This window comes from Micropterus dolomieu, linkage group LG02 (assembly GCF_021292245.1).
Source record: "Micropterus dolomieu isolate WLL.071019.BEF.003 ecotype Adirondacks linkage group LG02, ASM2129224v1, whole genome shotgun sequence".
Classification (NCBI taxonomy): Eukaryota; Metazoa; Chordata; class Actinopteri; order Centrarchiformes; family Centrarchidae; genus Micropterus; species Micropterus dolomieu.
In genome coordinates, this window is record NC_060151.1 from 14,566,081 (window position 1) to 14,634,575 (window position 68,495).

The 68,495-nt window shown below is 42.1% G+C and overlaps 3 protein-coding genes across 4 annotated transcripts; 2 read left to right on the top strand and 1 right to left on the bottom strand.

Moving 5' to 3' along the window:
- The first annotated feature begins 17,214 nt into the window (after positions 1–17,214).
- sgsm3 (small G protein signaling modulator 3) lies at positions 17,215–31,607 on the top strand. The gene is made up of 21 exons (XM_046075643.1): positions 17,215–17,382; positions 21,582–21,671; positions 21,791–21,876; positions 22,183–22,246; positions 23,489–23,700; positions 23,853–23,960; positions 24,492–24,635; positions 24,872–25,067; positions 25,246–25,391; positions 25,532–25,762; positions 25,915–26,097; positions 26,245–26,400; positions 26,509–26,563; positions 26,674–26,723; positions 26,921–27,073; positions 27,183–27,253; positions 27,637–27,685; positions 27,983–28,068; positions 28,156–28,278; positions 28,662–28,722; positions 29,407–31,607. The coding sequence occupies exons 2-21, from the start codon at positions 21,665–21,667 to the stop codon at positions 29,488–29,490; spliced, it is 2,265 nt and encodes a 754-aa protein (XP_045931599.1). The 5' UTR covers positions 17,215–17,382; positions 21,582–21,664; the 3' UTR covers positions 29,491–31,607.
- gtpbp1 (GTP binding protein 1) lies at positions 31,255–41,482 on the bottom strand. 2 transcript variants are annotated; one of them, XM_046075656.1, is made up of 14 exons: positions 41,063–41,482; positions 39,422–39,533; positions 39,027–39,207; positions 38,675–38,858; positions 38,003–38,167; positions 37,755–37,878; positions 37,429–37,543; positions 37,151–37,295; positions 36,816–36,998; positions 36,393–36,528; positions 35,504–35,682; positions 32,918–33,079; positions 32,610–32,660; positions 31,255–32,357 (listed from the first exon to the last, which is right to left on the bottom strand). In XM_046075656.1, the coding sequence occupies exons 1-14, from the start codon at positions 41,255–41,257 to the stop codon at positions 32,244–32,246; spliced, it is 2,046 nt and encodes a 681-aa protein (XP_045931612.1). In that variant the 5' UTR covers positions 41,258–41,482; the 3' UTR covers positions 31,255–32,243. The 2 variants fall into 2 exon arrangements, with proteins under 2 accessions (XP_045931612.1, XP_045931622.1); XM_046075666.1 differs by lacking the exon at positions 32,610–32,660 and having other exon boundaries at positions 41,063–41,480.
- A 3,583-nt stretch (positions 41,483–45,065) lies between these two features.
- Positions 45,066–49,097, top strand: lgals2a (lectin, galactoside-binding, soluble, 2a). Its single transcript, XM_046075903.1, has 4 exons — positions 45,066–45,141; positions 47,358–47,437; positions 47,875–48,046; positions 48,435–49,097. The coding sequence occupies exons 1-4, from the start codon at positions 45,133–45,135 to the stop codon at positions 48,579–48,581; spliced, it is 408 nt and encodes a 135-aa protein (XP_045931859.1). The 5' UTR covers positions 45,066–45,132; the 3' UTR covers positions 48,582–49,097.
- The last annotated feature ends 19,398 nt before the right edge of the window (positions 49,098–68,495 follow it).

Here is a 68,495-nt window from a genome sequence, read left to right on the forward strand (position 1 = left end):
GCCTGTGCCAACCCGCGGGAGGAGTGTGTGAGGCCGGCCAGCCGCCCGCTCACAGAGCCCTCTGCTCCCGCCGTCACACAGACCGCTGCAGCAACAACAGCAGAGGAAAACACAGCTGGAAGGTTTTCATACCGCTTGTCTGTCTTTACATTCTGAGGTAATGTTGAAACGTTTTAACTTCAAAAAGAGAAAGCTGTGTGGATCGCTGGTGTGTGTGTCGCATTGAACATTACATCACAGCAGTTGTGTGTGACGTCGCTATGACTACAAGCTACGTACTATCTCTGGGTACTATCTGCAATGGAAAACAGAGCAGGTCCGAGTAGAGTCGAGTCTATCGATTTGCGCTATGGTTGCATTTTTCGGCAAGGCAGCATAGATCGTCAGAAAACCAGCAACAGTTCAACGTTTAGTCGTAATGGTAAGATGTGGAACAATGATGTTGTGTGGTTGTGGACTTGTGAGTAACTTTTACCATCTGCTAGGTTACGGTCGCAGTCTGAAGCGGCTTTGATTTGGATCACACTACCTTGTTTCTTACGACCCGCCCTTCTCTGCTTCTCATTGGCTAGTAGTCCTTACCGGGAAATACGCATGTGCAACTCCCAACAAAGATTTTGTACAAGTAAGAAGCATCACTCTTTAGCTCAAGAGCGGAGCGTACAACACACAGGGTGAAAAGAGGAGCTGCAGCAATGTGCAGTGTGAGAAAAATATGGTGTTTTTTGAAAATTAAACCATGTAAACCTGTTCTGGTACAACCCCTAAATAAGATTTTGAACCTGAAAATGAGCATACCTCCTCGTCTCATCAAGTTCTGTGTCTGTTAGACCATCGAGGGGATACTTCCAGTGAATCAGAAACATAATGCAGTACAGAGCATGTGGCAAAATATTATGAATTATCTTTAAATAGGCTAATGATGTTAGTCTCGTAATATTGCGACTTTTCTTCTTTAGATGTCAGAGAACACAGATACGTGGGAGAGATTCTTAATGTGCAGAAAGTTTTGAACATGAGCAGATAAGTGTTTTCCGTACAATCATTTATTTGGCCCGCCACAAGATCAACGCTGACCTGCACATATTGATTTTCGGTTTTTTTACTAGGCCTATTTAAAATTGTATTTGATTGCAGAGCTGCGTATTCGCACAGCACATCCTCTTGTTCATCCCTTTCTCTCGTTCACCTGTCCCTCGCTCATCCCTCTCTCTCCCTCTCCCTCATGAACACCACTGCACAAATCTGTCCAACACAATGCGGTCAATGTCGGAGACCCAGCTTAAAAAGATTATTAGCAAGCATGTAAGGAGCCATGCTAATAAGGAGAGCTGAGTTAATGCTAGAATGCAACTGGGTTTTCGAGGCTAACACGCTGTTTATAGCTGGTAGTCAATATCAACTGCAACCCCCCCACCCCCTTCTCCCCTCCACCGTGCACCACGGGTACACTGTCATTCTGTGGGAAACACCAAGTTATGATAAGTTAGGCTATTAACAGATGAGCTAATAAAGTCCAGTCAATAACTGAATTAAAACTGATAAATTTATCACTGAGATCAAAAGGGGCCACAAACACATTTAAATAGGTTACTTCCCCACAAAAGACACAAAAGAGGAGGTAAGACTAAATCACGTGTGTTGACTCAGCAGTTATAATATTAAATAAGTTGATCTACTGGAGAAAAATATTTAAAAGCAATTCTATTCTATTATTTTTATATATTTTGAATCACCTGCCACCTGAATTTTGTGTTTCCCTTTAGATACTGTAATAAGACATTTCCACCATAAATTGGTGCAGAAAAGGCAGAAATTAGAGCAGAGATTTTCACCAGAATACAGGAAATTAAGTCTTTAATGCTCAAAATCTTCTGGGGGAGGACCCCCATGCCCCCCATTTATTAAGTGCCCCATTCAAGAAAACGGAAGAGGAACATTCACTTATTAGTTAAATATAATTACTTTTCACATGGCTCTTTTGTTACCTGGGAAAGTAATTAATATGTTGTTTGTCATTCAATTATGTGTTTTTTCCCCCCATGTTTTTAATAACAATAGTAACAACAACAATAAAATAAAAACAATCAACAATATTCAGGGCAAATAGCCAACATCTTTTTTGATGGGGGGTGATAAGGGACCTAGATAATGGATAGGGGGGCGCTGGCCCAAAAAAGGTCGAGAACCACTGCTTTACACTGACCTCTTCTGAAACAAAGACTCCACAGTCAAAGAATTGGCTATGGGATATTATACCTGAGAAAGAAGGTTTCAAAAGCATTTTATAATGTGTTAGTTGGTGTGTGTGTGTGTGTATTTTTGTGTGTGGATATGTAGTTGTGCATATACATTTGCACAAATGTCTCCGTGTAACTGTATGCATGTGCAGCATGCCAAACTTATTTATTTAAACACAGCTTTTCAATATTTGATTTCCTGTGCTGAAGCTTCAATGATGATTGAGGTGAAAGGAGTATCTTTAATATTTAATCCAACCTGGGTAGCACCTACTTCCATGAAAAGGCATGCTCAGACTGCTTGAAAAAGGGAACAATGGCCATGTATCACTGACACAAAAATTTAAACATTGAGCCTTGTTTTCAGGCATTTTTTCCCCATATGTCAGTAACAGTATGACAAAACTGAATGTCTTTTCCCCCTTCGCTTTACACTACACCTTAAATTACCCTACCAGGCTTTAGAATAAATACAAGAGCAAATAACACAGGTGATAAATATGTTCTCAAGAGAAGAGGCAGTGTAATGATTTCATTCACTATGTGAGCACTAGCGACCACTGTAAGCTCTTGAGTTTGTAAACAAATTACATTGACCCCATGCAATGCAGGTTATGGAAAGCTATTTCAGCCAGTCTCTGTGATTTGATGTGCAAAGCACTTGAGCGCACAGAGTTTAGCAATTGGGTATGCAGTGAAAGCAAATAAAACCCTCTGCTTATAATAAAGCCCATAACCACTCGTTACAACCATGCTATGCAGAATACCATCTCTGAACGCACAACATCGAACCGTGAAGCAGATGGGCTACAGCAGCAGAAGAACACACTGGGTGCCACTCCTGTCAGCTAAGAACAGGAAACTGAGGCTACAATTTGCACGAGTTCACCAAAATTGGACAAGAGAATATTGGAAAAACGACTGGTCTGATGAGTCTCGATTTCAGCTGCAACATTTAGATGGTAGGGTCACAATTTGGCGTAAACACCATGTAAGCATGGATCCATCCTGCCTTGTATCAGCCATTCAGGCTGCTGGTGGTGTAATGGTGTGAGGGATATTTTCTTGGCACTCTGGGCCCCTTTGAACCAACTGAGCATAAATAAACGTGACAGCCTACCTGAGTATTGTAGTTGACTATGTCCATCCCTTTATGACACAGTGTATCCATCTTCTGATGGCTACTTCCAGCAGGATAATACATCATGTCACAACCCTCAAATCATCTCAACTGGTTTCTTGAACATGACAATGAGTTCACTGTACACCAATGGCTTCCACAGTCACCAGATCTCAATCCGTTTAGGATGTGGTGGAAAAGGAGATTTGCATCATAGATGTGCAGTTGACAAATCTGCAGTAACTGTGTGATGCTATCATGTCAATATGGACCAAAGTCTATCACGAAGAATTAATGCAGTTCTGAAGGCAAATGGGGTCCAACCCAGTACTAGCAAGGTGTACCTAATAAAGTGGCCAGTGAGAGTATTCATATTTATATACGTAGCGCTGAAAAGTGTTTTTTTTTTTGTCCTATTTTGAATGTAATTCAGTGAATAAACAGGTACAAGTCCAGAATGAACAGGACAAGAGGCTGAGAGTTACAAAATAAAATACAAAGCTTAGTAGTCTTTACAACTATATAAAAACATACAACACAATATAAAAAGGAAAGGGCAGTTATGCAAAGTACAGCTACACAGTAGCAATTTTCAGGTTGTGTTGCAGAAAATACATATCAATACAATCACTAGGTTCAAATAGCAAGGATCATGGTGAATTCAGTAGCCACTGATTAAATACCCACAGCACACGGGGAAAACCATAAAATGTTTACAGGCAAAACAACCACCGCACACATTATGAGGCAATATTACACACAGCAGCACATCAAGATAAACACAACAATAAATATATTAAGAATGGGCATTTGAATCCAGATGAAACCTCAGCAATTATTCATGGACTTCATTTGTGCTCAATAATGCACAAAGCCCAATTATAAGAAAAATAAAGAAAACATCGAATAACCAGAAAACAAATTCCAAAAGGCTAAGAAACACTTAATGTGTGAAAAACAAAACAATGACAGGCAATCTTGTAGTTCATAAATATCCCACAAAAATAAACATGTATTTAGCTGTATTCTTTGTACAATGTTAAAAATCATATATATTCCATAATTGTATTAAAAACATGATTTCACCCAGACCAGCTGCAGATGTGATACTATGATGACCAATACCAAAAATCGAAAAATAAAATACATGACAATTCCATTCTAATACAGCCTTTTACAGTTTTTCTCAATTGCTTAAACACTGTAACCTGGCTTTTGAACTACATTTTCAAAACCATAACTCCATTTTTCAAAAAGCACATCCATTTCCCTAAACTGTACACACAAATCCTGTCATTTCTAATTGCCTACACATATGGTAATTTAGAAAGCACTAACATTCAATATTGTTCACTCAAGTCAGCACAGGTTGAGCTCAATTAGCACACAACTACCCAGATGGATAACACACCAATCAGAAGCTTCAGTAGATAGATAAAAGTTTTTGAGGGAATCACAAGCCACATTACTAATAACCAGTTTTTGTAGTATTGTTTTGAATTTATCTCACCAGTGTGTAAGACTGTGTTGTAGTGTGTGTGTTTTTGAGGGCTTGTGTGTTATGTCTGAGGAACTTCATTTTGACCTGAAAATAGGACGTTTGGGGAATTGGGTGAGAAGTTGTGGATTTGTGTTTAGAGTTTCGAGAAAAAAGAGGCATAATATCAAGAAATGTGTTTAAGCAAAAAAAACCTGTAATACTCAAATGTGTATGACTTATGAACTCCCACTCAAAAGTTTGGTGTCCATAGCCGATGCCTGAAGGCGTGATTACAACGGGCCTACACGGCGACCAACTTCACACAACTGCTGTCTGGACTCTATGAAGATAATGCATTTATGTTGTAGTATTTTTATGCACTCTGCTGTGCCTAATGTAGGCTAAGAATTATTTCTAAATTAACGTTATATCTCGAAAGCGTCCACACCTGTTGCTCCTCTAGCCTGCTGCACTTCTTTGTGAAGTGTGAACAACAATAGAGTGAAAGAGAGAGAGTGCTAGCTACTGGTGTCCCTATATAATCTTCCCCAGCTTCCCAGGGGGCCTAAAGGCATCCCAAGTTCCTCTTTACCCTTGAATTCTAATATGATAAAACGACACAGGGAAAGCATAACATATAAGCATAAAAAAAGCATAAAAATAAATGTTTCTGCGGGTACAAATTACTTCTTGGCTTCAATGTTTTTTAAGAAGATGAAGAAGATTTTGTAACCTACAGTATATTACAGTTATTGTTCTTCATGTCAGTCTTTGCGATTTCAGTCACTTGGATAACAACATGAATAGGTACATGATGGCAGTTTTTTAATGTTTGTATAATTTCACCTGCTCCAACTCCATCTCCACCTTGCTCTTCCTCTTCTGGTCTTCTTATTTGTTTTAAATTTCAGATTTGAAACTGAATTGAAGGTAGCTGCTCACACGCCCCATCCACTTACTTTGAATACTTGAACAAATCTACCAAGAACAACTGGTATATCTGCATCCAGAAATTCAGATGAGATCAGCTGTTACAGACATACCCAACAAGACTGGAAGTTACATCACAGTCAAATGTGCCAAAACAAATTGTTGACTCAGGAAGATGAACAATTATTCATGCAAAAAGTAGTTTTTTTTCCACTTCACGTCATTAATTTAAAAAGGTCAGAGGATAGACAAAGTCAGCAACATGGTACAAAATTTACATAGAGAAATTGTGCATATTTGGACATTGTCTGATATAGGAAGTGTGTGTGTGTGTGTGTGTGTGTGTGTGTGTGTGTGTGTGTGTGTGTGTGTGTGTGTGTGTGCTGAGAGATGTTTATAGGCATGTGTAGCTGTGCATATATTCATGAACACACCCTCAAGCACACACATGTTTGTGCTAACCTGTGAGTGAATGTTTCTGTGTGCAGGTATTGAGTTGTGTATCTGTTTATCTATTGTTTTTGAGCACCGTGGTTATTTACATGGATGGAGTTATTGAAAATTTGGAGGGATTAGTGTTGTATGTTTGGTTCACTGGGGTGTGTTTACCCAAAACAGGTTTTAATGAAGTCTCAGAGGTAACATTTCAGGCGGTGGTGGCATCCGAATTGCACTGAGCATTTTAAGCGAATCTTAGGTCTCTTATTCCTTTGTTTCTTTTGAAGATGTTAGTGATGTTATTCTTTATGCTACTGGTGTTTCATTTACATAGTACATGGCTATGAGTTGCTGCTTGCACTTTGTAGTAAAACAAAGACTGTTTTTTTGTGGGACAGTTCATAAAGGACCAGTCGGGAAAAAGACAAAGCTTGCTTTGCTCCTGTACTCTCACTCCCACTAACCCATGCACTTGACCATGACCTTGAATCCAGTTCCTTAATTGTGTAGGGACACACTCCTGGCAGACACTCCAGAATACCTCAATGCGCATATCTTCTCTTCTACACACTAACTTTCATTCTTTCTTTCTTTTAAATACACACACAGACACACCCAACAAACTCCCAGCAGCATTTATCAGCAGCCAGAGTGTTGACAGAAAGTAAACAGCACTGTCTCTATCAGCCAATGTGTATCAGGGCTACAGGGACACCATTCATTCCTATTATCAGTGATTACTACTACTGAGAGCTCTTCCTGCTCCTGATTTCTATCTGCACTAGCAGGCCAAAAGATCTCTGTGGGAGCTCAAGCTTAAGAAAGAATGGTGTTTTAATGGACTTGGAACTGTAAATGGGTCATTTTTAGAGGAAAAGATGAATATTCATGCTTGTTGTTGTGAAATGCTTTCTCTGGTCACGTAAAATTATGTACGTATGTACATCAGTCAATAGACAGGGTTTGCACATGTCATGGAAAACATGGAATTCTCTTGGTTTTTATGCATGAATGTTATAAATATTATTGTAACTTGTCTCAAGTCAATCGATTTTATGTTTCATCATTCAGAGCCATCTTAGAGGGAGTCAGATAGATTCAAGATTAGGCAGACTGACATTGATTATCCTGGATCGAGTGCGATAAAGAGAGAAAAAGTTTAGTAACTTTATTTAGAATTTTTAGTATATTACAGTACTTTCTTTTAGTATACTCTTCTATTTACAGTATATATTAGTCATAACTTAACTAATTAACTTATTACAATGTTACTGACTTATACTTTTCTCTCTTTACAAACCATATTTATGATTACAACCTTTATAGTCGATGCAGAGTTATGTACCCATTACTATTATAATTGTGATAGTCAGCATATGGATTATAAAGACTTCTGTTATGATTTTGCACTATATAAATACAGTTTTAAAAAGGTATCAAGGGCACACCATTCTAATTCATTTATCCTCTTAGCCAGCACTTAGTGACACACATAAAACACAAAACACATAGATGTGCACATGTACATTTGTTTATTTTCCCCCAGTGGCCTTTACTGCCCCTGTATGTTGATGTTTTTTCTCTGCCTTTAACTGAGACTAATGGGAGAGATAAAGCTACGGTGGGGGCCATTTCAATCCATTTTAATAAATGACACAATTAGCATGCATATCTTTTTCTGCAGTCATTGGCACAGATGCTTCTTGTGGTTTCAGTCACAAAGTTTTTCAACAAAATATATTCCCAAACTATGTAAATTTCTGAATTATGTAAATAAATATATAAATAGAAATAAATTAAGCCAACAGGACCAAACCATTTGAACAATTTGTGTTGTATAGTCTCTTTTTGATCATGTCACCATACACCAACCTTTTCACAAAGATTAGATTGAATGAGGAGTGACAAGAATAAACTACGTGTACACAGCTCATCATCCAGAGTACTGAGATCTATTTATCTAAAGCCAGAAGCCCACCTGATATAAAGCAGAAGTCATGTATCTACACATTAGAGCATTAGTAACATATGCATACTGAAGTCTAATGAAATGTTATGATGGACGCAGCAGTTGACCATTAGTACACAAATATAAGCTGAATGTTGGCAGTAAGTGTGGCTGTGTGTGGCAGCAATGTAAACGGTAGAGCAGGAGCTCAGCAGTTTATGAAATCAACAATTATAAAGCAAGCTGTCACATAAGCCCACTGCTTTCAGTGGAAATATTAATCTAAAGCTTGGCTGTGGAGAAAATTTAAATATGATGACTGATATAAGACAAAAGTCATGCTGAGTTTCCCATGATGCCGGTATTACAATAATGATTGTTACGTTTCATTTAACAGTAAAAGAAAAGTTCTTTATTGACAAACAATCTGTAGGTGAGGTGGCTGATGAAGGCAGGAGGCAGGCAGGTAGAAGATGGCATGGTCCAGCTTGTGTTGGTGGAAGAAAGGCGTAGTGAAAAACACACATCAGCAAAAAGGCACTAGGCTATGATCACAAAAGCGCAAGGGAATTCACTGGAGGCGAGTTGGCAGAGAGTTACTATACCACAGAAGCACCAGAACAATCTGGCGAGAAGTAATAGGAGAACAGGTCAGGAAGTAGTTGAGAGATGATTGGATTCAGGTGAGCAGCTCAGCCAGGTACCACGGATGGTATGCCCACAACACATACACATATATACAAGGACATACAGAAGAGAAGAGGAAACAAGGGAGACACAAAGAAAACACTGGAATCCCGGCCAAGGCTGTGACAATAATTATGAGGGGCTGTGTGCAAGACAAATCCCTAAAGGCAATATACAGTATTATCCTCTGCTAGAATCCGGCATTAAGCCGAAAGAACCCCCCACCCCATAACAACTGCAACTGTGGGGAGGTATGCCATAAAAGCAGTTGAGCTTATACTCAAACATGAGTTCTTATTACGTTCTTATTTCACCACTAAATAAATGAAAGCATGAAAGCATCACAATGTCATAAGTGCCAAACAGCAGACAAGAATAGGCTCAGCCAAGAAAAGATGTTATTCCCAATTACTGAGGAACAGTTATTCTCACAGTAAGACACAGGGGCTGTGTGTGGTTCCATAGACAAAGATTTGCTGAATTTTATTGCTTACGTTAAAAAAAAAAAACATTTGCACAAGTGAGTGAAAATATAACCCTATAGGTTAAAGTATATCTACATATTCCCAGTTCTCACTATTGTAGCAGACCTAAATTTTAGTCATGCAATTTAATACATTTATGAGAATTGATACCCAATTATGAATTTTAATATTCATAAAATCTAAATTTTCCTTGTTTCAGGGCACCATCGGAGTTGTTATAATCCTAGAGTCTCCGGACCTCTAGGTAGCTTTTAATAATTATACAATTATTACTAGTGATCGGTTAGTTAATAATCACTCAATTATCTTAAATCAGTTAGTCACTCAGTCTCATATCTAAAGGGTCAATTCTCTTGGCAGGAACTAGAAATAAGCAACACACACAGCTCTTGATTATATTACAGTGAATTTATTCTCTAACTAAGGTGATAAAAAGATGGTTGGATACAGGGAACATAAACATTTGCTGAACAATGAGCCTGGAGGTTCGGTTGTGGGAAGCATTTGACTCATAAGGCATAGAAGAGCTAATGAAAGTAAACTAATGCTATAATTTTAGGAGTTAAAATGGACATATCTGATCACAGAACGTGTGTTAAGTCTTACTGCTTGTCGACAGCCTGCTTTTGGCCTGTTGCTGGTCCCACGCTAGCTGCCCGATCCTGGCTTTTTGCTTGGGATTCTCCGGGGTTCTCCGTGTCTGATTGAAAACGCCTCCTCTGTCTGACAATTCAGCTGTTTTCAGGTTTCCTTCGTTGTAGCTGGCGAGACCACGTGGCTTGGTCTGACCTCGGTGAAGTTGGCTCGACGAAAAAGGCTTAAATTGGAACTTGGTCGTTCCTGAATTAGTCCAGTGTAACTTAACGAACTGATAACTTTAACAAACAAAAGAAATAAAGAAAATAAAACAAACTGAAGGCAGATCGATGTCGCGGCACTTCAGGTGTGTAGCTTCAGGCGAACAAAAGGCCGGTCTCGCTGGCCGAGTGGACTGCCTTTCTAAACTTAATGTTTAAAAAGAAATCTATTTGCGCGTATTATAATCAAAGATTTTCCACAATCGAACCTCAATGGTCGAACGGTTGTACTGTTCTAGGCATTTGGTAACCGGAAACAATTGTCACATTATTGGTCAGGATATTTATACATTTATGGGCATTTCCAACGAGGGCATGTAATACTTATTTTGTCCACTTGGGGGAGCTCAGGTTACATGAGTATAGTAAAACATTCCTTTGTCATCATTTCTAAAGGAATTTTGTAGGAAAGTATTATGAACAACCATTGATTACAGTAGATGAAGGACTGTCTTGCTGAAAATAAAAACACTGCACAAGTAACTTTCTTTTCAGCACTAATAACAGATAGCAACAACAGTTAACATAACTACTCAAATAGAAGCAAACGTAATCAAGTAACTAAAGATTTAATTAAACTTAATTAAATGCTTTGAGTCTTTGGAGACTGCAGTCCTTTGTCATCCAAAGTTTGGCTGTCCTGGGTTATGTCACACCTAGGTGAGACAAGGAGTATCCCTTTGATGGGATAATAAACAAAGAGCAAAGTCAGTTGCCACGGAAACATGTGTGGGGGGGCCAGTTTTGATAGGCTGTTCAGGGAAATACCAATGGCTGGTTCGTGTCCCTTTGTCAGTTTAACAGTCAGGCCCCGCGTTATCAGTTTCGGAATCAAAAAGGTGCCAGTTTTATGGTGGGGCTAGCACTTAGAGAAAGCAATTTTGACCCCTCCCCTTCTTCTCTGGGGAGGAGAAAGGAATTTAGAGTAGCTCCAGATTTATTCAATATAAAATGCACAAATCCAGACCGTTGTTCACTACACTATTGACATACTGTAAAATAACACAGATTTAAAAGGGTGTACACTAATCTGATAGTTTATAATGGATTGTGATCCACACTATTTTTAGAGATCTCTGTCAGCTGCGATTTGAATCTGAGCATACACGACACATACACACAGATACTATCACTCACTGAGCAAAGGGTTCAGGGGTTAACAAGCGCTACTTCCACGGTCATAAATACAAGATGGGAGGGAGGAGGTTAGGGGGATTTATGTAACTACAACATCCAGTCATCTGTGTCTATCTCAAAGAAAAATAATGACTGGCCTCCCACCCAACAAATGGCCACAGCAGATGGACAAAATGAAGTGACATAATTGCTGTAAAAACAGCCCATCACTACACTCTCAAAGGAAACATTTAAGTACAGAGGATACACTGTTGTTGAATGAAACGTATACTACTGTTGTAACCAGTCAAGTGATACCACATTCAGGTTCTGTTGTTCATCCATCCATCATTAACCGCTTATCCTGTGTACAGGATCGCGGGGGGCTGGGGCCAATCCCAGCTTACATTGGGCGAATGGTACACCCTTGGTAAACCCTGGACAGGTCGGCAGTCCATCGCAGAGTTCTGTTGTTACATTGCAGAATTTAGATTTCCTGTAATGGCAATAGTCTAGTGTTTGAGGTTTCTTGTAGTACTTTGTTAAGGCAGAAATACAAAGGTTGTATTGCAATGATGCATTAATGCAGGTATTTTATACGCTGCAGTGAAAATAGCATCTAGAAATTCTGCTGTGGCTTAATGATTACTATCTCTCCCTTTCTGGCTTTGTATTTTAAATCTCACATTGTAAACCCGACTCCCATGCTTCCCTCTCCTTTATCCCAAAATTCACTTTGCTGGTCCCTCTCGACCTTTGCGTCCTTCATCACTCTCGCCTCCTATACATCACATCATCTCCGACAGTGTGTGAATGTGTTTGGATGTGTGTACTTGTGACAGCCCAATGCATCATTTCTCAAATTACTTGACCTCCAAATGCGATAGAACAAGCTTAGACAGAGAAAAGGAAAAAATGCATAATTTGTATAGAATGGCATTAAAGATGGCATGATACTCAGGAGACTCCTGTCATTCTTTTTTCCTCTCTCTTTCACTCTTCCTTTCCTCCTTGCCCTTTCCATGACCCAGAAATAAGAAACAAGAAAACGTGATTATTAAATATATCTTTTCTTTATCCCATGCAGATCTTTTTTTGTGAAATTTGTAACACAGGTAGAAAACATGTTTGACCACACATAAAATTTAGAAAGAAAAAAAAGAGAGATTTAAATACAAAGAGCAGCCACTCCCATCACAACACCCAAGAGAAATCATTTGCTGCAGCCTCAGAGCCCCTGCCCTTTACCTTCAATCCCCCTCATCACAGGAGAGGTCCTCTGAGACTGGGGGAACAGCTGCGTTAAAGCCCCATGATCCAGCCCAAGAGACCCAGCCTGGCTCAGTTTATCCTGGCCGTATATGCATACATTATGTAAAATATCCCAAAGGCCGAGTCCACATCATGCAGGTTACATAAACATGTGCCCTAAGCATTTCTGATATGACAGTGCAGACCGGCATCAATGGCTTCAAGTTGGTTCAAGTTGTGGCTACGTCCATGTGACAAAATTAAAATGTTGACATGAGAGAGACTCCCCCTCCACTGTGATTTCCTTATTCATGCTGGAAAAACATAGTACATACTGTACATATGGAAAATAAAGGCAAATATGTTTGCATCTGTACACACATAAAGGAATACGCATGAGCAGCTAGGAGCAGCCAGGAGTGTGTGCTAGGGCACACAAACCCATCTTCATACACATCAATGCATGCTTGTACGCATGCGCACGTGTGGGCACACACATACATTTAGAACATAATCTACTCAAATATGGCCCACATACAGTGCATACTTGTTAAATTGTACACTGTCTGATGTAATGCAACAGCGCTATCTTCTGTCCTGAAGAAAAACTGCAAGACTGCAGCAAACTGACTCAGTGTGAACAAGTGGTTCGCTCTCTTTCTTTTCTTCTCTCATCTATCTGATGGTAACCTGCATCTGGATCAATAACCTCTTTCATCGGATCCAATGAACATGTCAATAACAGTTGCTTTCATGTATGTGTGCTTGTATGGGTGTGCGTGCAAGCTTTTGGGCTGACTAAAAACCCACCCACATATACACGGAGGCTGTGAGCCTAAGCTTTCTGTTGCTTCATATGGACAATATACCAGGAAAATGCTTCTTTCAGCCCACATCTTCTCTCCCGCTTCTACTTTTCCATTCTGGTTACTACTGCTTTCTCTTTTTCCCTCACCTTGCCCTTTACCTTAATCATCCCTTTCCTAGTGCTTCAGCCACACACACACACACACACACACACACACACAAACACACACATCTTCTAAGTTGAATCCCTTGCTCATTCTCCTATATTTTATTCACTCACACTTTCCTTTTTGCAGCTTTGTTTCTCTTCCCTCGCTCTCCCACGTATCCTCCCACCCCCTTCCCTGTTTCTTGATCTCTGTCTGTCTCCTCGTTTCTCCCCTGGCATCTCCCTCCGCCTCTCGCTGCCTCTGTCTGACGTCATTGCAACCGCAGTGTAAGATCCAGGGCTTGCTTGACAGTGCCCATCATTCTATCAGAAAGGATGAAGACAGCCAGACAGATGAGCACTAGAGGAGGTGGAGTAGGGGGTTAAGAGGTGGCAGAAAGGGACTGAGCCAAACCCACTGTTACTTACTGTGACTTGAAGGGTGGATTCACTATTAGGGCTATTTGGCCCGCAAGCTGTGGGCAAGGTCGGCTTCAGGCTGCAGCATTTTTAATGATGTGACTCACTCTGGCATGGTGCACCAAACTGAGCATGCATGCAAGAGGGATAGAATCAACAGAGGAGCGTCATACTGATGTGTCACAGGGCAGAGGCAGAAGAGATGGGGTTTAGAGAAAGAGAGAGATTGAGGGAAGGGTATGTAAGGTGACATTTTAGAGAAAAGGACATGCTAACTTTTTACTGTATGTGTGTGTGTGTGTGTGTGTGTGTGTGTGTGTGAGAGAGAGCTGTTGTGTAAGTGTAATGGGTAAAAACAGAGTGAGACATGTAGTGATTTGCATTTTAAAGGATTACTGGTTCCTCAGTCAGGAGGCTATGCCACATGTGTTTTCATGTGCATGCATTTATAGACACACAAGCTAATTTTTTAGAGCAAGAAATTAAAATGAAGTCTCTCACTGTGCAAGATGTTCGGCTCCAGCATCAAAGCGGCAGCTCCTGCATGAATAATCTCACAGACTGGAGAATAGCGGATCAGTTCGTTCTAGTGCCCATTTACCCTGACTTCCACTAACCAACGCTCATGTTCATTATTGTGATACAGGGTACTGCCCCCTAAGGCCAATTTGTGCTGAATGACCACATAACACTGCAATTATAATATCTGATCTTCTTTGTGGGTGAGTGGGCTGGTGGGTATGTGGAGGTGGAGGATGGAGCTTGTGGGGGCTGTAATAAAGGGATACATAATATATACTGTATAGGAGATAATGAATATGCCAATGTGAAAAAGCTTGGGCAGTCATTGCACTGGAGACATCTTGTGGAGCAAACACGTAAAAGCATTATATTTAAACATCAGTCATCATTTTGGAGGAAATTCAAGGTTTGCCTCAAAATCATTAAAGGGATGGTCTTCATTGTCTTGACTAAAGATTAACTAATTCCACAACTTAATTCTTCCACTACGGTCATCTATATCCAAAAACATGTTATTTTCATGTTTAATTTAGTAATTTGATATGGTTAGTTTTATTTAGCCTCCATCCATCATCAACCGCTTATCCTGTGTACAGGGTGGAGCCAATCCCAGCTGACATTGGGCGAAAGGCAGGGTACACCCTGGACATGTCGCCAGTCCATTGCAGGGCCACACATTCACATTCACACCTAAGGGCAATTTAGAGACACCAATTAACCTAGCCTGCAAGTCTTTGGATGGGAGGAAGCCGGAGAGAACATGCAAACTCCAGGGCAACCGGGGACATTTGATTCTCATCAAATGTTAAAGGTAGTAAAACAAAACTGATCTATGTGTAGCTTTTTTCCTCTTTTCCACCTCTTGAAAAAGGCATTTAACCCTCTACAGCACAGCGTTGCCCTCAGGCAACAGAAAGTTTTCTTAAGCCCCATATCCAGTACATTAAATGATTTCAACCAATTAGAATGGTCAAAAAACTATCAAAGAACAGTCCAGTAAGGTGTGGGAGTCACTATGAAGCATCATTTGAAGGCAGAACTTCCTTTTGGTCACAGGAGCAGGTGTGTGAGAAGAAGGCAAGATTATTTGGTTTAGAAATCTTATTTAAAATGACATGAACTTTAATTAAAAAAACAATTTGTGTGCATGAAGGTGTAGAGAAGCCTTTTGTCAGGTTTATGACATTCTTTTTTATTTTGCATGTTCAGAAATTCAGTTTTTCTTTTTGTTGCCTCAGGGCAACATTGTGCGATAAGGGCTACCTTTCAAGGAGGTTTTTACTGACCATGTGTTTGGATGTTATCACATATTATCACATGCAGTAGTTCACAATATAGCTATATACTTGTATTTATTTCTTTATCTATCACATTGTACTTATTTTAACACATTTCCACAGAAAAATGATTGTTCTTTTTAACTAAAGAGCAGGATTCGTTTGTTAGGTGCTCTGGTTGTCATTCAAATTCTATACACAGCAGGCAATACACAAAATATGGATCAAATAGTTATTCTTGTATTTTCATTGGCATTGGAAACTTACTGGTATCTGTCAATAAAAATGTATAAAAAGGGAGCATGAAGAAGAAGAACCTACTTTATTGTCACATACACATACATGTTGCGAAATTCACTCTCTTTAAAAAAGTGTCACTTATCTGCCAGGACCTGCTAAGTGGACCTAATTTCTCGTCATCTATTATGCAGTATGTCAACAAAGCAAGGTCTCACACTCAGGTACAAAACAGGTGAGCTGATAGGCCTATTCACCATTTATAGCCTACTGAAGGTAAACGAATGATGTATACAGATGACTCCAATATATTTTTCTTAGAGACGAATCCCCAGAGACCCCCCTCTAGTAGCCTACACAGTAGACTCCTTTCACTTTAGCCATGAAGGGGAAGAGGAGCAAGGGAAAGTGAATATAGGTCACAGAACACTGAGAAGATCTGTGGTGAAAGAGTTGGAACCAGAACCAAGATTCAATAAGAACCGAAATCAATAAGTAGAATCAGAATCAGATTTGGAATCGATAAAAGTAAAATGATACCCAACGCTATTCTTAGCCAGGATGTCCGCTTGGACAGTAGGCTACCTCACACAGTAAGTTTCACAGGGAGTGAAAATGTCACAATGACACTAGGCTACATGATACAAACCCATACCTGTATCAAATCCAATTGATCAATGTGTTTCAAGTGTTGTTTCCTTTTTGCCTAATGATTTCTTGCCATTTTTAAAAAAGATTTATGATTTTATATTGCTGTCTGAGCGTAGTCTTATGATCTATGAATTCATCATTTTCTATGTGATTCTCTGCCATTGTTGCACAACGTTGTGCAACAAAATATTTTGAGGTGGGAAGGTCCAAAAAAAAACCCAAACAGGTTTATCATTAAAATGTCCCAAAATGAACCAAGAAATTATGCGGAATATCTTTTTTTCATGTACCATCAAATAGTGTTCACTAGAGTGTTAATGTGTCATTCAAAATACCCTACAAACGGAGCGATTAGGTGTCTGACAGGGCTTCTCGTTTAATCTCACATCATGATTAGCGCTGCTGATTTTTGCGCTGGAATCAATAAGGGAAAGGACGAGGAGGAAACTAATGAATGAATGGAACAAAAAAAAAACAACAAAAAAAACAGCGTCGTATTCCTACGTCATCGATTCCCTTGCGTAAGGATATTTTCAGTGACAAGCGTAGTTCCGGGATCTAGAACTACTTCTCGGGAGGGAACGGGAAAATCTTATAAAGGGCGTAAGGATACATCAGAGCTACACGTCGAAAGCAGGTGCACAACGCAGGGAAATCACAAATACGAGACGAATGACGGCATAGCATATGTTGGCTTACCGTCTCCAACAACAGAAGAAACGTCCGCCACAAACCAAAACTGTGTGCTTTCAGTAGAACAATGTCACGGTAAGGAGTGCGAGGAGGCTGTTGCCCACCGGTGTATGTAACTGTTAGCTAAAAGCGAAAGGTAGCATGTAACGTTATGGCTAACAGCTGACAACTCAGAGTGAATACATTGCATTGCTGTCTGATGTAAGGAGTTTTATCAATTTGTAGGCATAACTTAGTATCGTGCTGCACGTTTTGCGAAGCAGCATTTGTTGAAACCGTAAATAAATGTAAATGTAGCCATTGAAAATGTAATCCTCGCTCTCTAGTCTATCTTTTGACTGCACCTGACGTCAGTTGGGGTTTGACGTAACGTTAATTTTGCCAATAACGTTACTGAACATTAAGCTTTCTAAAGGATCGTGAGGACATAATATATTCACACTTGCAAGCAGAACACCTGAAGTGATATTTTTCTTTATCACGTGTGGGTCTAATAAAAAATAAAAAAAAAAGGTGCATAACGTTAGCTTTTCAGCACACCATCTTATCATCAGTCAGCTGACTGGTTTAACAGTGACACCTCCAAAGCGGATTAAAGCTGCAGAATATATCAAAACTTACTGCAAACCATACTGTTTTGCTTTGTTTTTCTCTAACCACGACTGCCAATCCAGGGGAGTGACTTGCTTCTATATGTAGCCTAATATAAATGGCTTGTTAAGATTACAACGTTGCTTCTGTGGATGGCTCGGCTTTAAACTAGAATGGTCAAAAGTTGTTATAAAGTTCCTTTCCCCTACAGAATTGTGTTTTTACCTTTTAAACTCCCTGGAAAGCATTGGATTTGAAGGGGTTTCCAATATATTTTTGTTACCTTATTTCCCTGCTCTTGAGGAAGTGACATTCATGTTCACTACTATGGCACATCCCTCTGTGTGTAACTGGCACTGTGAATGGATAGATGTGACATGTGTGAGTGTGCCTGTCAAAGAGAAAGATGGAAAGACGGGAGTATGTCAAGAGGATGGAGGACTGTCTCATTATTCAGCCAAAGGGGAAAAAAAAAAACCTTGGCGGGGCATGAGGCAGTAATTCTCTAACATAGATGGCTGTGTAGGTGGGCGTATTCACGGGAGGGGAAAAATGAGTCAACATTGTTGTGGTTACTGTGAGGGACAACAGGAGGAGGTGTTTAAGAAGGGGAGTGGGGGTGACAGTAGGGCAACCCGACAGGGACGGACACGGACACACACACACACACACACACACACACACACACACACACACACACACACACACACACACACACACACACACACACACACACTTGCTTGTAAAGCAGGATGTTACTCTTTACTTTACTTGCAGCAGGGTGTTGACCAGTGTGTGCAAACACAGGTGAGCACAGCCGCACCTCAATAATGGAAAAAAAATCTTGTGTTCAGAGTAAGATGGAAAAACCTCCCTTTTTTTTTTTTTTAATTATAGACCCAGCCAAGTCGTCCTCTAAGTAACCAAAAGGGATTTTAGTTTTTTCATGCTGTTTCTGGGAGTTTCATCCAAGGGAGTACATAACTGTAACAAGATTAAAATACCAGAGAATGTGCTTTTGACAGTGGTAACTGTAATGAATGGAGTTACGTTTCCCAATAGGTTTTTCCCAGTAGATAGGATTTTGCTGTACCCCCTTCAGTGCCTGACAGTTGTTGAATTTTCCCTGCACAAGTTTTCAATGTCACACCAAACATCGCTCTTTCATCTATAATCAGTTTTTGCTTTATTGCACAATCTATATTGTGTAGGCTACCCTGTATAATTTGGGTGCCTGTATTAGGGTTGGAAAATGTGAGATGATACAAATTTGAAACATGTCAGATTTGGCAGTATATAACCTTCACTGCTCTCCCTTTAGCATCCCTGATTGTATTTGGCAGTTTTGGGAAATGTACTAAATCAATGAGCAAGAGTGCTTTATTGCAATATTTTTATGACTGTATAATGTACAGACAGTCATGTGTGGTGTGTTTATTTATTTTTATATACAATAAGACTATCAGTTGATTGTCTAGACTTTATCACAATATTGATATTGTCATGTAAAATTACATAGGCCATGATGGGGGAGGTTATTTATATGCATATGTGTGGAAACATACACATATTTTGACGCTTCTTGCTTGGAGCCTAACAGACACGGGACTTCTAAGCCTAATTCTAATACTGGAATATGACAGTCACATGTCTCAGAGCCCATGGCGATATCTTCAGTTTGCTTGTAACGATCAACTGACTAACAGAATATTTGCTGATTATGTGTTGTTTGACAAATTAACTAGCCTAATCGTTTCAGTTCTAACTTTTGCTTCGTTCTGCAGTAGAATCTTTGCAATTTTTTTTATCAATATGTGCAACAGTTTGCTGGATCAGTTCAGTGGTGGTTCTCTTGGCAGGTGATTAAACTGTCAGTGTTCTTGTAAGGGAGCAGCTCCAAAATCCCAGTACTCCCCCTGAGCTACACACAGAGCTAGCCTCAAAGTACTTGGCCATCCTCCAAACCTCAAATTGATTTCTCATCTCTCTTAAGTCCTAAATCCCTCTTCAGATGCAGCAAGCCTGCTGCTGGAATGAATCATTTTGGCACAGTGTTTGCATGCTGGTGAGCCTCTTTTGCAGGTTATGATTGTTGTACTGTTGTGTCTGCCTGTGTATGTTTTGTGCGTGTGTTTGTTTTTTTTGTCAGTGTCTACATTCCAAATAGTGTCCCCCTTTCAGTATACTCGAATTCATATGAATGTTAAAGCAAGATATCAAGCCTCCCCCTACTCAGTGACTTAATAGTGGAATGTAGAAACTTTGGCTGTTACACAAATAACTGGTAGTGGCTATCCAATAATCAGGATGATTCTGTGTGTACAAAACACATTTGGGCAGCAGTACATTTGTTGTGGGTATTTTGGATCTGCATTTTTTGGCTTTGATTTCCAGATTTAATGTGTTTATCTGCAGCACATGTTGTTTACTAGAATTGTATCAAATAAAATGGTCATCAAGTTTATAATAGCCTGTAGGCCAATAAGCTGAGCTGAAATTGCGTGAATGAATAAACCTAGGCAAATATAATTTTTTTTGTTTGTTTTGTTACATTTTATTAATGTGTTGAAAGACTCTATAGGTGCCATACCTGCTGAACTTTTGTACGCAGGAATACTGACAGAAGAAAGTAAACGACCATAACCACAGCCAAAGACATTTTTCTTTTCCTTTGGCTTGAAGTAAAAATAGTTTTTAAAGGAGACGTGACGGATGCATAACATAAAACATACTAACAGAAGCATGCTATCAAATACAGTGCAAGATACAAAAATAAATAAACATGCAAATAAAACGATCTGTGTTCAAGATTATTTGATTATAATCTAGCCAGTAGAACAAAATGTCTCTGTTGGCCACCTATATTGTCCTCGTAGGTTTAGTGTACAATATAAGTTGTTGGCAGGGCCTCTATGTTTTAGAACAATATCAACAAAATAGAGGAGATGAAATCCATAAAGAAAAAGCTGTTCACTAAATTGGGGGTATATGGAGAGTAGACTCTGTGTAATGAAATAGTCTTCTCACAGAAAGTTTGTTAAATTTGCCCCAGGACGTGTACTGTCAAACAGGTCAGACTGTACACAAACTCAACCAAATTTAAGTGAAGTAGTTAGCCTCAGGTAAGAACAGCAGTCATAAACAATGAGAAGAGCCACCAGCATGTCCTTCTTTATCTTCCTCTCTCACTTACAGTAATCGTGTTGAACTTCTGTATCTCTCTTTTTGGTAATGGTTGAAGAAGGAACGTTGCGTTGTTACGGAATTGTTGGACTTGAGGTTGGAGCAGATTCATTGCATATTTAAAAAAAAAAAACATAAATGGTATATATGGCAACGTGCCAGGTTTAGGGATGATGCACTGTAATAACTTGAAATCAGTAAAAAAGTAAATAAGGTACAAAATGATGGACTGAGTCAGGACTTCAAACACTGCATATAATGTGGATCTCTGCCATGGATGGATTGCCACAGTCTTGATTCTCATTAACCAGATGTGGTAATTTGATTGCAGTTAAAAACAACCGTTTATTCAGTGAGCTGTGCTACAGTAGGTCTCACATTCACCACAACATTGTCTTTCTCCAGGGCACTTCCTCTTACTTTTTAGGACGATCCTAGAATTGAACAACCAACATTTTCTCTTCCTCTGTGTGTTATTTATTGGGTTTTTTTTTTTACAGAGTAGGCACTGTCTGCTGACCTCCTTTCTCCAGAGTGACTGCTGTTTTTTCAGATAGAAGCCATTCACTCCGCTATCAACAAAATGTCGGGTAAAGATTTGTATGAATTTGGTTTTCAACTTAAGTGGCTTCAACCTGCTCAAACTTCCCTCATATTTTCTGTTTTAAATACTAGTTTTACTAATGTATGAATCTGTCTCTGTTTTTAGGTACCTACACACCAGCTCCTGGTGGGCCATTCTCTGCTCTCACCCCAAGCATGTGGCCTCAGGACATTTTGGCCAAGTACCATCAAGTGAGGATGTGACTTCTTATGTTTATGTGCAATCCTTCACAAATTCTTATTTTGCTTTGCAGACCAAATCAAAGAATGGGGGGGGGATGCTTAATTAAATAACAGAACAGCAGAAAATATTATAAGCTATAACGCATCTGCATAGCGTGACAGAATATAAAAATGTTTGTCAACCTTTGTTCTGCTTTGTTCTTAGCTGTATCTCTATTTCTGTGTAAGGACATTGAGAGCAACTAAAAACCAGAGGCAAATGCGTTCACTGAAGTTTAAAATGCTCAAATGCATGTTATTTGTTTGTCTCTACAGAAAGACTGCTCAGAACAACATGAACTCCAATATGATGAGTTTGGCTTCAGAGTGGACACTGATGGTAAATGTGTTCACTGACACGCCCATTTCTTCTTTCTTCACACCTGTTCTAGTGTAGTGGTTTAGAAAGTAGCTTTGGTAATGGGATACAGGGGCCGCCATCTTGGTGAGGTCGGCTTGGCCATAAGTTTTGTTTCTGTAGTCAGATTGAAGTAGAGAAGAAGAGTTTGCTTTGGCGGAGGGGGTCTTTATCGGCCTCTGCTGGCGACCTGTAGGAGCTACAGACATGCAAGATGTCAATCGATTTGTCTCTTCAATATGAAGAGAAAGTGCCCACTTGCAGTGGTTTAGAAAGTTGCTTAATTGGTAGGATGGGTTAATTGGGATTAATTGGTAGGATGTTCTGTTCCTTTGCTGTGGCCTGTAAAGCATGGGAGTGCTTTTGGTCATAAACATTAACTTTGTTATTTGGAACGTGGTTGTATGGAGAGAAGTAATGTTTTGAAGATAACTCCCAATAAAAGTATATATAAACAGTAAATATGCCAAAACACGGACATTTGCCTGGTATATCTTTGAAAGATTGTGTAATAACTGTTGCATATCAGTTTCTTTTCATCAAATTTACAGTTACAGTTGTATTCCAGGTGTATTAGAAGATATTCAGGTGCATTATAATCTACCTTAGGATGGTTTTGATGATTTATTGCATTAAAATATAGCTTTTTTTTTTTTTTTTTTTTAAAACAGGTGAGGATGAAAATGTATCTTTTTCTGTATTGCATCTCCATGTAGTCTGTAATGGTAAAATAAATGTTAATGTACAATGGATTTATATTCCTTAGCTTCTGACCTTTCAAATGAGACCAGTGTGCATCTAGGCCTAATGGTTGAGGAGATATTACTGAGTTATTTTAGGCATTTTCCCTGGAAATAGGTGCCAGGGTCCACGTGGATAAATTATCAATTATTTTGCCTGACAGCAGTATATTGTCTGCATTCACCTGACTGTTGATAGACTTGATGTTGGCCGTTATTTTATGCTTAATAGTTAACATGCACATAGCAAACCACCAACTGCTGGGAGAACAGTGTCTGTCTCCCATGAAGGGAGTTCTATTTTTGGCTTTATTATTTAACCACTTGATTCTTATCCAGACACTCTGCCTCCTGACTTTATTTCCTCATGCGTTCTTTGTTTTGTTACATGCTATTGTACTTGTGCTCATTTTCCAACATTCCAGCTACCTCAAGAGGTGCCTATGTTGATATTATGATTACAAAAAAGACTCTCCTCATTCAGACGGTGGGAAGTCCAGGTCCTGGCTGGGCAGTGAAGGCTCACCCCAGCGTGAAGACCCCCAGCAGAGATTACGTTGGCAAGCCCACCTGGAGTTCACCCACAACCACACGGTCGGTGACCTGACCTGGGAGCTCATTGATCCCGTCCTTGCGCGCTCTGACCGTCTACGTGCCCTGGTGTTGGGTGGCATACCTCACAGCATGAGGCCACAGGTAAGTAGACTTGCGCAGCATGAGCATAAATTTTGATGTTAACAAAAATAAAATACTAGAATACTACAGTTGCCTTAGAGTATTTATATTTATTAGTTATCTCCAAATACACAAAACAAGCTTCAGCACTTTAAAGATGTTTTGTGTATTAGCTATGGATGCGTCTCTCTGGAGCACTGCAGAAGAAGAGGACCTCTGAGATCTCTTACAGAGAAATCATTAAGAACAGTTCCAATGATGACACCTCCACAGCTAAACAGGTAAAATCCCTAGCTACTCTGCATGTAAACAAACACAATCCCGTCGCAGTTATCCTACAAGGCATAGTACTTCTTGAGAACATGTATCAATAATTAATTAATATATAATTGGAATTAACCTCTTAATTGGAATCAAAGAAGGGAAAAACACAAAAATGTAAAGAGCGATAGTGCAGTCAACTATGTAGTCAGGTTTAGTATGAATTAAGGTATAGGTTAAGATTGTTTTGACAGAAGGTGGTGAAGTGGGTGGTACAACATGAAAAACAAAACCTTCAAAAGGTGTTTTCTGTATGAATTATTTCAAAAGTTGAGTCTGCTTCTATTAAATATGTTTTTAATTGCACACATAGGACACAGGTAGATGGAGAGATGAGGTAGGTGATGGATCAAGCATTGCCATATTCTATATATATATATAAGTCTAAATTAATAGAAATGCAAATGCTCAAGTAGATCTTAAATAACAACCTCTCCCGCTGTCAATTGTCATCACGATGTGCTTCTGTTTTGTTCACCTCTGTCCCTCAGATAGAGAAGGACCTGTTACGGACTATGCCAACCAATGCGTGTTTCAGCAGTCTGACCAGCGTCGGAGTGCCAAGGTTGAGACGGGTCCTCAGGGGCCTGGCCTGGCTCTACCCAGACATTGGGTACTGTCAGGGCACTGGCATGGTGAGAACACACACACACACACACACACACACACACACAGAACCTGTCACCACAAACAAGTAGATTACACCAGCCAGCTGACTTGTATAAATGCACACCCACTGTTAGTTGCACCTACATCACATTTACATCATCCTTGCATTTTGCTCTTGTCTTCCTTCTTCTTACCTTTATCATTTACACTGTTCCTTATTTCATTGTCTTCCCACACCTATTTCTTGTTCTCCCCCCTCCAGGTGGTATCCTGTCTGCTGCTCTTTCTTGAGGAGGAGGATGCGCTATGGATGATGTGTGCCCTGATCGAAGACCTCCTTCCTCCTTCCTACTTCTCCTCCACTTTGCTGGGCGTCCAAACGGACCAGAGGGTTCTCCGCCAGCTCATTGTTCAGTACCTGCCAGCCCTCGACCGCCTTCTGCAGGAGCATGACATAGGTAAGGATGAGTATTGGGAAAGATGGTGAGAGTGTGGTGCATGGGGTCAGAGGCAACATGGGCAAAAATATGAGAATTATTAGATGAAAGTTGCTAATTTTGTTGGAGAATTACATCCTCTGAATCAATTGGTTTTGAATGAGTATGATGAGTTAGTAAACACTACTTATACTTCCAGAGTTGTCGCTGATCACACTGCATTGGTTCCTGACATCATTTGCGAGTGTGGTGGACATTCGTCTGCTCCTTAGGATCTGGGACCTGCTCTTCTACCAGGGCTCATTGGTGCTCTTTCAGGTCACACTGGGCATGCTCAAAGTCAAGGTATTTCCACTCCACCACTGTGTGTGTGTGTGTGTGTGTGTGAGAGATTTTCTTAGACAGAAGAAGACTGATTGGCTACTCTTACTATTGACAAAAGCTGTTGTGTATTAACATTAACAAAATTTATTCCCTGACCCCAGGAGGAGGAGCTCATATCATCAGAGAACTCTGCGTCCATTTTTAATACTCTGTCAGACTTGCCAAGCCAGCTGAGAGATGGGCCCGCGGTTCTCGGAGAGGCTATGAGGCTAGCAGGGACGCTATCCCAGGAAACATTGGAAGCCCACCGACACAAACACCTAGCCTACATCCTAAATGAACAGGCGCAGCTCAGCAATGGAAACACCACTCTCAGCACCAATCTCAACAAGGTAGGTCGTTGTTGTCTTTGTGAAGTTAGTGTGCTGAAATATCAATTGGACTATAGCAAGTTTGTGTTTTAGCTGTGCTGTCACATGTGGTTCAGACAGATCACAACTGTTTTAATAAAAATGAATAATTTTATCCTGCATTTTTTTTTCAGGTGGTGAGGAGGCAGTCACTGCGCAGGAAGTCCACACTGAGCTCCCTGCTGTTCGGGGAGGATGAGGCAGAGGCCCTGAAATCCAAGAACATTAAGCAGACCGAGCTGGTGGCAGCCCTGCGAGAGGCCATAACCCGCACTGCAGAGCACTTCCACTGTCTGGATCCACGTCACTCTAGCACTGTGAGTTCACACACCGCAGGAACAGTGTGGTTTATGTCCTGTTGTTGTCGTCCTGTTAAAGGAGTCATATTTTAACATCAAATCACAGCATTCAGTATAGATGCCTCCATTCATTTTGGCCTGATTTCTCCCATCTTGCCTCTCTAGGACCTGACTCCTGACTACTCCATGGAGAGCCACCAGCGAGATCATGAAAACTTTCTTGTGGTCTCTCGCACCAGACGGAGACGGGCAAAGGCTTTGCTGGACTTTGAGCGACATGATGACGACGAACTGGGCTTCAGGAAGAATGACATCATCACTGTGAGTCATGACTAACAAACCGACAAAACACTGCTTCTTGACGTTTCCCTCATTGATCCCTCTTACCTCTGATTCTTATCCATTTGTATTTTTTTTTATCTTTTTCAGATTGTCTCACAGAAGGATGAACACTGTTGGGTTGGAGAGCTCAATGGCCTTAGAGGTGCATACTTTTCTTATGTATCAACACTCAATGTTACATCTAGATAATTGGTTTCCTTTAATCTGTCCTACAGGTTGTTTGACATCATTTTTCTGTGGTCTTTGTAACAGGTTGGTTTCCGGCAAAGTTTGTGGAGATCCTCGATGAAAGAAGCAAAGAGGTACGGAAGCAGTAAACTATCAGCTTAATAAGGTTTAAGTGTTTCAATGCTGACTTTGATTTTCCCAGAAGGTGTTCTTTAAAATGTCCAATGTGTGTGATATTTGTTTTCATCTGTTTCCTCACATTCCCGTCCCAGTGCCCTGATTTTATTAATTCAGTGTCCTAAACGGTGATCGGTGATTTGTCTGTCTCCAGTATTCATTAGCAGGTGATGACTCTGTGACAGAGGCAGTGACAGACCTGGCCAGGGGAACACTGTGTCCAGCCCTAAAGGCCATCTTTCAGCACGGTCTCAAGAAACCGTCTATACTGGGAGGGCCTTGTCACCCTTGGCTATTCATAGAAGAGGTAGGAGAGCTTTTTAAGTCCAAATGGCTCCATATTTGCATTACACAACAGTGTTTTATCAAAGTCACCATGGGACTTGATCATTCTTTGGCTTCTGGTTTTCTCTCAGGCGGCCAGTAGAGAGGTAGAGAGGGACTTTAACTCAGTCTACTCCAGACTGGTGCTGTGTAAAACCTACAGGTAAAACTGTCCTTGTGGTTTCATTTCTTTTGTAAAATGCTCTGTCCACATGAACATTTAACATTGGTGTGGGGGTTATAATCTGTTAAGGCGAAAATACATAAAAATTCACATGCACATGTTTTGAGGACTAGATCATCCAAACTGTGGACCTGGATACACTTGCTGTTCATTTGCATTATCTTTCTAATACCGGTGTCAAGAGGCTAGGATAGTAACAGACCTGGTTTAAAAAAAACTTTGGAATGGGAAACAAATAAAATGTCTCAGTACGAACCTAAATGTTATGAAAAGTGTTGTCTGTATTTTGGATGAGAAATCCAATTTCAATGTGTAGGCCAATATTTTAAGGTAACAACTCATTCTTTTCCGGTATTTTCCAGGTTAGATGAAGATGGGAAAGTACTAACACCAGAGGAGCTGCTATATAGAGTGAGTAAGCATTGTGTATATGTTTGTGCAAAAATACAAACAACAAACTTAAGTTTATTTTATTAAGCTCAATGTACAGCTAGAGGAAGTAAAATATTTTCTGTTATTTTAATGGACATTGAAACTTGCAAATTTTGGAGAATTACATCCTCTGAATAACTCCTGGAAGCGTCCCTGCTTCCAACAATAAGGGTGTTTCTTGAAAGTAGTGTGAGACCTACCCAAATCTGTAAATTCAGCTTTAAGGAATGAATGTTTGTAGGAAGTGCATGAGCGCCCTCTGTCTGCTCTTCCCAGGCAGTGCAGTCAGTGAACATGAGCCACGACTCTGCACATGCTCAGATGGACGTCAAGTTTAGGTCTCTTGTCTGCGTCGGCCTCAAGTAGGTTTTCAAGACGAACACACAGAATTTAAATCAACACAGTAGTCTGCCTGTACATGGTATCTTAACATGTGTGTACCCCACCAGTGAGCAGGTGCTGCACCTATGGTTGGAGGTGTTGTGCTCCAGTATGGCTGCCGTAGAAAAATGGTATCATCCATGGTCATTCCTTCGCAGTCCTGGATGGGTACAGATCAAGTGCGAGCTCAGGTGAGAAACACTTTACATTAACACTATAGCCTGTCTTGAGTCTATCTCAGATTTAAAGAGCATTAAAGTCTCAGCTGGAGCATTCAAAGTGGTTGACTGTGGAAACTTCAAGCAAACAAATCAGGAATGGTTAACCAGGATAAGCTGCTTACAAACTCACTACTGAATTCCTGAAGTTGGCTGGCAAATAATAAGTGTACTGTATCATGTCTGCCCACATTCTTCCATATTTACCTCACATAATCCAGTAGTTTGAAAATATCAGTGAACATCTAAAAAGCGGCTTTAAGAACAAAAATTAACTAAAAAGGGAAGTTGTGTATCAATAGACACACACAATCTGATGACTAAAACAAATAATGAGTCTGTTGTTGTCTCCTCAGGGTCTTATCAAAGTTTGCCTTCAGCCTCTCCCAAGATTGTGAGCTCCCTGACAAGAAAGAGGTGAGACAAAGACTTTACCACTGCATCCCCATATAGAGCAGTACTAAGCAAGTCTTACTATTCAATGACAATATATTCAGGGAAGAAAAAACTTGATATGACTTTATGCTGTTTCAGAAATCCGCTAGTCTGAAAGCAGAAGTTATGGATGTGCTGGTTCAGCATCACCTCTTTAGTTGGGACCTCTAGGTAACATGTCGCATATGAGACTGTAGATGCTTCAGTAGTCATTAATTACTAGTTAATCTGCTAATTTAAGTTATTACCCTGTCACACAAATCTACTCACAACTTGCATTCCTTTTTTTTATTTGATCTTTTGAAAAAATGAGGTAGACATTTTGACAGGATTAAATTATGTCCTGGCATCACCTTGCTTCAAGTTGCTTATGCACATTCAGTTCTTTTTTGCTGCGTTTGAGTCTTTAGTTACAATTGTTAATAACCATTTATCAGTTCTTCAGTAAATGCAGAGGTGTCAGTAGTTGCCCTATGGCAAAGAACCCATTGCTGTCTGTATGTTCAAATTGTAAATAACAGACTGAAGTCTGGTCAGAGGTGATGTCAGCAAGTTGGTGCCGATTGGTGTTTGATCAGAAGTCTCATCCAGTGGAACAGCTGTCTCTGGTGTTTGTGTACTTTGTTCTTTAGGGTAAAAGCTTTATACCTTCCCCTTCTTTTCCAGGAGAAGGATCAGAGACCGCTGAAAGAGGGCGTGCAGGATATGTTGGTGAAACATCACCTCTTCAGCTGGGACATTGATGGCTAAATGCACAGCGAGAAACGGCTGAAACCTACCCTGTCCTGTGTCTCTGTGTATATTGGATGTCTCTTCACCTGTTCCTCACGGACTCTCAAGCATAAATTATACAGTTGTCTGCTACAGTTAAGTGACTACTTTAAAGACCAATGTTTCAGCATTGGATAATGGGGGCACCCTAATAATTACTCTTGAGACTCTCATGTCGTCATAAAGGTCGATCAGCACGGATGTGCTGAAGCATGTATGCATTAAGGTGCATACTTTATTTGAATCCAGGCCCAGTGTAGGGGGTTGCACTACATGGTGAAAACTATATATACAAGCAAAATTCTCCTGTAGTACAGAATAGTCTTTACCTATGGGAAAGGAGCACTCAATGTGTCCTAACAGGATTTCTTCAGTACTCACTGCTCTGACCATTCACCATTTCATTGCTAACTGAGCGTACTTTGTTGTGCAGGAGTGAGACGTAGAGTCCATTCTAAGGGTGTGTGTGTGTGTGTGTGTGTGTGTGTGTGTGTGTGTGTGTGCGCGCGCAGGAGGTCATCACCACGACAAACACTCATGGTCCTAAATTCCACTTACCCTGTAAATTCCCAAATATTAAGACCAAAACGGAACATTGCTGAAGATGGAGCTGTGAAGTTACAAATTATTTTTGAGAGGAATGCTACTTACCTCAATATCCTGAATTCCACAGAATATTCCATTAAATACTAATGTTGCACATGCCAAGTAAAGCCTTTTCAAATTGTAATATAAAACTGTGGGTATATGTGTGCTACCTTAACAGTGGTAGTGATCAGTCTGCACTTATGACATAATGTAAATGAAGCAGATAAGTTTTTGTGTTACAAATCTACAGTAAATAAATGTTACATATAATTTGTAATGTTTTTTGTATATAAAAACATCTGTTGCTTGTGACTAGATGTGCCCTTGCAAGTTAAAGCAATTCAGCAAAGGACTTTATCATTCTTAGTTAAACAGAGCTTTAGTTTGGACTACAAGCTGCACATACATTAGAAAATGGGATTGTCTATTTTATTAATTCTGTTAAAACGGTGGACAATTCCAGATAATGGCAGCCTATAATTGGGGACTTTATGGTTCATAGTTTGACAAAACAATCACTATTTTTGTGGTGCAGATGACTTTTTTTTTTTTTTTTTACAACTGAAGTTTATGTTCGCATGTTACATTTTTAGCAGGTTAATTTTTGGATACTTTGCTGATAGCAAAGATTGTGTTGTATTGGTTTTTATTCCCGCAAAGCTATTAGATCTTGAAGGCATTAAGCTTGAAATTGTTGTGTAATATCAGTTGAGAATGTTTTGTACTTACATTGTTAACTGTAACATTCCCATGTGCAGAAAAAAACCCTGTCAACTCAGCATCTGGTTTTACATGATTGTAGCCCGTGGAAATCACATTATATTGATCGTCATAAATTTGCAAATCGAAATACAGAAGAATAATCTGTTGCCTGGTGTCTACGCAAAGACAATCCAGCCAGTAGTTACCACTTTCCACCTGTAACGTGAACTGATAAGACTACACCAACACTCCTTGGCTTAAATGACTTGAAGGATATTGACAAAAGAAACACAATAAGCATCCTGAGAACCCGTACCTTCTCCTGTTTAGTTATTCAAAGTAAAAATATCTTTTACACTACTGAATAAATTCCACAGTATTAAAATATTTAACAGCAAATGAGGAAATCTGAGAAAAATGCACATATAGGGGAAAAAAAGCACTGTTGAAAAGTTCAGTAAAGCCTGTTTATTAATGGTCGGGTGTTTCTTTGCAGCAAAGTGTGTTTTTAAAATGTCACATGTTAACAGCAACAGGCCATAACGCATGGGGTACTGGAGTTACAAATAGCACTGCAAGTACTGCATGTCTTATAATCATGAGTGATGAGATGATGTGCTGTATTTGTTTGTACTAACATTATTGGTATAAGGTTTGTAAGATGGCTAACTGTCTGACAGTGGAAGCGTGATCGATACTACTGAATCTAAGAGTGCAAGTGAGAGCGGGTTGACCGATCAAAGACTATCCAGGAGTGAAGGTTCTGCATGTATGCCAAATAAATAACAGACAATTATAAAATCTAACAGCTTATATTTTCCATATATCTAGAATTTGAAATCGCTATGTGCCCTTGGCTACATTCATTTATGATTTGCATACATTTTGTACAATGGCATCTCTTTCCAATCAGAACACAACTAACAGCTAATTTACATAATGCAGTATATAAATAGTATGAACTGTTTTTCATTGCAAATACATAGGGAATGCATGGGGGACTTTCATTTATAGCTGCTCATTTTGGTAGTGGACCCTTGGTTTGGGTTTTACCTCCCTGTCTGCCACTGACATTGAGCCAAAAGACTCAATTGTAGATTTCACAGATAAACAAAATATGGATAAAAGTAAATAAATCATCATCCTGAGTGAGGCTAACCTCAAAAACCATACTGCGTTCCATCACCCAAACCATTCAAAACAGTAAAAAGGCAGCTGACATTAAAATGCATTAAGGGTGTATGCCTTTTTGGTTCGGGACATGCCCCTTTGTGTTCCCCTTTTGTTTTTTTTAAGAAAAACTATAGGACTTAGTGTAAAAAGGCAAGGAGTGAGAAGAGAGTGTCTTCCTCCAAACATCTGTATCCATAATGGTTTTTGGGATGAAGACACTTGGTGGAGTGATGGCAGAGGTGGAGGTTTACAGGGGATGAGAGAGCAGTTCAGCAGCCTCCTATTCCTGATGAGGGAGCTGCTGTGGGGTTGGTGCTGCTACTCTGGCCTTTTCCTTTGTGCCTCTGGCCACCCCTTCTCCTCCCACCTCCTCCAGACTTTGGCTGTAAGGGAGAGAGAAGAAAATCGCTTGTCAAGGCTCCTCCAAACTTATGTATGTGCATTTGAAGTATTTAATACTGCAAGCGGTAATATTAGGCAACATGTAAAAAGAACATGAAAACCTTATTCACTCAAAATGTATCATGAAACAAGAATCTCCAGGCTATGAACTCAACCATCCGACCTGGTAAAACACAAGCTCCTCTACTCGGGTTCTCCACTGTTCTTGTTCATTTAAAATTGACCCATTTTACCTTGTTCTCTTTGTTGCCCTCCTTTATCTGAGGGTCTTCGTCTCCCTCTCCCTTAGGCAGGCAGCCAGCCACGCAAGCAGACAAGAGGGAGTGTGTGTAAAGGAGTGATGGTGGCATGACAAAGTTCAAGTTTAGGGTGAAATATGACAAAATCAAAGCAGGATGTGTAGTGTGTGGTGGATAAGAGATGGCAGGAAAAGAGACAAAAGGGAGGACATAGCAGTTAACATGGTAGAAAAGAGCAGCAATGTTGGGGCAAGTACACAGTAAGAGGCAGGAAATCCATAGAAACAAGAAGATTGTCTCACCGGTTGAGTCGTGTTCGTGCCTGCTGGCTGTGCTATCGTTGCTACATCGTCACTGGCTGCCGTTGTGCTGTCCTCTTTTCGGAGCGGTGCCTTCTTTGTAGACTGCATTTTGATTTGTGGAGGTTTGGAATTTGAGGGCAAATTATTGGTGGACTGCAACAGCTGAAATCAATGCAAGTCGATATTGAGTCTCAACAAGAAACGATAGGTAAAAATGCATTACAACAACAAATTCTACATTTCTGGTTGACGCCTTGTGGAAGGGATATGTTTCACAGGGAAGAAGGTATAATTTTACCCAGGCTTGGCCTTAAATGTTCAGTGTGTAAGTTTTAGTGGCATCTAATGGTGAGGGTTGCAAACTGCAACCAGTGGCTCATGGTGCCATCACATGTTCCTCAATTGGTTCCATTTTACCAAGTTGTGAAGTCGTTATTCTGACTTCAGTGTGTTCAAGTGCTCTTAAGTTGGAATGTGGAATCAACATGGACGATACTACAAAGGATGGATTGGATTGGATTAGCATTATCAGAGCGTATAAACAACACACAGACATCTAGTTCACTCTACATGGACAGCAAACTAACTTATTTTACAAATTACATATTTGCATAATATGTATATGCAATATGTGATTTTGCATTATTCAAAGTTCTGTATACTTCTTTATGTCCCATGTACACTTTGTCTTTTTGCAATAAAGGTTTAAGGAGGAAAAACAAACATTCTGATTATTTTGACACAACATGAACGCACCGCTCAACCTTCCCTTTCCAAGCGCACAGGAGAATCTACGGTGGCTGACATGCTCTGTTGGCTCTGGTGCTAAATAATACAAGTGGGCCTCCATTTGTCCAAATTTCTCTTCTTTTCTTCTAATAAACCAGTAAACAATATGTCTCCATGGATGAAGGCTTGCCACCTTCAACTAAACCTCTCCAAGACTGAACTCTTGGTCATTCCACCCAAGCAATCTATCCACCATAACATCAAACTACAAATTGGCTCCTCAATCACCACTCCAACCAGGGTGGTGAGAAACTTGATGATGACCAGATGGCCTTTTCAGACCATGTTGCTGCTGTCTCTCGGTCGTGCTGCTTTGCTCTATACAACATCAGAAAAATCAGGCCCTACCTCACTCAGTACGCCACCCAGCTTCTGGTACAGGCCATGGTTGCCTCTCGCCTCGACTATTTCAATGCCCTCCAAGCGGGTCTTCCAGCTTGTGTGGTGAAACCCCTATAAATGGTTCAGAACGCAGCAGCGCATCTGGTTTTTGATCAGCCCAAAAGGACTCATGTCACTCCATTACTCAGTGACCTCCACTGGCTACTCGTGGCCTCCAGAATCAGATTCAAGTCACTAATGCTTGCATGCAGAGTGACTACTGGGTCTGCACCCATCTATTTAAACTCCATAATAAGTTTACGTTCCTTCTCGGCCACTACGCTCCTCCAACGAAAACCACCTGGCTCTGCCATCCCTTCACACATAGCAATCCCAGTCCCGGGTATTCACATCTGTGACACCACGATGGTGGAACGAGCTACCACACGCCATCAGGGCAGGGGTGTCCCTCTCTAACTTCAAGAAGCTCTTGAAAACTCATCTCTCCTGAGAACACTTCCTCTTATAACACCTCTAACTCCAAACATCTAACATGCACTTCCTGTGCTGTTCTTCTATCCCCTACAATTATCTTGGATTGATTGCACTTTGTTAACTCTAACTTCTTTCCCTAGGTATTTACCCCATTGATGGGATATGTGCCATTAGCGCTTACTAGTATTTATCGCTGCTTTTATTAATATGTGTTGTCAGTTGTAGATCTCGTGCTGTATTTGATGCTCTGTTGATGATTGTATGTTGTTCCTCAAATGTTAGTTGCTTTGGATAAAAATGAGTAAATGTAAAGTGTAAATGTAACTGACGTTACTTGTTCTAATTCTTCTTTGTACGAGCGGCTTAAGAGCTTTTTGTCCATTTGGGCAACTGTACAAACATGGCGACGTCCATTTAAGGGGACCTGCGGTGTATGTAGGTAGATATGGGTCATTCTAAGGTAATAAAAACATAATGGTTGATTATGTAAGGTCTTTATACACCACTGAAAACAAAGTTATAGATATTATATTGCATTTCTGTCAATATATCCTCAATCTTTAATAAAATATTTTCCTATAATGACTACTTATTAGTAATTTCAACCAACTTTGTCTTACACAAGGAAATATTGCTTTTCTTTTGTCTTTTACCTATTCATAAATGCCAGAAAATTACTTGAGGGTATAGTAGTCTGTACGAATTGAAATTCTTGGTAAATGTAATGAGTTATCTTGGGATAGGAGCCTTTGCTGTATTTTCTGCTCTTACCCTGTGGGAGTTGGTCAACAGTACAGATTTCCTTTGGTCGAAATTAGACGGTGTCCTGAAAACTAGTCCAATTAATTAGGCCTCTAGACACAAGCACGTCATTGTAAGGGGAGCATACATATCTTTGAAGTTTGATTTGGTCAGCACTGTGCCTGCACCAATCATCCTGTCAGCCACACAAGGTCTTGATCTTCCAGAAGGCTGTTTTACCTTAGTGATGGTCCCCACCGCCTTGGTGCGTCCCTCCCTGAACACCAGCCTCTGGTCGCAGTGTAGGTACTCGGGGGTTTTGATGAAGCGGAAGTGGACTGAAGCCTTGTCCCCTGTCCGCAGGCAGTCTCTGTTCATAGACAAGATGGTGGCTGTCTGCCTTATGCTACCACAGTGGACTGAGTAGGAGGTGAGGACAGAAAGATGATTGGATAGGAAACAGAGACAAGGAAGTTAATCACTAAAATACACACTTAAATGTGTCTGTGAGAGCAGTATTTTGTCAGTAATGAGACTTCTATCAAACATACACTGAACAAAATTATAAATGCAACACTTTTGTTTTTGCCCCCATTCATCATGAGCTGAACTCAAAGATATCAGACTTTCTCTATGTACACAAAAGGCCTATTTCTTTCAAATATTGTTCACCAATCTGTGTTAGTGAGCACTTTTCCTTTGCCAAGATAATCCTTCCACCTCATAGGCTGGCCACAATAAAAGGCCAGCCTAAGGCACCTACAAGGTGGAGGGATTATCTCGGCAAAGAAGAAATGCTCACTAACACAGATTGACAGTTCTGTGAACAATATTTGAGAGAAATAGGTCTTCTGTGTACATAGAGAAATTCTTTGATCTTTGAGTACAGCTCATGATGAATGGGGGCAAAAACAAGTGTTGCATTTATTATTTTGTTCAGAATATTAGTACAAATTGTCATTTGAGTGACATCTAATCATTTAAACCAAGCAACACTTAAGAAATAATAAATGTTATTTGGAAATTTGGCTACAAATGTTCAGTCCGTGACACAAAGCTGCTGTGGAAACCCACAGAACATGCACTTTTATCCAACCCGTTGTCACTTCTCAATGTCATTGTCACCCACCCATGGCCTGGTATCTTGGGGATATTGTAGTGGGATGGTGCAGTACCAGGATCTCTGCCTCAAACTCCCAAGTGGCCTGTGGGCACAACCTTGGGGAAACCATCACCATGCCTTTCCTTATGGACGAACGCTTGATCTTTACAAAGAGTCGTGACAGGAGAGGTAAAGAGACAGAGGAACAAAGAAATGGTAGTTTTTCAGCACTGCTGTACAAAAATTTCTCTAGGTCAGTTTTCAAGATTTGATGTATTAGATCAGAGGAGAGCAATGAGAAAGCTGGAAGAAACTAGGAAAATAACCATGCACATGACCTTCTCCAAAAACATTTGTGTACAGCCAGTTAATTAATTATAACACCAAAAAACTATGCAGTCCCATACTTTCCCCCATAGATGCGGCTGTGGGAGATTTTTACCCTCCTACCTTTTTGAGAGCAAATGAGGCAGTCTGGCCACCTCTAACCTCCTTCACAGGCATTCTCTTGCGGTGGATGGATTTGACAGCAATGGGAATGAAGCTGCCCAAGGGGTCTGGCCCTAGTAGCATTGTATCATTCAGACGTATGAGTCCACGTAAAGTAGTTCCTGATACCACTGTTCCCACTCCCTGAGACATGAACAGAACACAAACTGCGGTTTAGACAGAATTTGGCAGGCACCTGTATGTCTGATGTGAGATTTGCACCTGAGATTCCTTACTTATATAATTCACACAGTAAAGTGCATTTAGTGATAAGAGATTGTCACTGGTCAGAGTACCGGTACAGAGTAGGTGTCGTCTATCTGAAACTCAGCAGGCTGGTCGTCTCGGTAGGAGGTCCTGGAGGAGAGCAGGTTGAGAAACATCTTGAGCAGGTCCATGTTCTCTCCGGTTACATTGGAGATCTGAAAGATGGGACACATCCTGGGGGGACACAACACACACACGTACACACACACGTACACACACACACACACACACACACACACACACACACAGTGGTTACAAAGTAGGACGTTCGCTCATACTCAGAATCTGGCTGAGACAGACTTGGTACCTCTCAGAACTGAAGTTTGAAGCTGTGACTATGACGTCGTCCTTGTTCTGTACCAGGACAGGGATCTTCCTACAGCCAGGGGACTTCAGTAACCTCTGGAGTAGCTTCAATGTCTCTGTTATAAGTAGACAAAGATCACAGGAATTATAGCACATATATAGCCTGATAGTGAGCATACCAAGTTTTTAATGTCAGGGGGAAAATAACAGCATATAGAAAGAGGAAGTCTTAATGCCTACTGACTTGGCTCTTCCTGCTGCTGTGTATTCACATGTTAGCGACAATTATCGTTGAAGGAGTTATAAAAGGTACTCCTGAGGACTGACCTTGCAGGATGTTGGCTGGACACATGTCTATTTTGGTTACCACAACAAACACAGGCACATTCAGAGCTAAGGCCAGACCCAGGTGCTCTTTGGTCATGCCTACGATGCCTGCATTACTGCCCACCTGGCAAGGAATGGAGAGAGAACAATTTTTGTCAATATTTTAATCAGATATGACACGAGTAGATATACATACATAAACCCCCACCCCCAAATAAATAACAAAAAAACATCTCCTCTTTCCTGACCATGAGCATGCAGAAGTCAGGCAGGTGTCCAGTCATCCCAAACACTGTGGTCTTGAGGTATTTCTCGTGGCCAGCCAGGTCTATGAAGGTAATGACCTTGGAGGACTTCTCACATATTTTGGTCCAGTCCAGGCTTCCTCCATGACTATCTGGTTTGTTCACCACCTATGGGTGGACAGGGAAGGGTGGAGTTATAGCCACTGCATTCATACTATCTCCACCTCTAATGTGCTGCTTCACAGTAAGGTCATATGTATGTCCAGTGCTGTGTTGAATGTTACAACACTTAGCACATAAAGTTATCACTCATACATGTTTCCCATCTCTCTCTTGGATGTTGCCAGTTTCTAGAGGGAGGCTGCCATGTACTATAAAAAGTTGTGGGCTAAAATAACCAGTGCTGCTGAAAAGCTCCTGAGCAAGAGCACCTACACTCTGCTTTCTAATGCATTTAAGGTGATATTACATGCTACATTACCTGGTGCACTTCACTCTATCTTCCCTTCACTTTGTCTGGATGACACCCTCTGCATTGCCTCTGCTCCTTCACCTCTTATACAGATAAATCTGCTACACTTTTTACTGTCAATGTGTCTCACTGTGTATTATTATAATGCTTTAAAATCAACTGTTTTTTACAGATGCATGGTAAACACCTCACTACACCCTCACCTGTCCCTCCTGGTCAAACCCCAGGATATCATTGCCCACACTGCTGGTCCTGCCACTCTCCATTTCATGCTTGTGTCTGAAGAGCTTCTGGCGGGCAAAGCCCCTGCCATTGTCCAGCTCTCCGTGCGTTAGCACTCCCAGCAGAGTACTCTTACCAGCATCCACATTACCGACAACTGCAACCCTGAGGGATAGAGGAGTACCAAAATGTCACCAAAACTGTACAAGGAAGGGATAACTTTCTGACTAATAGAAAATGTAACCAACGTAGTGAAGAGGAATGTAACTATCCTGTCATTGGGATCTATTACTGGACTGTGACCCCTTTTTATTCAAATCTCTGACCACTCACCTGACCTCCAGGAAGTCCAGCTCACCCACACGCCGGCGGATCAGATAGTCCCGTACCAAACCGGCAGCCTCATTGCGCTCCCTGAGCGGAATAAGGTCAGAATCCAGTTGCTCACACATCGAGCACACCGTGGCCACTGAGGCCTCCATATCCTTCTCATCCAGACCCCAGTCACCCCCATCTACAACAGAGACATGGAGGAGAGAGAAGAACAAGAGGTAAGTACACAATTTAATGAGCAGGTTTCAATTGTACATGTTCTATAAACCGCTTTGGCAACAGACTGATTGAAAAAATAGGTGAATAACTTAACTTTACATAAATTGTCAAAGCTGAAGAAGATGGTGAATAGTGTGAGTAACCAAAGCTTTGTGAACTGTTTGCATTTTTCTCACCTGAGCCCATCCCAACCACATAGATGGTCTCTCCGCATCCCTCTTCCATCCTGTCCCGTAGCTGGCGAAGTAATGAGTCATACTGCTCTCCATTTGGGCTAACAAGTGCCAGCTGTCGGGTGTGTGCACATTGGGGGGAAGACAAAAACAGAGAGACAATTGGCTATTGTTGGAATTAAGAGCCTGGCTGGATGTTTGTTCCACAATAGATGCATAATCAAAGCAAATCCTTTTTTCCAATGAGTTGCAATCATTTCAAGCAATAAAACTATTCCATTACAACACACTGGGAACTATTGGGCCATTCTCTGATCACCCCAATTACATTTTTATCATTTAATGCCATTTGAAAATTCTAATAGCATGAACCATCCCTACCATTACCTACCACAGTAGAAGGTATGCTACAGGGAATGGTGAGTTCAAAAAGCTGCTCTCCACAAATACGCATACAGCTGTCTCTCTTCCCATGACACATGTCAAGGTTACATGTGAACGCGATACTATTATCCATGCTGATATAGATTACCTATAAAGCACCATTATGCCAATCAGTACCATAGTAAAACTGCTTCACACTGTTGACTGAGGTTAAGTTCAGAGACACAAGTTAAATACTCTCTCCACTTAATTCACCCTCTTAACTGTGCAAGCATTTCATGGTGGTTTTACCATGCGTTAAAAATTAAACAAAACATTAAAATTGGTTTCGGCACTATGACCTTAAAATTGGAAAAACATACTTACTTTTGTGGAAGTGTGGTTTAGGTTTTGTTAATCATTACATTATGGCTCCAATTAAGAAAACTATTTACACGTAAATGGCACACACTGTGAAACAAATGTTAAAGGGGTGTCCCAGGAAAACCTGGTTATGATGTTGTTATTAATTACAGTTTATGCACTTGGAAACAAAGTATACTACACAGCATATCAGAGGCTGACACAACCTGATGAAATTGACAGGAGCCAAAGGTGAAAATTGACTCGCTGATGCAACTCTTTGCAATCTGTTTATGGGAAACGTAATGCCATTATAATGTGTAATTTGACCCAGCTTTACGTCATTGTAAAACTGCTACTCATTTGACAACTCTGAATACTAAATAGCTATTTTTACAAAATCAGAACACGTCTGCAGCGTGTTTCTTTCTTACTGCTCATATAGTCAACAGACCCGGCCACATTAACGTTATCTTGTGTGTTTTTTTGTGCTGAGGTTAACACACCATGTCAAGTCAGTGTTACGGTTTGCTTGACAACAGAGTCTCCATGTAGCCGTGCCTTGCTTTAGACACAAGCACCAGATGTGGTTATATAGAGACACGCTGCGGTAGCATATGGTGCAATATGTTATGACTGATGTTAGGTTACGCGCTAAAGCATCAAATAAGGCTAGCGTTAGCCACAACTAGCGCTTTTATTTAACGTCAGCAATGCAAGTCCAGAAAGACAGTCGCGTGTAATGTGTGGTAACGTTAACATCACAAAGTACGCTCAGTAACGTTACTCTGTAACGTTAGCTAAAGTATGGAGCCACATACTATGCTTGGTAATTACATGGCTACACGCAATTGTTTCATTCATTCATTCCCAGGAGCAGCTAACGTTAGCTTATGAAGCGCCGGGGCCTAGCTTTACCTTGTTGGTGAAGTCAACCGCCCGGTCCTCGAGCTCGCCATTTATCATGTCCCCGTCCTCGAAGCACTCGTCCCCGGCGTCGTCCGCGCATCCTCCCCGGTCCGGAGCAAAAATACTCGCGGGGACTAAAGCATCAGCCAGCGGTATGGAGCCTGGGCTTATACCCGGCTCATGTCCGGCTGCTATTGATGCCATGTCTATGCCAGCCTCGCAGCAATAAATGTCAAGCTGTCTCAGTTGTTGTGATGACGGCTGGCAACCACATACACTAACGTACACCGCAGCCTCTACACGCTAACGTGGGTTAGCTACGCTGCAGATAAGATACAACACAAGTTAAGTTAAACTGTACGGTCTCACTTACAATAACACCTTATTACGTGTCACCGGCATGCCGCATATTTATATGCTGTCAATTTGCATTCAATCCATTTAAAAATAAAAATGCCACCACCTCCTCAATATTAATAAGCAAGGTGTGGTTAAGCGTGGCTTTTTCTTTCCTATTCACCAATGGTGTTACAGTCCCTGTGCATATGTTAGCAGTGGACCAATACCAGTTATGGGGTCGTTCATATGATTACATGGATTTTCAGTCTCTCATAGCATAACAGGGCTTGTGATGTTTGTGTAATGGTGTGTAATCAGAGTGCAATACTCCTGTACTACTGTTAAATAAATAAGTATATATTTAGTATATATGTTTGCTATTTTTATTTATATGAAATATTCATCCTCCTACTGAAACAAATCTTAATCTGTGAAATAACCCCTCTCCTCACATAAATGTGCACTGACAAAAAGCTTTATATAAAATATAAGTCAAAAATAGTTTAACCTAGAATAAATTCACAAAAGTAAAATGTCTTTCCTGGGGACCAAAACTAGGGGAAAATGTTCAACCTGTAATGGCTGGAATGGTTAACATAACCCAATCAACATTAATGTTTATGTTATCAATGATGAATGATTAACTTCTTGTTGTTGTTGGGTTTTTTTTGTCGTTTGTTTTTTTTTTTTTGCTTTTGACTATTCCCAATGCTCAGAAAGTAAGAGGAGGATGTCTGAAAATTTCACTCTTGATTCTTCTCCTGGTTGTGAGTGCAAGTCCTTAGCTAAATATTTATATTTTATGTTATAGTGCTTCACTGAATATAGCAGGACACTCTAAGTAAAATGTTCAAAAAGTACCCTATAAACTTTTAGCTGAATGAATCACTCTTCAGGCTAATTGTTGCAAATGAAGAAAGGATCTAAACTAAAGGATGTAAATTGTTGCCTACATACCTTCTCTGTGTGTGATATGTGACTTTTCTCTCTGCACACTCATTTTTTTAGACTCAGGTTAAGATTGCTCCTAAAAATGTGTGGTCTTCATTATTATTTTTTAATGTAAGCAGCATGTTTGAAGATTATAACAAAGTTTGTTCAGCCTTTCTCTGAGTGGAGTCTGAGAGCTGGATAAGCATGACCTTTGAAGCCAAGGGCTGAAACGTTTTAAGGTGAAATTGTACAATAGCAGCCATTAGTCAGCCACCAAATCAATGTGGTGTTGCATTTCCCCACTGTGACCACGGGAGACCAGTGAACATTCGTGTTTCTACAAGCACTCAGGTCAACTGTCAAAGCAGACAAAATACCATACTGATGGTTCTGGTCAAAACTCAATATTAAACAATCAAAATAGGTAGCTGTGCTTCTGTGCACCACCAAGTATATATAGATGGAGGCCGCAACCTTCACAAAGGTATATTTATTGAGGTGTTATTACAGATACAAATAATGTGTGTGTGTTCTTCCTCTGTTTGTCATCAGATCTGCTGACTGTCTTAAGACTGGGTCTTAGGGCAAGAGGAGTCATACAAGATATTGAGCCACACTGAACTTCTGAACCACATCTCATGAATCCCATAGTAATAGTATATCTTCCCAGATACACCATGTACCTAAAGAGATCAACATTTAAATAAAGCAATTATCCGGCGGACGATGTTTTGAGAAATGCACCTTTGTTGAGGAAGAAATGAAGATAGTTTAAGCGGTGGCTTGGACACTGCCACTTCATGGAATCACTGACACATGCCAGCTATTTGAGAGAAGAACAAAGCACACACTGTTTGTGTGTTTTTTGAACATTCGTAAAGAACAGCTGAACTAAGTTCCACAGTTGAGTGTCGGCTTTTCTGTTGGTGAACATAAAGTTATTAGCAAATGTGCTGTTAATAATCAGCAGTCATCAGTGTGTTTACAGTGGACATGAGACATTGTTATAAACAAACATACATTCCTCTTAGAGCCAGATGTGTTTCCAGCGATCCAGTAAAACAGAAAACCAAAGCCAACTGCAACCAAATACATTTTATAATTGTTTTCTGTGTGTGTGTGTGTGTGTGTGTGTGTTTGTGTGTTAGAGAGAGAGAAGAGAGAGAGACACTGGAACATTACATTAGTACTTTACTTATAAACATTTACATCAGATACATAACGCACTCACTACTACTAATAATAATAATAAGACATAACACAAAAAATAGACTCACCATATATCCCTGCAGTTTAAAATATTCACTCAAAATGCAAAATCTAAACATAGAAATTATAACATAAATTCCTTAATCTGTGAAGCCTCTCAGACCCAGTCCTCAAGAGTTTCTTCACTGGCACCATGAATTCTCAGGACAGACCATTTCGTGTGGCTAACTACAAACAGAGTAGTCCAGTGTGTGTGCAGGACAGAATGGGGAGCTTGCCACTACATGAGCTACATTTTTGACCATTTTGTTTAGCAGCTAACAACACACTGTTTTCTGTCGAAATTGAGAGATCTGAAGAGCAGTGGCACCATGCATGTGAAATTCTTCATAAAGCTGGAAGATCCCATCTAAATCAGCATCTTATGAATGAGAACCATGCATCGTAGACTAAGTGCAAGTGTGTACATGCGCATACTGTCTCTATCAAACTACCCACATAAGCCATGTAACTCTCTAATATCCCACAATGTTTTTCCTCTTAGCTAAAGTCAAAGCTTTACGGTAAACAAATTGGATTGTATACATTTGGTGTATTCATGTCTGTACTGATAACCAAAGAATAATAATGAATAAATGATAAAATCATTGGGTTAGGGGTTATCAATGTTGGTTTTTAATGAGGTGGGTAAAGATTCATCCAGAAACATTTGTCTTGATATATCAACTGAGGATGATGCTGCCACGTAAGAAAAACTAAAATATAAAGACTATTCTTAACGCCCAATGACAGCAAGATAGATCCACATCCTGTGAGATATCTAAACCGACCATTTACTCAGCTTGCCATCATTCCACCACACAAATGGCAAAAAGTGTAGACAACCAACAATATCTGTATACTGTATAATCCTTTAGTGTACACATGAAAATTTCTTACTGCAATAAATTACATTAGGATATGTTACACTGCAGCGTAAGAGTGTGGTTCATTCCCACAGCTGCATGTCAGCGGATGAAAGTCTGACCTAATGCTGACTCAGAGATTCATAGAATTTCTCAATTTCTCAACATTTCACTTTGGACCATTTCTTTTCTAACTGAAGTTTACTTTTTGGCATTCACACTGGTCTCTAAAGCTGCCATTTGATCTTACAGGAAGTTACAAGCTATTTACAGTAAGTGAGCATTAAGGCTACTGGCTGAGCTAAATATTTAGTTGTCTCCCTGGCAACAAATGCATTTCTATTTTTGTCTTGCACTCTGGCTTGTCTTTCCTCTTGCAGTCAGACTCAACACCACCAGGTTACAATGTAACTGATGTCGACAAATTATCTATCGCTAATCATCTTTACTTTCCTAAAGTCTGCAATCAGTTGTTAAGCAATAAATCTATAGTCAAGTTATTTATGGTCAGTAGCTACACTGTTACTTCATTGGCTGATGTTCTCTGATGGCCTGGTAGCATTGGCTGCTTGAAGTGTCACTCAGATTAAAGGCACCTCCCACACTGTATATATCCTCCTGTGCAGTGAGGCAAGGCCCTGCTGCACTTTCACTCATTCTCAGCTGTATAACTGACTGGCCACATCTGCAGAGATGATGCAAGTAAGTAGAATTTTACCATCAGTATTGTCCTCCTGCATCGCTTTTACTGTCAGTGTTTTGGCTTAGATGGACGAGCAGCGTTAGGTCATATTTTAAAAGTGGAGCTGGCAGCTGCTTGGCATGTGTCAGCCCGCTTTACTTCATAGGCCCATGCCATGCCGATGAAACCAAACCTGCTGAACTATGCTTTAGCTGAAGCAGCTCGTTGCACTGTAACTTGTGCTTTTGAGAGATATGGATTTATTGGATTGCTTTCGTTGCCTTTTATGGTCAAAATATTCACCGAACAAGTACACAGGCATGCACATCAGTCACCTACTAATTGATTTACTGATGTTGTTTCCTCAAATGCAGCAAAAATAACTCAGCTCTAGGTCAATACATTCTTTCTGCTGCAATTTAATGACACTGCAACAGAGCTGCTTGGTAACATTTGTTCATTTCATTCAAGTCACCTCAGTCTCATTATCTTGAGCTGAACACAGGCAGCAATGCATTAAGGCCTTTTTGGACTCATAAACTCAGTAGTTTACAACAAAGGCCCAGTATCACTCTGGCTTTTTGTTGGCTGCAGGGGTAAACACGTGTTTGGAAAGGGCACAGCGAGGGGAGGGGGTGGCAGGATTAAATCACATTAAAGAATCTAATGAAATAAAGTCATCATGTGGAGGGTGGAGTAGATGTTACTTTACTCAAGTTTATCTCTTGGAGTGAACAAGGCAGCAGTGGCAGATTGTGATTCTATCAGGGAATGTCTCTTGCACTGTAAAAGGTCTATTTTGTATTTATATTATGTAGAATGGATAATTTGATTGACGTGTTTTGCTTTATTTCTAATCAGTTGGTGGCGAGATTTTGTCACTCTGTCAGCAAGAGGTGTAATGAATTGGCATCTCTTAAACAATACAGTATGCTGATTCCTTTAGAGAGGAGTGTCTGGGAGAGATGCAGGGTAACAGCCAGCTCCGACCTCAGCCCAGCCCAGCCCAAGGCTCAAGCCCCAGTGTCATGTGTTATTCATGCACTTTACAGTTGGACTCTAACATGGAAAGAATGTCATACCCGAGTCATTCCATCTCTTTACGCTCCTTTTCATTTCATGGTTTGGTTAATCTACAAGATACAAGTTTTTGGTTTTGCTCCAGATTTATCCTCTCATGTTCTGCTGAAATCAACACATAACAATAACAATATTAGCAAGGATTCTTTCTCCCAAAAGCAGCAATGCATAAAACTCACACAAGTTAAATTATTGCTCCTGTCCCCTGAAAAAGGGGGTTAGGATCAGCCTCTGAAAGCCATTGACAAAATGCAATTTGCTATCAAAGATGTGAAAATTATAAGGTTTTTGCACAGAAGGTTTTCTCAAATGTAGGTGCAAATTATAAAACATAATTTACAAAAAAAACAAGATTTAAAACATCTGTATTTGTGCCATTTCCTGTTCACTTGTCACTGTGTTTTTGACCAGAACATAAATGATGGTGAAGTGCTTAGAGCTCATGTTTCAGGCTGCCTCTACTGTGTCTGCTCAGAATCAGATTTTTCCATCATCTCATAACCGTCTGCTTTAGCACACGTGTCACATATGTTTAACTATATTGTGAAAAATTTTGAGTCCTCAAAGAGCTGCTATTTGTGTACTTGTAGCCCCTGGTGACAGTTAACAGTTCCCCAGATACATCATTTGACAAAGTGACAAAATGTTAAACAGCAGTGAGCTGTGTTTCTCAACCAAATAATAGATTGCTCAAGTGTAATTTCCTAATCGTGGCACATCTCAGTATTCTCCTGCCACAAGTACCAGTGGTAGTAGCAACAGACTTGAGGATTTCTGCTTTACTCAGCGGTTTTTTTTCACTGTGTACTTGCCATCCTGTATTGCACTTAGGAAAATATTACTGAGTTTAATAACGGTTGTCCCTCATAATTGTTAACATGTTTAACCTCTGTCAAAACCTGTGTAGAGGAAAAGGGCCATGGCAACAGCAGGACAGGAAAGAGCTGGAATCTTTGACCATTCCATCAATGGGAGTATTATTTAAAACATGTTTTGTAATTTCTAAGGATGAAGTGAGGATTGCAGAGTTAGCTGAGGCCATGCTGGTTTTGTGTTTTGCCTGAAGCTGCAATAATAATTGGATCTAGTAAAATCCAGTAATATTTCCACATAATAACGTACTGTATCACCATCGCCCCCTTCTTTTCCTGCACAGGGTATGATCATAAAGAACATGTCCTTCAAGGTCGGGCAGACCCTGACCGTTGTTGGAGAAGCCAAGTCTGAGGCTTCAAAGTAAGTAATAATGTAGAACTACATCTTGATATTTTGAAATAAGTGCATCACAGTAAAACTGAAACAGTTCATCTCTTCTTGGCTCCTTTTGGTGTTCTGAGTGTCACACAGAAGGTGGCTGAGTCTTCATTATTACTGCTAATAAAACATGTTCTTCTCTGTATCGTTAAGATTCCTCTTCTTTTTCTAATTTCTGTACTTTTTCCATTTTCCCAGTGAAATGCAGTAACTTAACGCATCACAAGGGCCATTCTTTATATAAACATTAACACAGAGTTGGAGGTGGACTCTATAATCAGTTACAGTCAGTGACACCTATTAGCTTCCCCTTCCCCCGACTGTCTCATTGTTTTGTGCACTTAGCGTCCTCTTATCCATTTTAAATACAAGGAGCCATATTAAAACGCAATAAGTCTTTTTGTTACTTTGTGCCGCAGTTTTGCAGTGAATATTGGCCCAGATGAGCAGGACATCACTTTCCATATCAACCCCCGCTTTAATGCCCACGGGGATGAGAATGTGGTGGTCTGCAACTCTTATCAGGGAGGCAACTGGTGTGAGGAGCACCGTGAGGGAGGCTTTCCTTTCCAACAGGGAGAGGAGTTCAAGGTGAGAGGTCCTTTCTGTGTACATATTCCAGCCCTGTGTGTTTGTGTCTACAGACGTGCAGTCTTTCCCATGCCTCTCTCTTTCTTCCTGTTGGAAAATGTGTCACTGCACCTCTGATAACTTCACCATAATCATTTAAGCACCAATGTGTGGACCCATAGATCAGTTAGAGCTACATTTTGAATGATTCATGAGATAAACTATTTAAAGGTATTTATAATGAGGATGCTGGAGCTAATTTGAATAAAATCACCATGTGACATATGCAGAGCTGGGATGGAGCAAAGTTTGAAGTACCCACCAATACTTTGTCTAAGAATGGAGCAGAAGTTAACATCTTTGTCTGCATACTCTTTCTCTCCATCTCTGCACACATCCTACCATTTAGATCATCATTGAATTCACCCCTACAGAGTTCCATGTGACTTTATCAGATGGCTCTTCAATCCACTTCCCCAATCGCATGGGTGCGGAGAAGTACTCGGTCATCAGCTTTGATGGGGATGCTCGCATCAGAAGCGTTGAAATCAAGTAAACCTCCAACCTCCCAGGAATTGTTGGATTGAAATTCTTTTTTCTTTTTCTTTCCCATTTGTCAAGCATTGGATCGCATACAGCCCCAGCTTTTAGGTTCCTGAAAACATGTGATATCAGTAGTGCCTTACATGCTTATCACACAATGCATTATGCAAGAATTGTGAAATGTCAACGTGTACAGATGCAGTCAACCATAGACAAAAATATAAATAAGAAAAATGGTCAGATTTACACACAGAAAAGAATACAGTAAATATTGTAACATGTCCATCTTGCGCACTTGACAGAGCTGCTGGCTGAAAAGCAAACCAAACATAAAGTTGTCCCATACACGTGTAATCTGACAATTATTTGCTTTGCAGTTTGCAGAGTTTAGTTTTGGTGGCACATACAATGTGATCAGTTGTTCTTTAAGGTGCCGTGAAGTGCTGCATGCTCCCAGACATTCCAGATTTATAACTGAGATAATGCTTGCCTTTACAACATGTATTAAAGCATTTTCTTTTATGATAAACATGGACTGTGGTGACTCCTTTAACTTGTTACACAAGCATATTATCTATCAAAAAGCCCCTTCCTTGTCCAGTAAAAATACAGATGTCGGCCCACTCTATAATTTTAATAATTTAAGTTTGCTGTAGTTAAATATTCACTTCAGTGCTGGTTTTGAAGTGACACATGAAAATTGCTCATTCATCATCATAAGAAGAATATATTGAAACTTCACCCCACCTCCTTGCAACAACTAAACTGCAGTCTTCATCACTACAGAGAAGGAGGTTGTTTGATCGGCAGGTGCTCCAAGTGAACGGACATGAATCCTCAAGCAACGAATCCAATTTCTACACAGGCGGCTGGAAAACAATCATTCAGCAAGGCTTAACCTTAGTTCCTGTTCTTGTTTTGTAAATAGTTTTCGTTTTTGTGTTACTCACATGAGTGAATTAAAAAAACAACAACATATAATTACCCATGTTAGCCAGCAGAGGTCGCCATTGCTATATTAATGCAATTTACTTGAGCCTTAAGGATGGTGGGAAAAAAGGTTCAGGTTACACATTGTGTAATTAAGTGACTTTTGGATCTATGTCAGTGAATTATGATCTCTGTGAAAATGTTTGTTTCCACGTTGCTATGTGATATGTTCTCTGACCTTTGTTTCAGCTATCAGCTGGGGTCACAACTTATGATTCCATATTGATGAAACCTATTATACCTATTTCTTGACAGGTCTTGAAATGGCATGGATTTACAATAATTGAAAGACTCCCTGTGATCAAATTTGGAATTGTGCAAAAGATGGTACAGCTCAAGAGTGTGAAGAACATAGAGAGGTGATATCTTAAACAGAAAATCATATAAGCTGAAAACTCTAATGATCTCTTACTGACCAGCATAAAGTGTTCTACATGCATGGCATGGCACAGAGGTGGAAAATGAAAACATCTCTGCTGCAGTTCCAACCAGATACCATTTTTATGTGTGTGTGTGTGTGTGTGTTTGAGAGACTCGTGACTATTATTATAATCTAATCTGATGTAACAGAAGGCAATGTGTGCAGGGTTGATTTGAGGAGAGATGGATGGAGAAGGGGAAGTGAAGAACAGAGCTAATGTGCGAAAACATGTTCCCATGCTCTGATCCTTCAAGACAAAGACTGATTGAATCATAGTGGGCGACCTTTTCCGTTCCTTTGTTTGTCGCGATTCACTAACAGCAGTCAACAGAGGTGTGTGTGTGTCTGTGGCTTTTAGGCATGTGATTGGCCTGACCTGGTCAAGACACACAGGTACATGTATGTATTGTATATATGTTTGTGTGTGTGAGGCAATCAGTCACCTGGCAGTCTCAAAGGTGCCCTCTCGGGGGGAGGACAAGGAGCAGATTCGGTTGCTAAGATGTCCACAATTCAGTCAATTTCTTTCTGTCTCACTCACTTTTTTTTCCTCTCTTCCTTTCTCTGCCGAGTTGTTTCTCTTATTCTCTCTCTCGTTCGGTCTCTCATCAGCTGTAACCTATCCGTCTTACCGCACCCTTAATTGGAAATAACTAATTTTAACACTTCCCCTCTTCATTATTTTGCAGCAGACAAGATCGATACCCAGGGCTGTGTTGTTAGTGTCCCAGTGTGTTTGTGTTTGTTCTGCATCCATGTAGATAATTTGTGCAAGGCCTGAGACTCACCTCTACCCATGACTCCTTTTGGTTCACATTTACGCATGCTGATGGTAAAACAGATAGTGTGAGGTGCGGTGTGTGACCCTTATTGACCAGTACATGTCAAACAGGAGAGAGACAAAAACATGTGTACCACTATTGTTCAGATCCACTAATCCATTCTTACAAAGCACTGTGATGCTCAAGGGCGTTACTTTGTGTTGAAAAGTGGGGCTCAGATTGGGGGCGTGATGATACATTTCGGTCATAAGACATGATGATCCTTGAGAACAAGACAAGAAGATTATTTAAATTAAATATTTGATGCAGAAATAAATGTGGGGTGGTCTGGGGGTCCTCCCCCAGGAGATTTTGAGCATTAAACTCGTAATTTCCTGCATTCTGGAGACATTTTTTGCTTCAATTTACGGTGGAAATATGAGGGAAAATTATATTGCATTGCATGTTTTCTTATTGTGCAAATAAACCTTTCTCAAAGCATTTTCATTTGTTAGTTAATATTTATTGGTGCAAGCTATTTTTCAGAACAGTTTTAACAAATGCTTTCAAAAAGTGGTGGGGACAAAATCAGCCATTCCAAAATGTGGTGGGGACATGTCCCCGGCGTCCCCAGTGTAAATGACACCTAAGGTGATGCTTGTGTGAAGGACAACTCTCAAGCAACTTCCACATACATCCAATCAATCACGTCAGGGCTTTTGATTAACACATCCAAATCACCTTGTTTAGAGTAGGTCCTGGCAAAACACGCATACACACACTTGCATATGTAAATGTGTGTGATTTCAGCTGGCAGGCAGCACACATGTGCTGCATTGTCAGCTCTCGAAATCGATTTTATGTCTTGAGTATTGTGGATGTTTAACGCGTCCCTGTGTTTCCTTCACCTGTGTATGTCACTTACTCAGTATGTGCGAGTAAATGTGCTGAAATGTGTGGAATGGAATGATTCACCTCAGCTTACATAAAACCTTTGTCTATATTTAGCGCCAGCATGACTCCAGATTTCTGCACCGAAGCTATCAGCCACACATTGAGATGTGCGTGGGCCTGCCCTGAGCTGACTGCGGTCCTGGATTCATGTTGTGCATGCCTGCCTCACCTCAGGCTTGGTTTTATCTTAGTAACGTGATAATACATAAACTCAAGAGAACCTGTTGGGGGACAGCATCACGAAAGTATTACCTTGGGGGAGTAAATACAGGTTATAGTTAATTTATTTGTACAGAAACCATAAAATAAAAACAAAGATACAAACCATAGCAGCTGTGCAGAAGAAGACAGAAACACAAGTGGGCTTGTAAGAGTTTTCCCCAAAGAGCACTGAAAATCAAGTCCCAGCAGGAATATAAATGTTCCATGTTTCTGGATGGTAAGCAACTGAGGGTAAGGTGTGTAGGATAAACCTCCAGACTCTGGTCTGTAGACATGTTGGTTTATAAAGATTAGAATTAATAGTGTGGTGGATGATTGTAAAGTTCAACAACATTTGAACAAACATATATTTAGTGGATCATCTCCAAAAACTATCAATCCTTGTGCAATCTCTCCAAGTCAACTTTCCATCTATTATTATACCAAGGAATTCCTAATCATCAATTAATTATTAGTATAGCATTACAAAGCAGAATCCATTTGGAAAATGAATGCCTTGTCCCTTGCTGATAAATGAGTATAAGTTTGTTAGATGCAGAATTAAATTAAAATCATCTTCAAAAAGAGGAACTATTTACTGAGTTTATGAAACAGCATCATTAATGTAATAATAACAAATGCCCAAGAATGGAGCCTTGTGGAACTCCATAATGAATGTGTAGGCATCCATTAATAGAAGGATGTGTGAATATTCTGGATATTGAACACAAATTACAGATTATTGGTGACAGAAACGTGTTAGCTTGTAAAATTCACTAAGGTGCTCTACAGGCCAGTAGAATGAAAGAGATTCTGTCAGAAACCAGACTGGTGTTTATACACCATGTCACATGTCTCATGGAGAAGAAATTTAGCAGTTCTTCATCTGCATACCAATACTAAAAATTATGTGACTGACATTGATATTCTTTGGTCATGCACTGTGGCTAATAAAAACTGAGCTGAGCTGTGACTCTGAAACACAGCTTGATTCTCAGAGGAGTGCCACGTGAAATATCCAGATATAAATATCTATTAGACTGAAAGAGATCTATTGTAGATGTGTCTTTATCTGGTGACATTAAAGGGCATTACTGCATCCAACAGTGGATTAAGGTTGCAATTTAAATTACATTACGTTTTGTGCCATTGGGAACATAGGGGGAAAAAATGCTTGTTTGTGTTTAATTGGCTGCTGTATTTGTTTCTGTATTTGTGAGGAATACAGTGTACCAGTTGATCCACAAAGGTGGGAGCCCAGGGGAACTTTCAGTTTTGTCGTGTGCAAACCGCAGAACAGCTCTGACAGCTTGGAGTGTACACTGTCATTGACCTGCCCTACAGTGACTGTGTGTGTGTGTGCGTGTGGGTGTGAAGAGATGTGTGTGCACAGCAGCACAGGAGACCTTTTACACACAGTAGGCCCTTTCAAACACCAGAATCAGTCCTCAGCTGTACTGCACATATCTAGATTATATTTAAGGCAATGCTACTAAACCTGCTGATACAGCCTGCAGAAACAGCTGAGTGCAATAGTTGTGACAGATAGTGCACTTTTCTTTTTTTTTGTGAATGCAAATCTTTTTTTATTTAGGGGATTTAAGTAAAGCAATAAATGCACGATCTCTGTGTCTGAATGCATAAAAACAATGTGACTCTGCACCTATGACGCAGAGTTCAACGCCTATAACCTCCAACCAGATTTGTGATGCACCTCATACACATTGTGTCAAAGTCACTCACCTTGTTTACTTGAGTTGTCTCCTGGGCTGGAATGAAGCTCATCACCATAGTAATGCTAACAGATGTGGACTGACAACCTGCCTGGTGTGATTTCAGTGACTTTTAAAGACCTGTCTAAAGCATACAAACAGGTTAGATTGACATCTGCTTTTTGAAGACCTGATGATAAATTCTAACGTTTCTAACTCTTTTGACGTTGTAGGGTGAAGATGAACGTTTTTCTCTCCCTCTCACATGGTATGCACAGGGCTACCACAAGACATCAAACCTTCAGGGTGCGTGGCAGGAAGCACTGGCCTGGCTGCTCAGCCAAACCACACATTGTAAATACAGTTATAGACTTAGTATTCTTTACTGAACGTGCATTTGTTCTTACACCACTGATAATTAACTTTTCTTCAGTCAATGTACCGGTTTTCCCCAGCACTTAGAGTTTTCTGCTAGTGTATACTGTTGATGCCTCCGGAACATTCACTTATTATGCAAAGTCACATTGGATAAATGTGTTTGCTAAATGCATAAGTTTTAAATTTAATTTGGGCCAGAGTCTTCAGAATACAAATAAGCGTATTGTAAGGTAAGCCTCCATTACAGTGCATTGATCTCCTTTTATGTGCAGTCCAATGGGAACCATAAAAGTACCACTAGCCCAAGCCTGTAATCAGTCACATTTAGGCCACGTCTTCATAATTTAAATGTCCCCTCCTAAAACAGAATCTGCATTTACAGCACAGTCACGACGCTACAAAATTCTGAATGTGACCACCTCCTGATACCAATGAATTAAACTTCTACTACAGGGTCCATCAGGCATCTAGTGATGTTGAACAGAGAGTTGCACTTATTTAGTGTTTATTTCACGCTGGTGCTCACAGTTCCATATCTTCTGGAAATTTTGATGTGCCCTCAACGTCAAGTAAAATGTGGGCTAATTAGTGGGAGTCCTATGATTCATGTTCGAAATGAGTCTGCGAGAACAAACAATATACTCCTCGTCCAGGGAATAACAGGTTCTCCTCATCCTAACAGTTCAGGAACAAAACAAAAAAAAAAGATGCTTCATAAACTTTTTGTCTTCAGACTTTGTCAGAGCAGAGCTGTCAAACAAAACATTGTTCTAGAAGACAAAACGAAGCTGACAAGAAACACATTGTGATAGTGGGTGTGCGTCAGTGATAAAATAAGCATAAGGAGCCACAAGCTCCACTGGTTGTGTTATTTCAGATAGCAACCTTGTTAGTGTGATTACTGTTGACTGTAAACACAGGGAAAGAATTTCAAACGGAATGTTCTTCGACTTCCGCTTCCCCATCTGTCTGCTTAGCCCGACGCTAGCTGGCTTTGTCTAGCAGCTTGCATCCACATGTCTCCCATATTGTATCCCACTTGCTTTTATTTCGAAGCCACTTCCATCCTCTTGTACTATAGTCAGCTGCATTCACTAGCATGTGTGTTATAATTGTGTGCATTTAAGTGCATGCATGCTAGGCTGCTCCATGAGTGTAATCGTCTCCTGTGTTCCTGTGAAACATGCTGTGAGAAGATCTTTTGAATTTCCCTTCATCGAGTAAGTGAGGAAATGGAGGTTTTACTATAATACCATAGAATGATCGTCTAAATGAATCAGTGCTCTGATCACATGTTCAAAGTCCTCTCTGGGTAGTCATGCTTTTTTATAATCTCCTCTGTCAATAGTTTGTGGTCACTGAGTCTATTTTTTGTCTTTGTTTTTTACTTCTAACAGAATGGACACACACAGCCAGCTCATTGTCTTTTTTCAAGTAGCAGTGACGACTGTGTTGTATTTTGACAAAAACGCTTCTCTGTCCACCTTTCTGCTCCTCTGTGCCTTACCTGATCCCCTCACACCACCTCTTCTCCTTCACACCCCTCTCTGAACTCATCTCTTCCTTTATCCGCTCCGTTGCCCCTCGCCACCACCTTTCTTTGTGTCTCTGCAGAAATGTTCCTCATAATCTGTCCCTTTTTCTTCAGGTTTACTAGCACTTGTCCCCTCAGGCAGGGTGAGCCAGGTGTGACCGCATCTCTGGTTCCAAGAACTGTCTGGGTTAAACATTGCACACACACACACACACACACAAACAAACTCCAACCTCTACACTGTATAGCACACATTCCCCAGGTTTTCATTCAGATATGGGTTTTCATATCAACCTGGCTCTCGTTACACATGCATGTATGTGTGTGTGTGTATGTGCATGTGTGTCTGTGCGTGAGGCGTTTTCAGGTCTCTGCACTGTTCCAGTGATATGCACACTGTCAATTTGAATCAGTGTGTCGTGGAGCTCCATACACCCACAGAGTGAGTGTGGATGTACGTATAATGTCGAGATATCAGAACACACGTACACAAACCCATTTGCTCAGTATTACTTATACATAACGGATAAAATAATAGTGTGAATGTATCCATGTATGAGTATCTTGTAGTGAGTGTAATGTAACCAAAGATACTACACAGAATATATTTTGCACTTTGTGCCACATACATGAAACAAGCAGTTCATCCCTCACTCTCCCACCTTTTCCCGCCTCCATCCTCAAACCACAGTGGCCTCCTCTGTGCTCCACTTGCTACTTTTCTTGCACGTCTCCCTGAATGTTGGGATCGATAAGAGCTTGCTGCGTAATAGAATTAGGCTCTAATGGAAAGTACAAACTAGCTTTCTATTTACTAAATCCCTCTGGGGGGCTTCTGGGTAGGTAAAGAGCAGACTGTGAAATGAGACCGTTGAACAGTTGAGGACGCATGTGCACGATTTTGTGTATGTGTCTGTGTATGTGTGTATACATGTTTTTGTTGTGAAGGAAAGGGAGGCACTGTAAATAGACTTGAAATCAAGTCAAATTGCTTTAAATTCTTCAGCTGCTGTCTCAACTTCAGGTACATGGATTTTTCCCCAAATGATGAGTGTGGCTGAGGACAGTGAGAGTTCTCTGTTCGCGCATGTCTATAAAGATGTCTTTGCAAACATCTCAGATGTGATAAAGATAAAAATCAAAAAATATATCGTGTTGGTATTATTTTGAAATGAAACCAATAGTATGTATTTACAAATGACTGTCCATGGCTGCTCTCTGTGCTTGAACAACACTCAATAGGGATTATGAAGTTATATTGACAGCATCCGAAACCTGACAGAAAACAACTCAACATATTTAGTTTTTGTGATTGGAACTGTTAAATCAACTGACCCACTGCAGGGAAACCCCGCTCTCTCGGGTCACCAACTCCGGGCGCCTTTAGCGCATTATGAATTCAGATACCACTTAGGAAAAAGGGCAACCTCTAATAACAAGCTTTTAAATACTAGGTATTGGCCTTACAGTCTGTATTAAATGTCTTACTCCATATTCAAAAGTTACCTAGTCAACCACTTCACTCCTCTCTCACGTGAGATTCCAGAGAGTCAGGTGCTGAACACATAACCTGGAATGGGCTCCTTACAGGGTCAGTTTGCTCCTTATCTGTAATGAGGTGTGTTAATGTAGGCAGTGTGGATGTAAAAGTATAAGAATACTAACTTACCAGTCCTGAAGAGGGGAAAGAAATTAAGACAAAAGAGACAAAAAACCCAAAGAGAAACTTTTTTATTTTCAATGCAAAAACAGAAGCCCCCAAAAGTTCCCTCCTTTTCTCCTCTTTTGCCCCTTCTTCTATATTATTTCTTGAGCTCTAGGGTCAGCAACTTAAATAATGATCAGCAGGAAGGACCTCACCCCTTTTCCAAATGTTCATTGGCTTATAAACTTAGCCATCATATTGATTGGTTCTTACATGCTCACCTCATATCCATCCTTTTAGCGTACACTTCCTGCCTGTAGTTGCAGCACCCTTTGCTCTAGTCACAAATTAACAATAAAAATATCAAGTAAAATAATAAAACATACCATGTAGATTCAATAAACTATGATTGTGTAATCTTTTGTAATTTCCAATGCATATAGACCAGATTTCAATTTAAAAAAAAGACAGAATGAGCATTTCTTCTCTCATACATCTTAAATGCATCACACAAATGCATTCACACCCAAAATGCAGAAAAGTTGTCACTATTTTCTACAAAGGAAAACCTTCCTTCTGTTGTTTTAATCTCAAAATTAGGTTATCTTTATTTTCAGAATGGCTACTGACGTATAGGCAAATAGTGCCTTCTTTTCTGATTACAGTGATAATCTTGATATCATCAGGGAATGCATACATGAGATGACCTTACAGAAGACAAGTCTTAAAGTTTACTAAAAATTTATATTTCCTTAAAAAATTATATAAACGTTAAAAGTAAAACTCTTGACCTTCCCCTCTTTATCACACCTTTTTTCACACCTCCCTTCATGTGTGCTAGATACACAAATGTGTCGTCAGGGATGCTTTCCCTTTTGGTTTAATTTACAGCGGAAGAGCTTCCTCTTTACTGGAAACTAGCGTTATTTTGAGACTTCAGCATGCACTGATGCTGAGCATGTCTAACCATACACAGACAAAGGTCTCTGAAGGCAAAGATAAGGTCAGGCATAAGAGATGCAGAGATATAGACTTATTAAAGAAATAAAGACAAAATTAAAAATCTTTCTTACTTAAAATGTTGTACTTTTGTAATATGAGCAGTTATCGATTATCACTCTTAAATCAAAGGCCAATCATTGGCTTCGATGTGTGCCAGGCAGTCAAACTTCTTCTATGAAGGCCCCCCAAGAACCAGAACCAGTGCCGTCCAGTGTCCTTTTCTTCACATTTATCTCATTCTCACAACACAATCTCTTGCGAAGAAAAGGCACTGTCCTGATGGTTAGTCCGATTGCTCCTCTCTCCAACAGTCCATGGCCACTGCTTCTATTTCGTATAGGCTTCGCCCTCTAAGAGCTGTCGCTATTAGGTTCATCCCCGCGCGCATGCGCAGTCCTGAAGATTTCTTTCGCGCCCATGTGCCGTGCACGGGCCTCTCTCAGGTCCGCAATTTAGGTATATAATACCGGCGAGACCAGAGATCTGCTCCCCTTTTTTCTTCAGCGCTGCATAGCAGTCATTTCGGAGAGCAGAGTAGCGTCTAAAGAGCAATTTTCCTGACTAAAGAGCTTTTCCTATGGCTACTCACCGCTCTACCGTTGAGGTCCGCCGCTCAGAAGGAGTCCGCCTCTGCCCGTCCTGCCACGCCGGCTACATCATGGGGTTTGATCTCCACGCCCGCTGCGAGACCTGCCTCGGTCCCCAGCACGCTGGCCTGGCTCTGACTCCCCGTGCCTCGTGCCCCTACTGCGCACAGCTGCCCGTGGAGGAGAAGCGACGGCGGGTCGACGCCTTCGCGGCCCTGCAGGAGGAGGAGGACGACGATGCTAGCTGGGCTAAGCCAGTTAGCTTCACGGCGGACCTCGCCGGCGGGACTGCTGGCGATGCAGGGCTCGAGTCCTCTGACTCTGCTCCCTCCATTGCTGGCTCCCCGCCAGGCTCTCCCCTCTTCCCGCTGGAAGACCTGGAGTTTGACTTGGAGTTGGATAAGAAGGCGGCGTCGCTAGCTCCTGCTCCACTTCCGCCTTCCAGCTTCCTGCGGGGCTCTCTTCCGGGATCTCCCCGACATAATCAAGACGGCTGCTGAACGCAAGGGCGTGCCGATGCCTGCTGAGCCTCCTGCACCTGCTCCTAGCGCCATGCTCGGCGACATCTGCCAGCCAGAGCAAGCGTCCAAACAGGTTCCTGTGTGGCCCCTTTTTCCACCGCTTCAGCCTTTTCTCTCCGAAGCGGGGGCCGAGCCTGGGAAGCTGAAGGCGCCGGTGGCGAGGTACGTCAACTTCACGAAGGTTGAGGGCCTCATTGACCGTGGGTTTCCCTCTGTTCCACCTCTGGAGCCCAGCCTGGCAGCCATCCTGCTGCCTAAAGCCACTTTTTTCGGCAGGAGGAAGCCGACTCCGCCCTCCGCCCGCGACCAGGTGACGGCTCGAGTCACCGACCGCTCCCACCAGTGTGCCGCCCAGGTAGCAGCTGCCATCAACAACATATCGCTGCTGGCCTCGCCGCTCCTCCAGGATGCACTCACACACCTGCAGCAAGCTTCGGACGAGGCAGACAAGGTGAAGCGGCACACAGCGTGGAGCAGAGCGCCACCTCAACACCCACGGCGCTCACAGGGCTCCCGGCGTGATCGCCGCGACTCCCGCCCCAGGCCGAGGCGCCCCGCGGCCACTGCTGCGCCTGCACCTCCGCCGGCTCCAGCCCAGGCCCCCCGGGGTCCCCCGGCGGCCGCTGCTCCCTCTTCACAGCGCCGCCCTGCCGTCAAGAACAGGCGAGCGGCTTGCTCCTGGTCCAACCCCCCCGCCGAGCCTCCCCGCAAACGGCGGAGGTATTGACGGGACGCGGGGGACGTGTGTTTTCTTCCCGGAACAGCCGGACACAACGGCTCTTTTCAGAGCCAACCAAACGTCCATAAAGAGCATGTTCCTAACAGTCAGCCTGCCCCTCTCTCCCCTGAGCTTCCTGCAGCTGATGAAACGCACGTCTCCCACACACAAGCAAGCTCCGCTGCGCACGCACACGCTGCGTCAGTTGTTGAGCCGCTGTTGTCCCTCTCTCATATTATCATGAGTGAAAAACATTCACATCAGATAAACACAACAGCCCACCCACACTCCCTGCCTCTCTGCGGCCTCCCCACCTCTCACCCTTCAGTGTGTGTTAGTGGAGGTTTTTCACCGTGGCACAAGTCTGACACTGAGAATGAGCGGCCCGAGTGTTTCACACTTTCGCCGCCGCAGCCCTTTCACCTCAGCCCTCCCATGGCGGAGAGGGCTCTTCTCTGGCTGTCAGAAATGTCCACAGAGGCCCCTCAGATTTTTGCTCGCCCGCTTTCAGAGCGTTGCTGCGCGTGGCAAAATCTGCCCATGAACGAGTGGATGGCGAGATTAATAAAGAAAGGTTACACTCTCCAATTCGCCAGCCCCCCTCCTCCTTTCAGCGGGGTGCTGGAGACCGTCATGTCATCGCAGTCAGAGACATCTGCTCTGATGGCCCGCGGTTATGGCTATAGCGGCGGGGCGCGTCGGGCTAGCACTGCCCCCCCCATCCCGCCTAAGCCGGTGAGTCGGCTCCAGGAGGGGTTCTACGGGCCGACTCGCCGTGCTCAGCCCGCCTTCGTCTCCCCGGCTCTCCCAGATATCTGGCAGTGCGCCGAGGCATCCTGGGCAAAGCCGCAGCGGATGAGGGCGCCCGTTGCGGGTTTGACTGATTTCATGCGCGTGGGCCACACTGAAACAGCTGTTCTGTGCGTGCCCCCGCTGGAAGAGGCCCTCGCTGCCCACCTTCTTCCTCACTCTGCTGGCTGGTCAGCGGGAAGGAGGCCACGCCCGCCGCTGCCGCAGGATAGGGGGACGTTGGAGTATTTTGAAAAAATATTCCAACTGGGCTCGCAGCTGGCCGCAGCGGCCAACAATCTGGGTGTGCTGGGCATCGCGGCAGCATCCGAGTCCCCGATCGCCCCCCCCTCCTCCTCATCGGACCAGGTGGATTTCCCGCCCCGAGCCATCGGTCAGATGAACAACCTGGTCCAGGGTGTGGCCACCGCTGCTGGGTGCATCATGTCTCTGGCCTCAGTAGGTTCTCGCCACGTGTGGTTGGGACTTACCGCTCTCCATGGGAAGGACCGGGAGGAGCTGTTGGGTGCCCCCATCTCATCTGACGGCCTCTTTGGCTCCATATCCTCCGCTACTCAGCGCTTCAGAAGGTTGGAGGAGGAGAAGGCGCAGCTCAGTCGCCACCTGCCGCTGGCTCACGGCAAAGGCAGCGAGCCTCGCCGTCGTAATGCTACCCTCAGACGTCGTGCTCGCCGCCAAGGCATATCGCCGCTGTCTTCATCACCGGCTACTCAGGGCGGATCCACGGATGCACCGCGCCCTCCCCGAGACACCGGGCCGCCCAGGGATCCCACACAGGCGAAGGGATCTACATCGCGGCCAGAGGAGCAGCCTAGACCCCCCCGCCAGACTACCTGCGGCTGGGGGAAGAAGCGGCCGCTGAAATGACTGGCTGAGGAGGGAGAGCAGCCAGCCGATGTGGCCGAGCCCCTCCCCTCCGTCTCATGTCCAAGCCACTATGTTTATAAGTTGTGTGCTGCTTGTGACAAGGGTGTAAATGTACCAAATGTTTTGATTAAAACAACCTACATTCCTCAAAGAGCTAATTCCTCCCCCTCCACAGTGCTTGCTACGCCGCCTGAGCTGCGACACAGTCCGCTTCCGCGGCATGACGGCCGAGAAACGAGCCGCTCTTGCCGTAGAAGCGGCACAATGCAGCTATCTGATCCTAGCTTGCATTCCCAGCGCGCCTACGTGAACCCGCTCGGATGCGCTGCTAGCTCACCGGCAGTGTTTTTGTGCCACACAGACATACACGCTAAGCTGCCGAAAACTGCTCCAACGAGAGGTCGCAGCGCATCACGGAGTATCCGTGGTAGCAGCAGCCTAGCCCGCTATTGCCGGAGAGATGCTGTCACTAGCCACGTCTCTCCCGTCATAGCAAAGCAGGGAAGATTGCTCGTTGCCTCTGAGAGCGGCTCGCTGCGCCGTTTGGCCGCAGAGGGGACACTATCTCTCCCACAGTGGCCAACAGCTGTGGAGAGGAGAGCTCCCTGGCTCGTCACTGCTCCTCTCGACAGTTCTGCTGATAGTGAACGCGTCACCGTAGACGCTATGACAACACTGTCGCAGGCAATGACGTCAACGGAGCGACCGGCCGTGGTGCGTTCAGGACACCACAATCCGCTCGGGTTTTCCGAAACTTCGGCCGTGGTGCGTTCAAGGTCACCACAGCCGGATTCGGCCCTTTCGATTGCGGCCCCCCTTGGGCCAAACTCCCATTTATGGAGGGTTTGGCGGCGGTGAGGGCCGAGGAAGCTTTCCAGCGTTTCATCCACAACGCTCCTCAGCTAACAGCACGTCCCCTGACTCATTTCCACACGGAATGGAGACGCTGCTGCAAGCCAACAGACTGGATGGACAGCACATTGAGGCGGGGTTACTCCCTACAATTTTGCCGTATCCCACCGTCTTTCCAGGGCATCAAGGAAGCCAACCTGTCCTCTCAGGAGGAGGTGGACTTCCTGGCCACAGAGATTCAACAGCTCCTGCAGAAACAGGCTATCTCTGTCGTTCTAACCCACGACACGTACAAGGGTCTTTACTCCACGTACTTCCTGGAAGACTGGAGGCTTCAGACCCATCCTGGATCTCCGCTACCTGAACCAGCATATTGCACGGAAACCGTTCCGCATGCTGACACTCAGGAAACTGCTAGAGCTAGTGCAGCTCGGCGATTGGTTGACGACCATAGACCAAACACATAGAAACACAGGAAGTTTCTGCGTTTTGCCTTCCAGGGGGTGGCGTACGAATACACCAGACTCCCCTACGGCTACTCACTGGCCCCACGCACATTCAGCAAGTGCGTAGACGCCGCACTGCTACCATTGCGCGATCAGGGCATGAGAGTCTTTTTCTACTTAGACGACCTCATTGTCATGGCCAGGTAAAAACAATGGGCAATTTTCCACACAGCTCAGTTGATTTTGCATCTGAACAACCTGGGCTTTGCAATCAACTGGGAGAAGAGCTCCCCCTATCCCCGCCAGGAGGTGAAGTATTTGGGGGTTGTGCTCAACTCAGCCAGCCTGAGAGCTCATCTGTCGGAACTCAGACAGACGACCCTTCTTCAAGCGGTCCGCAAGCTCCAGCTGAGAACTGTTGTGACGGCGCTGGCAGTAATGCAGCTGCTGGGGCTCATGGCAGCAGCCCATCCAGTAGTTACCCTGGGCCTGCTACACATGCGGCGGCTACAACGCTGGTTTACCAGCCTGCATCTAAACCTCAAGAGGCACAAGTGATGCATGGTGACGCCCCCCCAGTCAGTACAGAGGGACCTACGGTTCTGGGGGTCCCCTCATCGCCTGAGGGCGGGGGTACCGCTCGGCCGGATATCCTCATACATGACGGTGTTCACGGATGCGTCTCTGACCGGATGGGGAGGGACCTGCCTGTGGAGAGCAGTGGGTGGTGTGTGGCCTCCTGGGGAGAGCCGACACATCAACCAACTGGAGCTCCAGGCGGTGTCCTCCAGCACCACAAAGCCCTAGTCCAGGGCAGGCACGTGCTGGTGAGGACAGACAACCGCACGACAGTCGCCTACATCAACACACAGGGCGGAGTCCGATCCGCAGCTCTGTTGACGTTAGCAGAGGACCTATGGACATGGGCTGCAGCACACTTGCTGTCTCTGAAGGCCCTTCATGTCCCAGGCTCGGAGAGCAGGGGGGCCGACCTCATGTCGAGGGCCGGTCCCCTACAGAGGAGGGTGTGGAGGCCCTGCAGGGCCTAATGGAGAAGGGACTGTCACACTCAACCATTAAGGTGTATGCGGCAGCTATCTCATCTTGTCATGAGGGGTTTGGCGACAGACCTGTCTTCACCCACCCCCTCGTGAAGCGTTTTCTGCAGGGTGTGAGGAGACAACGACCGGTGCTACGTGTCTCCCCCAGTGGGACCTGCCACTGGTACTAGAGGCTCTGAGGTCAAACCCCTACGAGCCCCTGGAACAGTCCTCCTTGAAGATGCTATCTCTCAAGACAGCCTTGTTACTGGCTCTCACCTCTGCCAAGAGGGTGAGAAGAAGAAGCACCTAGCTGGATGGCTTTGTGACTGTATCTCACAGGCCTACGTGCAGGCGGGGAAAGACCCACCCTCGGTAGTCCGGGCTCACTCCACACGAGGTGTAGCTGTGTCAACGGCCCTCTTCAACGGGGTGAGCGTCGAGGAGATTTGCACAATGGCATCGTGGTCTTCACCATGTCCATTTGTGCGTTTTTACCTCTTGGATGTGTCGGGCTCCTTCTCAGGATCTGTGCTCGCAGGTGCGACTCAAGATCTGTGAGGAAGGAGACTGGTGTCTACCATAGACTTCCGGTTGTCGGGGAAAACATTCTTACACTGACCGTGATGTCCCCTGTAAGGGGTCAGGACAGTTCAGGTGTTGGATCTGGCTGGATCAGATCCATCTGGTCATGCCAAACCCCTAGCGGTCTAGTGACCTTTCTGAGGGGTGGCCCACTGCCCCATCGCTTAGGATGGAGGCAGCTTAGGGCCTGTGGCTGGTGACCTGGGGCTGATCGTGTCAGTGAGGTGAGCTGTGGCTTGTTGCGGCTGGGCGGTCATCGGGCTCCACCCACTGTACCCATAGAGTCCAGTAAAGGGCAGAGCCTGTGTGAGATAGAACGAAGGTTACGATATGGTAACCCTAGTTCTATTAGAACAGGCGGAGCCCTCTGCGATGGAGCCCTGCCGCCCTACCGCCGTCTGCTGAAGGGTTGGTTGGATGCTGAGCAGTGAGGACACCGCTATTTATACTGTACGCACGTACAGTAGTGACGTCCAATTGGTCGGCTACTTACAGTATTCAAAATTTCAGTGGGCGAGTACGTGCGTGTGATAGGAGGAGAGGTAGTACCCATAGAGTCCAGTAGAGGGCTCCGCCTGTGCTAATAGAACTAGGGTTACCATATCGTAACCTTCGTTTTTCTGCCTATACAGTGACACTTGCCTCAGGATGAGCAACGTTTTCATTCCCACAATTTTCACATTTTCAAATTTCCAATCATTTTGAGTACATCAAAAATAATAATATACAATATACACTTATATACACATACTTTGATTGGCTTAGCAATGCATTTAAGCAATTACACTTTGTTTTATGCTTCCTGTCAGAGTAAAGAGTAAGAAAAGCATAAGAGCCACAGTAAAAATACATTCCTACTGTCAGTCCTGAAGCATACTCTCACAAAACATATATAGTTTATACTGCATTATTACAATGGTGATAAAGAAATGTGTTTTAGCAACCACACAGCAACGTAAGTTTATAAGATAACTTTAGCAATGTATTCAGCAATTTTACAACAAGCAACATTATCTTATGACACGATTCCTGAAGGGGTGAAAATAAAGAAATAAAATGATTAATAATCAAAAAATGATTTCACTTGTTATATTTTCTGTCAGAGTGAAACATTTAAAAACATTTACCCACCAATTCTATCGAATACGTCTTTGTGATACATATTCATCTTTGCAGTATATTTAAACATTACGATACTGAATTAAGGTTCATTTTGTTTTTTAACAATTTCATATTTGTGGATACACAACAGAACAAAAAGCGCTTGCTGTCAAAACACAAGGCTAACAACACACAGCTAAACAAACAATCCATCAGTCCATTGGGCAAAACATCACAGTCGGGGTTTAATGGAAGCAGAGTTGTGGGAATTGCTTTTGTTGTGTCTGTGTTTAGATCAGACAAGCCAGGCCTGTTAAATGTGAACATTTAAAAAGAGTTTTTCTATGAGTTTTATTTAACTTTGGCTTTACTGTGACTTTATCCTTTTCTAAAATCATCTCTTGGCTCGCCGTTTTCTCTTTTGTTCTCCTCTCCAGTCTCCCCACTTTGTTAAGCTTTACTTCTTTTGCGCCCCCCTTGGAGCCCCCTTTTTTGCTGTATTCTGTACCTGTCATCAACCCGACGTATTTTTTTTCCCCTCTCACTCTCATCAGTGGCACTGAAAGTTAGAGTAATATGACCCTTTTGGACAGATGCCTCATCGTGGCCTAGACATGACTGATGTGAAACACACATAACAGGCTTATCCACTTAAAGGTGCAAACATATCCAGTCAACTGGGACTCTGTGTTCTGTTTCATAAGAACACAGGAGGCCACAGTTTAGGTTTCAATTGTGGACGTTACATAACATACATTATAGAGGAGGAGCGTCACGGTTTAAGCAAATGTTTTGCGTCACATGACATTATATGAATTCTATAGTTTACATGCTAACAACTAAACATGTCTCAAGTTATCAAACTGAATTCCTGGAGGTGTGTGTGTGTGTTTGTATGTATTTTACTGCCTTTGCACACTGAAACACACACACACCAACATGCTATATTTGCATGTGTGTGCATTAGTGTGCATTAATGCATGTATGTGAGTGTGGCTACCTGCACGGTGACAGTTGTTTTTTTTAAACAGAGTTTAGATAGTGAGCCTGTAGCACTAATCACTTTCCCTCCAGATCCTTCTATGCTACAGGGTACCTCCAGGACTCCCCCTTATCTCTACCCAGAGAGTGTGAGAACACACACTTTCACACATACGCACAACCACACACACATACACACACCTTGGGATGTAGCCTATCTCTTCCCAGCAGCCCCGGAGGCTGTGTACAACTGGCATCTCTGTGGAAACCAACCTCTATCAGCGTGGTCATCCAAACTGACAAACCTGATTTTTAAATAAAGTTTCACACAACTTTTCGGGCATGTTTGGTTTGACCTACCAGACTCTGAAAACAGTGTCAAACAGAACATTTTAAGATGACCACGCTGTGCTGTATTGGTATCATACTGGAGACTGATGTCTGACTTTTTGGATTTGAAGCCAATGGGCCATGAAGTGTTTTAAAGGAGCAGTTTGTAGGATTTAGTGGCATCTAGCGGTGAAATTGAAGTTGCAACCATTTGAATACTGCTTGCCTCACCCTCCCCTTCCAAGTGAGAAACTACAGTGGTCCTGAAAAGTTGTGAAAAATGCGAAAGGCCCTCTCTAGAGCCAGTGTTTGGTTTGTCCTTTCTGGACTGCTGAATAAACATGACAGTGCAACAAGGCAGACTCTTTAGTAGAGACCTTCTCCCTCTGTAGATATAAAGGTCTCATTCTAAAGTTACAATAATACAACAGTTCTTATTTTCAGGTGATTATACACAAATATTTTTGCTGTATTCTGCAAATAGATCCCCCTTAATTTTACACACTGAACTGTTAAGTGAGTCTGAAAAACTTCACATTATAGCTAGGCAGCTGCACATGATGGCTGGCAAAGAACTGTTACCTCAATTGATGATTGGAATACAATGCTTTTTGTCAGGTGCTTTTATATGACAAAAAGAAAGCCAGAAAAGGTCTACACTCCTGCTCAGTAAGTGTCAGTAGTGGAAGTATTTTGAGTAAACGTTTTCATTTTGCACCGTTCTTCTGCACAACTGCGTGCCACATTTGTAGTATAAACATGCAGATTGTGGGAAAGCGAGGCTCCTCGATGCTGCTATTAATATGAAAAGCATCTGATTTTCACTTTGGCAGGTTGTAGTAAGGTAAAAAGATCACCATATGACTCTACTTCCCTGTCTTGTGTTACTGTGTTATTGCTTCACTTTGTTGTGGCGCGAGTGACCTGATGTGGACGGACACGATGTGACACTAAGTGACAGGATGTGCCATGATGTGATGCAGTGCAACAGGATGGTACTCATTGGCACTCGCACAATAGTTTCCAGACATCCCCACACTGTTTGGTAACTGATACAACCCAAATGAGTACCATGCCAAAGGGGCTCTTGCCAAAAAAAAATTTCGCTCAATTTTAGCAGCTGAACTAAATAGAAAAGGAGTAGTTTGGTAGCTTATTGTTGATCATTAAAACACAGAGTACCTAGCCTTGTTTCTTTGTTCTGCCTGCTAATAGCCTGACCCAAGCATTGTATTTCCTCATAAGTGCCAACTCAGACAAAGCACACAGTCAGCATAAATCCCCCCCTCAGTTCCAACTGTGCTCCCTAAACCTCAATTATTCACAACTTATGAATAACGCACTTTACCTCAAGCTGGCAAGTGGGGGTATTTTTACACATGGCGCCCTGAATTAGTCATAACCTCACAATGGCAAAACATACAATTTTCAAGCCTCCAGCCCTTTTCTTTTTTTGGGGGGGGGGGGGGGGGGGAAAAAAATTTTTTTTTT

Coding starts and splice junctions, on each gene's coding strand:
- sgsm3 (XM_046075643.1), top strand. Junction 26,098..26,244: donor ATCCACGTCACTCTAGCACT/GTGAGTTCACAC, acceptor TTGCCTCTCTAG/GACCTGACTCCTGACTACTC. Junction 27,686..27,982: donor CAGAGGAGCTGCTATATAGA/GTGAGTAAGCAT, acceptor TGCTCTTCCCAG/GCAGTGCAGTCAGTGAACAT.
- gtpbp1 (XM_046075656.1), bottom strand. CDS start 41,257: ATGGCATCAATAGCAGCCGGACATGAGCCGGGTATAAGCCCAGGCTCC. Junction 37,544..37,754: donor TCCAGCCAACATCCTGCAAG/GTCAGTCCTCAG, acceptor TACTTATAACAG/AGACATTGAAGCTACTCCAG. Junction 36,529..36,815: donor CCTCATTTGCTCTCAAAAAG/GTAGGAGGGTAA, acceptor CTCTTTGTAAAG/ATCAAGCGTTCGTCCATAAG.
- lgals2a (XM_046075903.1), top strand. Junction 47,438..47,874: donor GCCAAGTCTGAGGCTTCAAA/GTAAGTAATAAT, acceptor TTTGTGCCGCAG/TTTTGCAGTGAATATTGGCC. Junction 48,047..48,434: donor AACAGGGAGAGGAGTTCAAG/GTGAGAGGTCCT, acceptor CCTACCATTTAG/ATCATCATTGAATTCACCCC.